At 43.3% G+C, this 70,587-nt stretch overlaps 6 protein-coding genes across 8 annotated transcripts in view; 1 reads left to right on the top strand and 5 right to left on the bottom strand.

Annotated features, from left to right (window-relative positions):
- The window catches only part of Gabbr1 (gamma-aminobutyric acid type B receptor subunit 1), a 30,371-nt gene extending 12,900 nt beyond the window's left edge, over positions 1–17,471 (top strand). For all 3 annotated transcript variants that reach the window (XM_036176383.1, XM_036176382.1, XM_036176381.1), the window contains 12 exons: positions 3,658–3,900; positions 4,460–4,523; positions 5,743–5,820; positions 8,417–8,567; positions 9,031–9,163; positions 10,344–10,460; positions 10,539–10,646; positions 11,182–11,275; positions 11,876–12,003; positions 13,484–13,612; positions 13,779–13,922; positions 14,572–17,471. In XM_036176383.1, the coding sequence (XP_036032276.1) occupies positions 3,658–3,900; positions 4,460–4,523; positions 5,743–5,820; positions 8,417–8,567; positions 9,031–9,163; positions 10,344–10,460; positions 10,539–10,646; positions 11,182–11,275; positions 11,876–12,003; positions 13,484–13,612; positions 13,779–13,922; positions 14,572–14,745 (1,563 nt within the window). In that variant the 3' untranslated portion in view covers positions 14,746–17,471. The remainder of the gene's footprint in view (positions 1–3,657; positions 3,901–4,459; positions 4,524–5,742; positions 5,821–8,416; positions 8,568–9,030; positions 9,164–10,343; positions 10,461–10,538; positions 10,647–11,181; positions 11,276–11,875; positions 12,004–13,483; positions 13,613–13,778; positions 13,923–14,571) is intronic.
- Positions 17,472–22,351: 4,880 nt separating this feature from the next.
- LOC118576048 (olfactory receptor 2H2) lies at positions 22,352–23,403 on the bottom strand. The gene has a single exon (XM_036176458.1). It carries the CDS (start codon positions 23,317–23,319, stop codon positions 22,387–22,389), a length of 933 nt encoding a protein of 310 aa, XP_036032351.1. The 5' UTR covers positions 23,320–23,403; the 3' UTR covers positions 22,352–22,386.
- Positions 23,404–36,832: 13,429 nt separating this feature from the next.
- Positions 36,833–37,771, bottom strand: LOC118576046 (olfactory receptor 2H1). The gene has a single exon (XM_036176456.1). It carries the CDS (start codon positions 37,769–37,771, stop codon positions 36,833–36,835), a length of 939 nt encoding a protein of 312 aa, XP_036032349.1.
- An 8,223-nt stretch (positions 37,772–45,994) lies between these two features.
- Positions 45,995–46,933, bottom strand: LOC118576047 (olfactory receptor 2H2-like). The gene has a single exon (XM_036176457.1). The coding sequence runs from the start codon at positions 46,931–46,933 to the stop codon at positions 45,995–45,997; it is 939 nt and encodes a 312-aa protein (XP_036032350.1).
- Positions 46,934–58,186: 11,253 nt separating this feature from the next.
- Positions 58,187–58,809, bottom strand: LOC118575933 (von Hippel-Lindau disease tumor suppressor-like). Its single transcript, XM_036176285.1, has 2 exons — positions 58,744–58,809; positions 58,187–58,690 (listed from the first exon to the last, which is right to left on the bottom strand). Exons 1-2 carry the CDS (start codon positions 58,807–58,809, stop codon positions 58,187–58,189), a joined length of 570 nt encoding a protein of 189 aa, XP_036032178.1.
- A 4,133-nt stretch (positions 58,810–62,942) lies between these two features.
- On the bottom strand, positions 62,943–63,881 carry LOC118576009 (olfactory receptor 2H2-like). Its single transcript, XM_036176390.1, has one exon. The coding sequence runs from the start codon at positions 63,879–63,881 to the stop codon at positions 62,943–62,945; it is 939 nt and encodes a 312-aa protein (XP_036032283.1).
- Positions 63,882–70,587: the final 6,706 nt, after the last annotated feature.

The following is a 70,587-nucleotide window of genomic DNA, read 5'->3' as shown; positions in this document are numbered from 1 at the left end:
GATCTGAGACCTGAGGATTTCATTTCTGGAATTTGTGATCCTACAGATCTGGTCACCAGTGAGAACTGTAGGGTAATGGTTTTCAAAAGAGGTTGCAGTGTCTGGAGGGTGAGGGGGAGGGTGCCTCCAGCAACAAGACTTTCTTGCTAAGGATGTCAACAGCATGGGGGGTGAGAAACCCTGGTTTAGAGAAAGAATGTTAAGCATCATGTCTGGGAAATGGAGGAGTGGAGGCCAGTCTGGGCTTAGGTGTGAGACCATATACATCCAACCCCACACCACTCACCAAGAAGAGAGAGAGGGAGGGAGGGAGGGAGGGAGGGAGGGAGAGAAGTGGGGAGAAATAGAACCATAATCTTTGCCGACTTAAGGGGAAGGATTGTTTTTGACTGATATTCGGTTATGCTCTTCTTGGCTAGCTGTGCTGTCCTGAGTGAGCTGAGAATCTGGGGATAATATCATGCTGAGCAGATTAATCCTTTCCCAATATGGTGATTTTCTGATGTAATCTCTGCTTTGAACTGAGGATTGGCTAGACTGGGAAGCTGAAGGACTGACTGCTCAGAAAGTGTTAGCGAGCTGCTATGGTGAGCACTTGCACCTGCAGAGGCTTTCAGCACAGAAGTAGCTCAGGATAGCCGCACAGTAAGCCAGACACCCTGGGCTGGGATTGCAGCCTGACATTTGCTACAGTGTAGCGACAGGCAAGTTACAGGGCCCTGTGCCTCTGTTCCTCATTTTCGAAATCAAGATAACGAGAGCGTCCATTCATTGAAGTGTTTGAGGATTAAACACATTGATCTATGTGCCTGGAACAAAGTAAGGACTATACAGATAGATGTCAGTTATCACCATCACCCCTGCCACCGCCACTCCCAGCATCATCACCCTCGTCATCTCCACCCTCGTCAGCCTCTTTTCCCCCTCCTGTATATAGAGGGATAGTGTTAATGAAACATTAGAACAAACAGGTTAAGAGGATTTCCTGATTTGAAAATCTGTAGTTTACTTTCCTGTCTTATATGCTGGACAGTGTGGGAATATGAGGAAAAAGTGTATCTTGTTTTTTTTTCCCTTCTTCTGTCCTTGTTTTTATTTTATTTTATTATTTTCAAGTATGTCTGAATATGTGTATGGAGACGCCAGTGGAGGCCAGAGGTGTCAGATCCCGTGGAGCTGGAGTTACATGGATCCTCTGCAGTAGCATCTGCACTCTTGACCACTGAACCATTTCTCCAGCCCATCCACCTTTCTTTTTGCTTTGAGATGAGAGTCTTACTGTGCTGTAGCTCTGGTTATCTTTTAACTTAACTGTGCACACTAGAATCTCCTCTAATTTGAGATCCTACTGTTTTTGTCTGCCTCCTGAGTTGGAGGTTACAGGCGTGCGCCATTGTGGACTGCCTGTCTGTCTGCCTCGCTCTGAGATGGGTCTTACTGTGTTGCCCAGGTTGATCTTGAACTTACAGTCTTAGATTCATGTGTGTCGTCCCCCCCCCCACCCCAGCCCCCTGCCCTCATCCCTTTAGCCTTGCAAGCAGCTTGGACTACAGGTGCTGCCACTGCTCTTTCTTTGAATTTGAGATCAGTGGTCATGTATAACTGCAACGTGTTAGAGTCAATGAGACCTGAAAAGTGTTGGGCCAGAATTACAGGCCTGAGCGCTGGGAACAAAGATGAGGGGTGCGACCAGGAAAACTCACAGGGAGAAGTGCAATATTCTTCATACCCAGCATTTTATGTGTTCTTACTTAATCCTTACAGGAGCTCTTTAACACACTAGCATTCCCATTTTAAAGCTGAATAGCCAGTTTAGTGAGATTTAATAACTTGCTTGAGATTTCTTAGTAGGTAAGTGGTTTAATTAGAATTGGAACCCATTCGTCTACTTACCCATCCAATGGATTTTCTTTTTACTTAAAGATGTCATTGTTTTAGACCCACAGCAAAATTGAAAGGCCCACAGTTCCTATATTTTCCATGTATACCTCTCCATTGTCAGATTCCGCCACCACGAGTATATTGGTTACAGCTGATGATCTTCATCAACTGGTCATGGTCACCCAAAGCCCATGGCTTATATTAGGGCCAGATGCTTTATTTTTCTTTGCATTCTATGGGTATGTGTGACATGTGTATACCTTTACAGTGCCTCATGAAGTGCAGAGTTCCAGGGGTGTTTTTAGTGTGTCCTCTGTGAGCTGGGTGCAATGCTAGGTACTGATGCTTAGGAGAGGAATGGGGTTGGAGCTTATTCCAGCTCTAGGGTACTTGAGCCTAGACCTTTGTGTTTCAAGGCCCAGGCTGTTTCTAAAAAACTAAACAAAAAAAAAAATAAAATGTTCTGGGGGCATGGGAACAAGGTTTAAACATTTTCCCCCCACAAGACAGGGTTTCTTTGCATAGCCCTGGCTGTCCTGGAACTTGCTCTGTAGACCAGGCTGTCCTTAAACTCAGAGATCCTCCTGCCTCTGCCTCCCTAGTGCTAGAGTTAAAGGCACGTACCACCACCACGTGGCAATATGTTTTAAAAATTACATTTTATCCATTTATTTTGTGTATGTGTGCCACACCAAGGTGCACATGTGAAGGTCAGGGGATAACCTTTTGGGTGTTGGTTCTTTCCCTCCATTATGTGTGTTCCAGGACCCCAACTCAGGCTTGGCAGTAGGTACTTTTACATACTGAATCATTCACTCTCCAGGAGCAAAGATTCTTCATCCAAGTATCATTCCTTCATTAGAACATACCTATGAATGTTCTAAATCCAGCATTTCTCTGAAGTGATTCTATGTTGTACATGTGTTTTGCTAAGAAAAAGTTAAACATTTTCCTATGTTTCTGGGTGGTAAGGAAAAGAGGGTGTGATTGTTCTCTGTTATGTGGAAGGCAGTTGCGAGAGGTTCAGGAACTCATTCACCCATAAGTAGAAAGCCAAGCATGGTTATTGTAATATGTACAACCAGGTCTCTTCATCTATGAGGGTTGAAGGAATTGCCATTCCTTTCAGCTTTCTTGGAAAAAGGTTGAGTGCCAGGAGGGGAGTGAGTGAATAGAACTGAATATGGACCTCTACAGTGTGAAGGGTATTTCCAATGGCTATCACCAGTCTAAGGAGGCAGCAAACAGGAGTCCTACCAGGATAGCAAGAAGTTAGCACCCCAGAGAACAATTCTCCTGGTTGGCAGGCAGAGTGTGAAAGGCTGTGGCATCGCCTTTTCTGGATCTTTCAAAATTGGAGGAGCCGTTAGCTCCTGGGTCAGCTCTGCTGTGAAAGTCTGACGGTTGGGAGAAGGCCAGCACTGCCACTCTGCGTGGCAATATCCATCTCTTCCCTGGCTCTGCCTCTGCCTCTCTCCTTTGCCATTCATTTCCCAGAGTGTTTATTCATCAGATTTCTCTGTTGTTTGTAGTTCTGAGCTAGCAGCTGTACACTCTTAAGACCGTTGGACCCAGCTAATCCCCGCTTTAGTCTTGTAGCTTCCAACCCAAGATAGACACATGGGTATAGCTAACAATTTTGTCTGTACATATGGTCTACCCGACAACAGAACACAAACCATCCGCTCGAGTCACAGTGTCTGAGCCAGAACTGAGGCCTCTCCCCCTGTGCCCACACACATTCCAATGCTTCCGTCTTGTTCTTCCCTCATCCAGACATCCCAAGAGTTTGTGGAGAAGCTAACCAAGAGGCTGAAAAGACACCCCGAGGAGACTGGAGGCTTCCAGGAGGCGCCACTGGCCTATGATGCTATCTGGGCCTTGGCTTTGGCCTTGAACAAGACCTCTGGAGGAGGCGGCCGTTCCGGTGTGCGCTTGGAGGATTTCAACTACAACAACCAGACCATTACAGACCAAATCTACCGGGCCATGAACTCCTCGTCCTTTGAGGGTGTTTCTGTGAGTTACAGCAGATTCTGCCATGCACCCCAGGGAAAAGCACACCTTGGAGGGCCCCTAGATGCATGCATTTTCCTGCTTTCTCAGCTGATTTTCTGTAAAAGTCAGTCATAGACTATGGGAAGAGGGATTTCCAAACCGGCAAATGGTAGAAAAGGCAACAGTGAGAAGAATTGCTGTGTTCTAGAGCTTTTCACCCTGGTCCAGGTGTTACAGGTCAGATGAGAAGTGTAGGGCGTTCAAAAGCGGTAACTTGACAACCTCCTCATTCCTTTGAAAGTAAGGAAAGTAGTGTCCAATAGGGTTTGGTGATTGCTCCTGGCCCACTCTCTGGGGACTCTCTCACCAGATCTCAAGGGTGAAGCTCCTTCTCAAAAGAAAACTGTTTCCAGAATCTAGGGTATGTGCATCTGGGGTGTGTCCTATATGCAGCAGATGCCATAAATAGCCTTCATTCAGAAGCTCAATTACATCAAAAACCAGAAGGTTTCAGAGTCCCTGATGTTCTCTTTCCCTCCCGCTTTTATCCCCCTGCCTTCCTCCACATGTTTCTCCTCAGGGCCATGTGGTCTTTGATGCCAGTGGCTCCCGGATGGCGTGGACACTTATTGAGCAGCTACAGGGTGAGCTCAGGCCTGAGAGGCTGGGGAAGGGGCAGGCAGGGGCTGAGCTGAGTGCTCACTTGGGAGGAGATCAACGATGCATCTGAACAAGACTGCTTGGTACTTTTTGCCTACCTTGCACTGTGATCATCAGGCTTTAGACAATGACAAAAACCAGAGTCCTAAGTAGGTCTTTTGCAGTGATTCTGTTCGTTCAAAGAGGCATGAAGATTAAAAAGAGGTGTTCTTTCCTCCCAGTGGCTCTAGTTTTAAGTCCAAGAAGTTACCTGCTTCAGGGTAGGTTGAGGGGTTAGGAGCTGTTAGTGTGTCCTGAAAGATAAAGGAAAGCTGAGCCTAGGAAGCTCTCTTTATAAAGGGAGTCATCTCAGTGCCTTGCAAGGTGAGCACAGTGTTCCAGTCATACATATAGCTGGCCTTTTCCAGATGGCATTTCCCTATAACAGCACTGAGGAGTCTACAGAGTTTCTGTGAGTTAATATTTCAGTTCCACCTGAGTCAGCCTCTTGTGGTGTGGCCAAGAGACCCATTTCTTAGTCTCCTGTAAAAAGTTTCTTTCTCCCCTCCCCCCACCTCTGCTACCAAATCTTCTCAGCTCTTTTTGTATATGGGACAAGTGAGACTGGACTTTAGCCAGGGTGAAGTGGGTGTGAGTTGGTGTTTGGAAGGAAAGTTGTATTAACTGTGGCCATTCTGGAAGAGAAATCTTAGGAGTGACTGCATTTCCCTTAGTGGCACTTTAAGAGGCAGATGTATCTTATTCAAGGCATTAGAACCCAAGCCAAAGGGAGAGAGATTTCTAAAATTAAAGCCACTGGGGAAAAAAAAGATTCTGTAATTCTGTCCATCACAAGAGGGAGACTGGGCAGAAGCTGTTTAAAGTGTTGGAAGCCAGAATCAAAGTGAGAGACATGTTGCTGGGAGAGGTGTGAGGCAATGGAATAGGTGGTAGACGTGCAAGGTGCCTTCCTCTGAGAAGAGCCTTAAATGCCTCCAGGGTTATATTCCACATTCAAATTGCCTTGGGAACCACCTTGTGTTGCTGTGAAGTTAAGTTGCCCATCCAGGCGACCTTGGGTCCTTACAGCATCCTTAGCATCCTGCAGTTGCTTAGGTCATTGGCATTAATACAACCAGGAAGAGCAACTTTGAGGGGAATAGAAGTTTGAAAACGGTGAGGGTGGCCTCTCCCTACCTACGGCAACTCCAGTCCTTTGCTCAGGTGGCAGCTACAAGAAGATTGGCTACTATGACAGCACCAAGGATGACCTTTCCTGGTCCAAAACAGATAAGTGGATCGGTAAGTTCTGCTTTGGTCGTTTTGAATAATCATTGTCTGACTTTTGGGTGAGGGGGAGGGCGCTGTTGGGTTGGGATGGCAGAGGGGTCATGGCAGGGATTGAGAGTGAACGTGGCCTCCAGGAAGGGAGGGAAGGCGAGCTGATGTGAAGCTGGGACAGACCTGGAGTCACCCTGTTTTTATCAGTGTCTGCTGCAGTGAGTGGAAATTAAAAGCTACACAGAGGCTTCAAGAAATGGAAACTCTCTTTCCGCCTTGGTGGTTTAGGGAAACAGCTGCCTACCTGTAGTAGAGAAGTTGAAATTCATGCCCTGCTTACTGGCTATTTTATGCTTTGCCTTTTTTGACTTGTTTTGTTTGCTTTCCTCTCATTCATTTTGTGTGCATGTGGAGGTCATAGGACAACTCACGGGAGGCCTCTCCTACCACCATGTGGGGGTCTGGGAGTTGAACTCATCAGGCTTGAGCATCAGGTCGTCAGGACCATTAGGCCCTGAGGCCTTCTCACCAGTTTTTGTTTCTGTTTGTTTGCTTGCTTGTTTGTTTATTTGTTTATTTTCCAGTCAGGGCTTCATCCTACATCTCAGGCTGGGCTTGAGCTCATTATGTAGCCAAGGATGATCATCCTCCTGCCTCAGCATCTCAGAGTGTTGGGATTTCAGGTGTATACCACCTTGCCCAGCTTCCCTTGCAGGTTTCTTGTTTGTTTGTTTGTTTTGAGCTAGAGTCTCACTGCATAACCCTGGCTATCCTGGAACTTGCTCTGTAGACCAGGCTGGCCCTCCAACTCACAGAGATCCACCTACCTCTTCCTTCTGAGTGCTGGGATTAAATGTGTGTGCCACCACACCTAGCCTACCATGCACTTAAAAAAAAAAAAGATTTATTATTATGTATACAGTATTCTGCTTGCACATATGCCTGCAGGCCAGAAGAGGGCACCGGATCTCACTACAGATGGTTGTGAGCCACCATGTGGTTGCTGGGAATTGAACTCAGGACCTCTGGAAGAGCAGCCAGTGCTCTTAACCTCAGAGCCATCTCTCCAGCCCCCATGCACCTTTTAATGAGGGGAAAAAAGCAGTTATATTTGGTATGCTAAATGACAGGAAATGGGAAAGATACTGGAGGTAAGCAAAAAGGAAGTTCCTGCTGATGGGGAAGGATGGTAAGGCCATGGAAGGCAGTTGCCATCTGCCTTGCCCAGTGAAGTCTCATTCCCAGCAGTACTCCTGGAAAAGTGTGTGTCTGTGTGTGTGTGCTCGAGTGCATACTCATGCATGCTGTGTGGCCAGTGTGCCATGGTGTTTTTGTGAGGTTAGAGGACAACTTTGTGAAGTTGGTCCTGTCCTTCCACTTTTTACCCAGCTCTGGGGATTGAACTTAATGTTGGCAGAGTTAACAATTGCTTTTACCCATTGAGCCATCATTCAGGCCCAGCTTTATTAAGTTTAATTAATTTTTATATGTTATGTGTGTTTTGCCTGCGTGTGTGTGTGTGTGTGTGTGTGTGTGTGTGTGTGTGTGTGTGTGTGTGCCTGAGGCCAGAAATGGGCATCCGAGCTTCTGGAACTGGAATCACAAATGGCTGTGTCCCACCACATAGGTGCTGCTGGGAAGCACAGAGAGTAACTGCTGAGCCATCTCCCCAGCTCTCTGCTTTAGTTTATTATTTATTTTGAGACAAGCTTTCACTCTTGAGAACTCAAAGCTGTGTCAATCTTCCTGCCTCAGACTCCAAGCATTGCTTCCATTACTGAGTGAGCTACCATGCCTAGGCTTTGCTTCATTTTTATTATTTATTTATTTTTGTAGCATGAATTTAGGGCAGTGTTCTGTTCAGTTATAAATGCTGCCTGGCCTAAATTGGCTTTTTAATTTTTTTTCCTTAAAGCTAAGCAAATTGAAATTAAGTAGGTGTTTTGCGTGTCGTCATCTTCCTCCCCCCTCCGACAAACTTGAGCTTTTCCCTTAATAGTAACTGGAAAACACTTTTTGGGAATACTACCCTGCTAGGCTTGTTCTTGTGTCTTTTGCTGGAGGTTAGAGGAACACACTTGGATACTCTGAGGCTCTTCTGGCTTTCTGCTTCTAAATTGCCTTTTGCTCCTTTAATGGGGCAATAGGCAATGTTCTGTAGGATTATTTCAGCTGTTCCCTTCTTTAGCTGTCTTTTTTTTTTTTTTTCCTCTATAAAATGGAGAAGCAAAAAGAACAAGCAATCAAAGCCAGGTGTGGTAGCATACACCTTTAATCCCAGCACTCAGGAGGCAGAGGCAGGAAGATAGATCTCTAAGTTCCAGAACAGCCTGATCTACAAAGGGTGTTCCAGGACAGCCAGGGTACACAGAGAAACCCTGTCTCCAAATACAAACGGAAAGAACATGCAAGCAAAGAGACCCCAGCACAGACCCCATCTTCTCATTTTCTCGTTGTTTCTCAAGGTTCCCAGTGTCCTCCAGCATTCTGCCTACCATAGCTCCTCAGTGTGCTTGAGGGCCTCGTGTCTTCAGCGGACACTGAGTTTCACCCCTTTCTCCTGTCTTCATGCTGCCGCCTCCTTTCTTGTTCTCCCTTCCTCCCCTGTGCCATGCAGGAGGGGCTCCCCCAGCTGACCAGACCTTGGTCATCAAGACATTCCGTTTCCTGTCACAGAAACTCTTTATCTCCGTCTCAGTTCTCTCCAGCCTGGGCATTGTTCTTGCTGTTGTCTGTCTGTCCTTTAACATCTACAACTCCCACGTTCGGTAAGTTTCTCTTCTGACTTGATCCTTGGCCTGGCTGCCTCTCCAAGGTACTGACCATTCACTTCCTGAAGAGTGAGAACACTGGGATTCTCAAGACCCTGTGTCATAGAGAATGGGGTGATGATGACTCACCAGAAATGTAAGGGAGGACCAGGCATGACCCCCACCCTTGCTTCAGAGTAGTCAACTAGAAAAACAATAACATTTGAAGTCTTAGTGCACAGTCTTGGGCTCTAACTAGAGTATGCCAGTGGGGCCTTACTCTGTGGCCCTGTGCTCCCCAGGTCCAGCCCTGTGGTCCAACAGCTTATCTTGAGCATTCTTTCTGTCTGTTCCCAGTCTGTCTCCTTTATCCGCCCCGGGGATAGGGTTGTGCTGTTGATGGCATTTTTGGAGAGCCAAGCCTCCCTGGAGGAGATGGGGTAATTCTGCTCTTTCTCCCACCTCTCCGCCTCTGCCCTAGTTATATCCAGAACTCCCAGCCCAACCTGAACAATCTGACTGCCGTGGGCTGCTCACTGGCACTAGCTGCTGTCTTCCCCCTTGGGCTGGATGGTTACCACATAGGGGAAGACCAGTTCCTGTTTGTCTGCCAGGTGAGTCGATGGTGGGCCAGTATAGAGCTGGCGGAATATGGCTTTCCTAGTCCTCTCAGGAGGGCCTCCTCTGTCTCTCCTCTTTCCAAGACCAATGTCTCCCTTCCTGCCTTCCTCCTAGCGTCACCCTCTGGTCTCCCGCTGGCTCCGTCCCTTCTTTCTTGGTGCCAGACCTTTCCCATTCTGCAGTTCCCTGGCTGCTTGCAAGGCTGCCAGGCATGCCTTGCAGAGGAGAGGCGTGAAGGGCTGCAGACAAAGGAAGGGGTCTGCACACAGAGCTTACGAACAGTAGTGGCTTGTTTGTGGTGTGTGGGCTGAGAAACAAAACTGGGCTTTCCCGTGGGAGCCTTGGTTGGAGTTTGAAAGGATGGCGCAGAATCAAAGCAGACAGTTAGGCCAGGGGACAGGTCATTCCAGAGGGAGGAGGGCCTCTAGGGACTCTGGGCTCATGGAGTAGCTGGGACTGTGGGGAAAGACTGGCTTCAAGGATGGTTCTCTGCTCTCTGCAGCATCCACTCCTTCCCTGGTTCCTTCCACGGCACTCTCTTTCCTCCACTGTGTTTCTGTCCTGATTACACACTGTGCACACAACATGTGCTCGCACACAACATGTGCTCGCACACAACATGTGTGCACACACATGCACTCACATCTTCAGGAAGTGCCTATTCCTAGTGGGATCAGCATGCAGCAGGAGAGAGACAACTAGGAGATGTGTTTAAGGAGGGATCTGTAGAAAGTACTGTGGACAGAGAAGGGAAGCAGCTCACAGTCCATGTTTCGTTCTCAGAAAAGAGATGGTGTTTGCTTTGAAGGACGATGCATGAGATCAGAAAGAGAGTAGATAAGGAAGACTGAGTGCTTCAGCATAGCTGGTTGGGGCACAGGGAAGGTGAGGGCCTGAGAGATGGGCCAGGCTAATTGATGGGCCATGCTGTGTCACATTCAGAGGTGTGCAGGTGATAACTAGGCACTAGAACAGAGAGTAGGCTTTAGCAAGAATGCTCTGGTGCTGTAGTGGTGGAGAAGGATGGAGTTCCAGCCTTCCCCTCCCTTCCCTCCCTACTCTGCTTGCTGTGTCCTGCCTGCTTTTTGTGTGTGGTCACTGCTCACATTGCTCCCTGTAGTCTAATCCAGGGCTCAGTCCCACCTATGACCAGCGTCTTTCCTCCCTTTCTAGGCCCGCCTTTGGCTCTTGGGCTTGGGCTTTAGTCTGGGCTATGGCTCTATGTTCACCAAGATCTGGTGGGTCCACACAGTCTTCACAAAGAAGGAGGAGAAGAAGGAATGGAGGAAGGTGAGCAACTTCCCAGACTCAGCCTTTGATCCTGGGCATAGAGACCTATCTGACCTGTCTTTTCTGGATGTCTGTCAGACCCTAGAGCCCTGGAAACTGTATGCCACGGTAGGCCTGCTGGTGGGCATGGATGTCCTTACTCTTGCCATCTGGCAGATTGTGGACCCCTTGCACCGCACCATCGAGGTATCTGCCACTTGAGAGGAGTTTCTGGGGTCAGGAAGTGGGGGAGGGCCCACCAATTTGGCCTCTTCAGGGATATGTGTGGTCTTGAAGGATATAGCTGCTCAGTGAAGGCCAGGCGTGGTGGCACATACCTTTAATCCCAGCATGCCTTCAATCTCAAAGCTCTGGAGGCAGAGGCAGGCAGAGTGGCCAGCCTGGTTTACTTAGTGAGTTGCAGGCCAGCCAGGGCTACACAGCGAGACCCTGACTTTAAAAAGAAAAGGAGAGAGAGCTCATTGATTGTCTTTACATTCAGGATTCTTCTGTCTTTCCCAGATGAAGCTTCTTTGTTTTTCTGGAGACGGGATCTGGGAGGATGGGTAGGGTTTCCAAGCATCAGGGAAATTGGGGAACAAGCCCTTCTAGCATGTTCAGGAGAATGTCCCTAGGCCTGGAGTGGGATTTGGCACAGTACTGGGTCTCATAGTCAGGGCTGGGCGTTAAGGAGCTGGAAAAATGTACACTCACTCATCCCTTTCCTCCTTTTCTCCCCCAGACTTTTGCCAAGGAGGAACCAAAGGAAGACATTGATGTCTCCATCCTGCCCCAGCTGGAGCACTGCAGCTCCAAGAAGATGAATACATGGCTTGGTGTGTGGGATGTGGGTGGGACGAGGGGAGGGAGGAACCATATGCAGGAGGAATGGGTAACAGCAGGAGGCCAGGGGAGAAGGACCATTCAGAGAGGAGACAGTTCCAGTGCCTTTATTACTGTACTAAACTTTTCCAAGAGTAGGAGAGCTTTGGTCTTTTGCCGTGAGTAGCAATATTCAGCAGAGGGCCAGTGCTGGTTGGTTACCCACCCTTCTGTGACTGGTCAGCTCCTGAGAGTAAGACCAAAGTCATGAGGTCATGGGCTTAGCCTCTCTTCAGCCTGGCTAACATTCCTCCGATCTACAAATCCACAGGATGAACTAAAACCACCTGCCTGGTGGTCTAAGGGTCAAGACACCGTGTAGCATATTTTGGATCATTCCTAGCTGCTCCATTGGAAGCTGAAGTGAGGTCTGGGCTACATGGGTGGGGCCACACTGAGAATCTGGCTATGTCAGAGGGGCTGGAATGCAGAGGAAAGCTTCCTCTCCACAGGAGCTACAAAGAACAGTAGTAAATGAAGGACAAAGAGAAAGAGCGTTGAGTTGGGAGTGTGATGGTCCTTGTTGCCCAGGTGACACTTTCCTGCTGTTCTAGGCATTTTCTATGGTTACAAGGGGCTGCTGCTGCTACTGGGAATCTTTCTTGCCTATGAGACCAAAAGTGTTTCCACCGAAAAGATCAACGACCACAGGGCTGTGGGCATGGCTATCTACAACGTTGCGGTAAGCTCCCTTGACACCCAGGGTTAGTCCTGCAAGCTGTGAAGGCGGTAGGACTAGAAGAATCATAAAACTAGATCTGAGATCATTTGTGTAGAAGTCATAAAACATTGGTTAATGACTGATGTATAATCATTGTTGTATGACTTTCCTGAGGAGACCCTCGACAGGGCACCACGACAGGCAAAAGAAATGATTCTACCAAAGTCTAACTTGGCATCCTACTTTCATCTCTGCTGCTGTGATAAAATGCCTGGTGAAAAGCAACTTTGAGGGGAAAGGACTGATTTTAGTTCACAGTTCCAAGTTACAGTCCGTCAATCAGGGAAGTCAGCACAGGACCTTGAAGGAGCTAGTCATCCAGAGTCAAGAGCAAAAAGAAATAAATGCATGCATGCTTACTCATGTTCAATCCAGGACCTCATGCCTAGGGTTTGTTGCACTCTACAGTGACTGAGTCTTCCCACATCACTCAACAATATAAATCAAGAAAATCCCTCCCCCCAAATATGCTCACAGATGAAGCCAAGGTAATCTAGACAATTCCTCATTGCTAATCACCTGAGTGATTCTAGAGTCCAGAATCTACACTATGTCAAACAGACAAAGCTAACCACCACACGTGGTGAATCTGTATATTTGTGGAGGTTACTACAGGAGCATGAGGGAGTTAATAGCATTTATATCATCTAAAAAGTCCACTGCAGCATGGGTGATGGCTCATGGTAACTGCACACCTGGAGTTCCATGCCTGACTTACAGGCATTTCCACAGGAGAGTATTCACTCACCAGGAATTCATTACTGCTTATATAACTGGGGATGGGCCTCCTAGTCTTTTAAGTGGCTGAGTATCACAGGTCTCCCTCTCTTTTGGAGAGGGATGTTTCATTCAGAGGATTTAACTATACAGCAGTTTAGAAAGAACACTACATTGCGGCTGGGGTGATAGGTCCTGATGCTTACAAGACAACTTAGTGTGAGCTGAATTTGGTCCTTAAAACCCACATCAGAAAAGGCTGGGTGTAATGGCATGTGCTTGTCATCCCAGCTCTGAGGAGGTGCAGACAGTCAGGTCCTCAGTTCTCAGTGACCAGGTGAGGGACATGGTATGAAAAACCAAAGGGGAGGAGCGTCCATATGTACACATGTGCTCCTGTGACACACATACACACTATACAGAAATAAGAACAAAGCTAAAATGAAAGTACATTGTTACATCGTTTTGCACCTGCCTAGTGAAGTAGTCTCAAGGACAGACGGATGCAGAGATCCCGAGGGAAGCATTGATGTAGAGCTGAGAACTGGTTTGCTGGTCTGTTCCTGATTTTTAGCTATTTAAAGTCGAGGATCATCCTGAATTTGTGGACCATTCACCAGGAGTGTGTCTCCATGGGCTCTCTCTTGGGGAAGGAAATCCTGCATTCCTCCCACTTGAACCGTGTATTAGATCTGAGTCTCCCAAATGCTGTCTGTCTCTCCAGGTCCTGTGTCTCATCACTGCTCCTGTCACCATGATTCTTTCCAGCCAGCAGGACGCAGCCTTTGCCTTTGCCTCTCTGGCCATCGTGTTCTCTTCCTACATTACTCTGGTTGTGCTCTTTGTGCCCAAGGTGAGTCTCGCTCTCCCCTGCCCTCCCTAGGTAGAACCAGGACTTCCATTTTGGCCCAGCTTGTCTTTCATTTTTTTCATTACTCCTTCCTTACTCCCAACATTTTACCAGCTGCTCACTCACAGAGCTTCTGCTCAGCCACCAGTGCCCCAACCTTTTCCCCCAGATGCGCAGGTTGATCACCCGAGGAGAATGGCAGTCTGAAGCACAGGACACCATGAAGACAGGGTCATCCACCAACAACAACGAGGAAGAGAAGTCCAGGCTGTTGGAGAAAGAGAACCGTGAATTGGAAAAGATCATTGCTGAGGTGTGTGGTGACAGCTGGGGGCCCATGTCTAAGGGTGGGTTGTCTGGGGTTGAGCCTTAGGTACAGGTTCAAGTGTTGGTGATTTACAGAGGATCCCATAAAACCTGCAGGGAGCAGGGGCAGGAGAGGGAAAGGAGAAGGGTTGAGATTCTGTCTCAACGAAAATGTGGTGTTAGCCAGAGGAGGGGGGAGGGAGGCTCTGGAGTGGAGACTATAGATTCAGCCCTCCTGAGGCAAAAGAGCATCCGTTGGCAGTAGATAGGAGGAGGCCATTGTGAGCCATTACTGGCCCACACTCACAGCTGCTGGGTGAGGCATGTAACCACAGCATATCGGTTCTGGGCAGCTGCCCACGGTGTCCATTGTGTCCAGGTTGTAGTTAGGGACCAGTGCAGTGCTGGGGGTGGAGGGTGGCATTCCACCTTGGTTGATGCAATTTTCCTGTCATTATTCTCTTTGTTTTTTAATTCACTTATTTCCTTGATCTGTTCTCCTGGTGCCTTTTGGTTCCAGGGCTTTCTTTGTTCCTTTCTTGGTTCACATTCTAATTTCCTCTCTCACCTGTACACACCATTTCAATGCCTGTCCTCCCTTTCCCCCTCCATTCCTCACCCTCCTCCCACACTCCCAATTGTGCTTCTTCCTCCAGAAAGAGGAGCGTGTCTCTGAACTGCGCCATCAGCTCCAGTCTCGGCAGCAGCTCCGCTCACGGCGCCATCCCCCAACACCCCCGGACCCCTCTGGGGGCCTTCCCAGGGGACCCTCGGAGCCCCCTGACCGACTTAGCTGTGATGGGAGTCGAGTGCATTTGCTTTACAAGTGAGGGGGTGTCAAGAAGGATAAGACCAGCAGGGGAGGGAAGGGTGTGGGAAGAGGGTGGGGACTGGGAGGAGGGCAAGGACTCCTATCTCCAACTGGGAGAAATGCTCCAACCCCCCTCTTATAAATATATGTCACTCTGTGCATCTGGGGTTATTTGGGTCTCCAGTACTCTGGGAAACAGACTGTTTTCTCTCTTGTTCATTCATATTGTTTTGTATCACTGCTTCACAGCTTAGTTCAAACCCCATTTGAAGCTATTCACTCGTAACCCCAGAGGGGCAGCTGACCATACTTTTCTCCCACAGCCTATCTTGTATAGTTACCACGGAAACTCCTGCAATTTTAGCAGCAGGGGTCTCCCCACAAGTGTTCTTCCCACTCTAGCAGGATCCTCTCTGTTTCTCAGCATCAGAATCTCCTTCCATTGCCCTTGTCCTACCCATCCCTGTGTGTTCCTCTCCTTAAGTGTTGTTTCTTCCAGGGGATTCATGCCCATCTAGGCCCACATGCTCTTTACCTCTTTGCTCTGTGTGCTCCTGATTCCCAACACACATACCCCATCCTCCAAGTGCATTTTTTCGGAGTGCTTTCCCATGCCGCCATGTGCTCTCTGAATACCCTGCATCTGTGAGTGCACAGTGGTTATGGGTGTGTGCTGTGGTGTACTTGGGTAGGTGTGTGTGATGTGCTGAGCACACTAAGCTGTCTTCCTCATGTACATGCCATGTCTTTCTGTGTTTTCCTATGTGAATCATTATGTTGTATATTTACTGCAGTGCATTTTCACATCATTGTGTGTTTTGTGTACGTGTGTGTGTTTCCCTGGCTGGCTTCATGGCAGTCTTCCTGTCTCACTCAGCTTTCTGAGTGTTTGGATTACAGTTGTCTTTTTCCAACAGAGCCATGTGAACCCACCATGCACATAGTTAAGCATGTCTTCCTCAGTTCGTGTGTTCTAGGCCATCCGTACCCTCTCCTTGGCATAACGTTTCCCCTCAGATGTTCCCTGGATTCTTTGCTCTCATGTGTACCTCTCTTAGTCGGTACTCACAATCATCTCTCAAGACTGTATCTTAGTTTTCTTTTCTTTATTATTAGCATTATCATTTTTTTTTTCAGAACTAAGGGAAAAGAAATGGGTACAGGTTGGAGGCTCTTTCCAGTGGATAGTAGGTCCACATCCTAACCATACAAAGCATGGACAGATGGACTGATGGGGCGGGAGGCAATGTCCCTTTGACACTGTGGTGTCTCTTGGGGGAAGGAGCTCCCTGAATCTCAATAAACCAGTGAACAGTGTGACTCAGCACCTCACCCTTCATCCTGTGAACTGAGTGGGCTCCAGGCCAGGAAGGGAGAAGCCCAGGCTCTCAGGCTTGGAGTTAATGAAAAGGCTTTGAAGTGGAGAGATGCAAAGAGATATGTGATTGATCCATGCAGAATTTAGTAGTGCAAAGCAGGACAAGATTAAGTCCCTGATTAGTGAGTGATGACATTGGTGGTTAAAAGTGTGGGCTCTGGAGTCAGATGCCAGCGTGCACCACATGCAGAAATGTCTCCAATCCCTGTTCTCCACTTTTGGGAATCTGGTAATAACGGCAATGATGATGCATTTCTCAGTGGAGTGCATACAAGAACTAGGCTAATTATGCATTCCATTGTCTGGATCTGCTTGGGCCATGGTAGCCTCGGTTACAGCTGCTTCCTGGATTCCCTGACAGTGGTGGCCATGATCTGAGCCTGGAGCTGCTGGCTGAGCAGATGTGAGGAGTCTCCTCAGAAAGGAAGAATCACAAGTCAACAATGACTGCCGGGCTCTGGATAGGTGCCTCCAAACTTAAAAATCATTATCTAAGGAACTCTTGAGTACCTTGGGAAGATTTTTTTTTTTTTTTTTAATCAAGATGAAAGTTTGAAAAGCCAGAAGAAAAAAACCCAGAATTCTTATAATTCTTAGTGTCCTTTTGGCTTTTTTGAAGCTTTTTCATGTTGTGCTTTGTTGTTGTTGTTGTTGTTGTTTGTTTGTTTTGTTTTCAGATGATGGTTCTTCCTCCCCAGCTCTGCGTGAAAGCTACAAGGGTTGGATCTGCTCTGTCATTTCACTGTCCTGTTGATGGCAGGTTAAATCTTAGGCCCCCTTTGAAAACAACCTATAGTGATTATCCACCTAGGACCAATTGGATTTAATTTGAGTTTCCCTTCTTCCTGCAGTGGAGTTTTCTCAGAGAAAGGAGAGGAGGCCTGTGGAGGAGAGAAACCTGCAGTGTAGAAATTAACAGTTGGCTTCAGAAACTATAGCCCAAGGCACAGACCAGCCCTGTGCAGACTGAAATTACCCCTCTCAAACCTGCATTGCACATAGGTGAATAGTAAGAAAATCAAGGGTCGGAAGTTCCACTGTAGGCAAGAGAGAGGCAGGAAGCCAGCCAAATAGCAGAGCTCGCAGAGTGCTTGGTGCAGAGGTCGGAGGGAGCTCAGGCAGCACCTGTTCCTGTGCTCAGTGGGGCAGGCGGCACCTCCATCTTCGCCTCAGTCAGGTACACCCTGCACCCCAGACTACCTGCTAGGCCTCAGTGCCCTGTTACATACCTGTGGTCTTTTCTCATCTCTGCCCTAACCCTAATCACTAGAACTTTCTGTGAGTACTTACTGCTATATGACTGTTATCTTTGTAATTCTTTTAAGATAAAGTTTCATCTCTATAGCCCATGTTGGGCCTCACCCTCACTATGTAGTTCATGCTGTCTTTGAATTGTCCTTTTGCTGAAGCTTCTCAGGTGTTGGGATTACAGGTGTGTACTACCATGCCTGTCAACAGGTGGTTGTTTTTTTGTTGTTCGTTTGTTTGTTTGGTACAGGGTCTTATCACATAGCTCTATCTGGAGCATGACAGTTACTGTGTAGCCCAGGCTGGCCTTGAACCCATGGTGATCTTCTTGTCTCAACCTTCCAAGTATTGGATAATAGGTGTTAAGCATCGTGCCTGGAAACAGATTTCATTTTTGAGACGGGTCTTGTTATGTAGCTCTGGCTGGGTAGTCCAGGTGGAAATGTACAGAAGTTCTCTTGTAGCTTTCCTAGGGATTTCAGTCACCAGCCACTGCACCTGGCTCCATTAAGAAGCGCTGACAGGACAAGTCAGTTACTGCCATGGTTACTGTACTAGGAACTGGGAAAGAGAAGTGAACAAGATGGCCTCTGGGGGAGAGGAGAGAGGCAGAGACAGATCCCTCACAGCAGTCTATAGAGTGGGGTTCTATGCTCATTACTTGGCCAGGAGCCTGCAACTGGGGGAGAGGAACGTTGTCAGCAATAGGAAGTGGAGCCATCATCTGGGCGATGCCTTGACCACTGCGTAGCCCAGTGCCTACACCAGCTCAAACAACAGCCACGTCTTTGTTTCTGTGGGTAAAGCATTAAATAGGCTTCAGTGAGGGGAGTCCACACTACACAACAGCCTGCAGGTTTGAAGACAAGGAGCTAATTGTAAGTCCTTTACAACCCCTAGAAGTGGGTTTTGTTTTGGCCTAGCAGGCTCCTTGGCTGAGGTGTGGACTAAAACCACTACACGGGGCTTTTCCTTGTGATCTGATTCTTCTGATATAGTAAACTGGATTTCAAAGGTCAGTGAGTGTCCTTGGAGGTGGGAGAGACAGGTACATATGTATTTTTCAGCAAAGCCTTGGAAGTCACACAACACTGTTTCTGCTACATTCTACTGTGCTAGTCTCAAGGGGTAGAACTAGACTGTTACTCTTGGAAACACATACAGGATAGTGTAACTCATTGCAAGTTTATCTGGAAACATGATCCACTGAGGCTTATCTGCCTTCTACAAAGACAGTGTTCATAACCTCACCATATTGTGCATCTTCTTTCTTGATGATCACCAGGTTTGTCTGCCTTTGTCTCTCTCTCTTTTGAGAAAGGCCCTCACAAATAGCCCTGACTGGAACTAAACTATGTAGACCAGACTGACCTCAAACTTAGAAATCCACCTGCTCTGACTCTGCATGGCTGGGACTATAGGTGTGTGCCATTGCACCCAGCCTGATCAGACCAGTTTTGTCCATCTGATATCCAGCATTTTACCAGGCCCCTCTCTGGGGAGATTTCAGGGCCATTTGCCACTTTCTGCCTGTCTTGTTTGAAGACAGCTCTGCTAATTGCAGCTTCCCTTCACGATGTTCCATAGCCTTAGGCTGCCTGAGATGGGCAAATTTTGGCTTATTCCCCAAGGCTTTTAGAGCAGGGAATTCTTTACGTTGTCCTTTGTGTTCCATTAAGCAAAAAGTCCTCAGAAAAGTGGGCTCCACAACAAGCTGCCTCTCAAGCATGTGATTAAAAAAACCCAAAAAACAAAACATTAACAGCCGTTTGTATTGCATACACTTTTATATGGAGCAAGAAATAACACTAGAGTCTAATGCAGTGTTCTCAACCTGTGGGTCACAACCCCTTTGTGGGAGGTCAGGTGATACATAGAGCTCACATACCAGATAGCCTTCATATCATATATTTACATTACCATTCATAACAGCAAAATTGCAGTTATGAGGTAGCAACGAAATAATTTTATAGTTGGGAGGGAGGTCACCACAACATGAGGAGCTGTATTAAAAAGTCGTAGCATTAGGAAGGTTGAGAGCCACTGCTTTAGTGACTGAAACTGATGGAAGGTGATTTCCAGTATAGGGCAGCTGCACGGGAAGACAGGTGTGTGAGCCTGGCAGGCTGTGGCGCAGCAAAATGCTATACATCTTCTGGTGTGTGTAGAAAGGGGAAAAGTCCTGTGTCGTAGCTCTCTAACAGAGGTCTTGCAGGTAGATAAAAGATTAATGAAAGACAAATGTGAAATTATTAACATGTGCTTTGTGTACTTTGAGATTACTACTAACGAGCACTCAGGTTGGCTTTATACAACTCAGTCTACCCAAAGGTGAAGAGTTTTTCACTTCTGAGTGGGCTGGTGGAGGGGAGTTGTGTTACAGAAAGGAGATCAGGGAGTGTGGTAAATACTGTTCTGTGGATAAAAATTTGTTATGCAGATTTAAGCAAGTGCCCTGTTCACTGATAAGAATGAAGCCTTTTCAAATGTAAATAGAAAGGAAAATTTGTTCCCTGCTGGGCAGCATTTCTTGGGGGATGATTTCCTGTAGCCTTTAGCTCAAAGTAATCCTCTCCTTAAAGAGACACGTGCTAGCCGGACAGGGGTGGTGCACGCCTTTAATCCCAGTGCTGTGGCAGGGATATCTCAAGAGTTCAAAGCCTACAGAGTGAGTTCCAGGACCGCCAGGGCCACACAAAAAAGAGGAACATCTGTGCTGTGTGGGGTGACATGCCTTTAATCCCACCATTCAGAAGTCAGAAGCAGGAGTTTCAGCCAGCCAGGGTTATTACATAGTAAGACCTTGTTTTAAAAATAACTATAAATATATATGATAAAGCTGTATGTTTTGAGGTGATATTCTGGTACATATCTGGGGGAATGGTTAATTGTGCATAGTGTGAGACCTGGAAGGCTGGCTTTACTGGAGGCGCAGAAGTAAACTGATGACTAAACCAGACACAATGCACCTCAGATTTACAGACTCAGCTTTTGTTGTACCTGTTTCTCGAAATCCCCAGAGACCACCAAGGAGCCGGTTTCCGATGCAAACACATAAGGGACCTTTTTCATTGTCAGGTTCAACCTGGGCCACCACAAGGTAGGTGGAAGGAAATGTGGCGGCGGCCACGAGCCCAGGTGTAGAGAGTTTTATAGGGAAAAATCACAAGCTGGGAATTACATGCTTAGGATTGGGTAGAGGGATATGAGGCAAGGTGATTTTTGGTCTAGACTTTAAGTGGGAAGCCACATTTGAAACCATTGGGTTCGATTTGTGGCGGGGAACCACAATCTGCTGAACAGGGTTATCTGGACTGCTCAGCAGTATCATCTAGATATCTTTAAGGACCATAGACCTCAGACAGGATGTCTGCAGGAGGATACTGCCCTGTATCTGTTCAAGTTGCCATGGCGCATTCCCGAGTTCCTTTCTGGAACTCAGTACAGCAGGAGGTCTGAGATGGTGGCCCTTCCCTTAGTGGGGTCTGTATTGCCTTCACACTTTCTAGTGCTCAGATCATCACAGATACTTGCCTGATGTGCTGAAACTCAAGCCCAGGACCTTGCATGTGCAGGGAAGCCCTGTCCCACTGAGACAAACTTCCAGGCTCAGATATCTTACCGAAGTAGTCTTCTGTTTCTAGTGTTCTTAGAGGGTGCTTTGAAGCACTTGGGAAACCTCTGTAGCAAGGCGAGTCTCAGGATGGACATGTCCAGTTAAGATTGATTCCTCCTAAGTTTGAGGACAAATTGAGGCCTCTCACTGGGCTTGGAAGTCTCTATGTATACCAAAACAGGACTTAGAGCTGGAGCTCTGGATTCTGCCCTTCTGGGTGCCAGTCCTGGCTGAAAACTATGAGAGATGGTAATTGAACTCTTAGTTTTTGCTTCTGAAAAAGCTTCGTAATGCTACAGGAGTGAAATGAGCCAAGGGCTGTAAAATACTTTCAATGGTACCTGGAAGCTCACAAGACATCTAAGAATATCCCACTAACTACAACATTAATTATCTCTTGAGCAGCCCTGGTGTGTGCTTCTGTTTAGGGAGAGGACTTAGGACTGGTCGGTATATCAGTGCAGTTCCAGATCTGGCCAGTAGATGGCACCAAAGTTCCAGTGCTCAAATTGTTCTGCCCACATTAAAGAGAAGCGGGTTTTTTTTTTGTTTGTTTGTTTGTTTGTTTTTGTTTTTGTTTTTGAGCTGGCTGTCTGGCACTGATAAAGACAAAGCTAGGACTACAGTTCAGGTTGCTCTCCAAGGCTTTGTTCTGGCCTCTAGGTAAGGATACTGGAACATTTTATTATGGTGTGGGAACAGCAGCACACATTTGGGAATGTCTGACTCGAAGTCACAGGACCTAACTTTTAGGCAAACATCCTAACACTATTTTTTGGTTGAGTTTCTAAATTAAATTTCAGTTTCCCCTCAACCCTTGCTGATATGGGCGATAAAAAAAAGGAAGAGTCATAAAGAATTACAAAGAAACTCAAAAGGAGATACATCAAAAATACAGTGGGGAATAGGATTGGAAGTGAAAAAAATAGTGACAAGGGGCAAGAGAGATGGCTCAGTGGTTAAGAGCGTTTGTATTCTTTCAAAGAACCAGAGTTCAAGATACAACACTCAGGTTGGGCAACCTAACTTTCTGTAACTCCAGCTCCAGGGGACCTCACACCCTCTTCCTACTTCTTCTGGCATCCACACGTACACAAAGACATAACAAAAATAAAATCTTTATGACATACTGACACCCTGGCAAGGGCAGGGAATTAAAATCAAAATCAATGAAACGGGGCATAGGAGGATGGAGGTGAATTGAGAAAACTAGAGTACAGAGAGATTACATTTGATTCCTGTGGTAATCTATGTGGTATAACTATACTCCCTTACTGAATTTCTCATCTTTGTGTCCTGTGTTGTGTGTTGTGTCATTCATTACAGTAGCAGGGTAGGTCTGAAGAGGGAGAGGATGACCACATAAGCCTTTTGGTAAAGGCATGCAGAATCTCCCTTCAGCATACTGAGAGTGTGTGTCAGCTGGGCCCTACTTCCTTCCCCAGCAGCCTCCAGAATGCTCTCTTGACCTCCTCGTTCCTCAGGGTATAAATGAGAGGGTTGAGTGTAGGAGTTCCCACAGCATAGAAGAGACCAAAGAACTTGCCCCTCTCTTGGGCATAGGGATTTTTGGGTTGCAGATAGACAGCAATGACTGAGCTGTAGAAGAGGGTGACCACAATGAGGTGGGAGGAGCAGGTCCCAAAAGCTTTCCTGCGTCCCTTTGCAGAGTTTATCCTCAGCACTGCCCTGGCGATAGCACCATAAGAGATAAGGATGAGGCCCAGAGGCACAACCAAGATGAAGACACTGGCAACAGCCATTTGTACCTCATTATAGGTGGTGTCCCCACAGGAGAGTCGAATCAAAGCAGGGACTTCACACACAAAGTCATCAACCTGATGGTGGGGACAGAAAGGCAGGCGAAGAGTGGATGGTGTCTGAACCACTGACTCCACCAGGCCAATGATCCAGGCCACAGCTGCCAGCTGCCAGCACAGGCGGGGGTGGATGATGGTGGCATAGTGCAGGGGCTGGCAGACAGCCACATAGCGGTCAAAGGCCATCACTGTCAGGAGGATGCACTCGGTGGTCCCCAGGGCTAAGAAGATGAAGAGCTGAACAGAGCATCCCAGGAAGCTGATGGTCTTTGTGGGGCCCCAGAGGTTTACCAGCATCTGGGGCACACAGGTTGTGGTGAAGCAGAGGTCCAAGAAGGAGAGGTTGGAGAGGAAGAAGTACATTGGAGAGTGGAGCCTGGGGTCCAGTGTGGACAGCAGGAGGATGAGTGTGTTTCCTAGGAGTGTGATGAGGTAGGAACACAAGACCACCACAAAGAGAATCTTTTCCAGGTGTGGGTGTTCAGAGAAGCCCAGCAGGAAGAAGCCTGCTGGGGAACTGTGGTTGGCCATGGCCTTTTGTGTCTGGTTGGAGGAATGAAGCTGTCAGATTAGTGTGATATAAGGGGCCTGATAAAGACTCACCCTGTGTACTTATCAGGAAACGTGAGGTTGATGTTTCTCAGGCTCCCTTCTCCAGCCCATCACTTACCCAGTTGTTCTCTTCCACTGTTCCTCCCGGTCAGATAGTGTCTGGTAGCTGAGAGGAAACCAGGAATATGGTGGATGGCGAACAGGTGGATCCTTACTGGCATCCTGGTTAAGGGCAAAAGAGACTGATCTCAAATAGCAGCTGACGGTCTTTTGCTTTCTTTGTATACAGTGTGTTACATTAGTGGCATCCAACTCACATTCATCCATCAACTAATGTTCTTATCAGTTTTCTGTTTCTCTTGGCTGTTCACTCCCTCCTTTTCTTTGCCTTATTTCTGTTACCTTCCCTTTGACCTCTTCCATTTGCCATCATTTCTCCTAGTTTATGTCTTCCTGACTTTCTCTCTCACCCCATCTCGGTTTTTCTTCAGGGTTTCTCTGTGTAGTCCTGGCTGTCCTGGAATTTAGAGATCTGCCTGCCTCTGCCTCCTGGGTGCTGTGATTAAAGCATGCACCACTACCCAGATGTTTTCCTGACATTTAGTGGTCTGTGCATTTGTCTTTTTCTTAAGCTTTAAGGTATCAGCATTGTGCTACAAGCCAGGGCAGGGCTTGGTCATCTGAAGGGAATCAATGAAAGTCTGCTAATCATTTCCTTCTTTTTTAATTAGCATTTTACACCTGCGGAGTGTTTCCCTTGGGCCAGTTGTGGTACACAGCTGTCTGAACACCTGATTTTCATAGTATCCTTGTAGTGATCTTACCAATTTTATCAATGATTGAACTGTCAGGTAAATAACATGTCTCAGGTAACCTACTCAACAGATACTAGGACCAAGATTCTAGAGAACATTCCCCAGAACTGATGCTCAGAGAAATGTAAAAATAGGATTGTTGCTGGGGAACTGTGGCTGAGAGTTTGAAGGAATGCAACCATATGTCCACCTGATTCAATATAGGTGATAAAAATTCACCCTGTTTAGGTTAAGTATGGCACATGCCTTTCATGCTAGTACCCAGGAGGCAGAGGCAAGAGGATGGTGAATTTGAGGCACAGAGTGATTGAGAGCTGGTCCAACAGTTAAAAGTGCTTGGTGCACTTCCTAAGGGCCAGAGTTCTGTTCCCAACACCCATGTCAGACAGTTCACAGGTACCTATAGATCCAGCTCCAGGGAATCCAACACTTTTTTGGCCTCTGCAAACACTGACACACACATGAATACACACACACACTAACACACTAAATGAAAATGAAATTTTCTTTTCTTTTTCTTTTCTTTCTTTTTTTTTTTTTTTTAAGGAACCTCCCCCAACAACAATGGAAAGGCAAACAAACAAAATCCCTGGATTCACTTGCCTTCCAGCCTGAGGCTTGGTTATTGGTTACACATCTGATATTTCACAGATGAGAAACATTTTACTTACCTTCTCCCAGAGAATATCCTCTTTGGTTAGCAATTACCTATCGCCAAATTCTCAACAGGTGCCTAGTCCTCACATGGACATCAAGAAGAAAACTGAATATAAGGAGATCACTCGGTTCTGAATGGGTTCCTCGATGTCTAGGGTCAGTAAGAACTGTCAATGTTTACGGCTAGGCAGTCTTCTAAGTACATGAATGTGCAATGAGTTACAGCTAGCTCATAGCACCTCTTGATAATTATCGGGTTTTGTGAGTTAGCTATTAAGCCATTGTTAGCTAGAATCTTCCTTGCCAGGAATATTTACATTGTGTAAATGGAGCAAATACTTCAGACTAAAGCTCTGCATCCCTCTAGCCAAGGTGGTTGTTAAACATTTGTCTACACACTTAGGATGACCCCTCACAACTCTACATATCTGCATCTTTTTCACATGAGACGTTGTGGCAAAGTTTAAATCAATAAGCTAAGGGAATGTCAGAGTTGTGTAAACAACCACAGTTCACTGTTTTTCTGTAGCACAAATGAGCTCAAGAGAAGGGAGATACATCTCTGCCATCAAGGTTTTTACAAATGGCCTTCTCTCTGTGTGGAGAAGTTAGCATCTGTGTTAGTGGTTCTGGTGATGGAAAGCCTGGCATGGTATGTGGTAGAGAGAGGGATCCCAGAACTCCTCTCCTATGGAGAAACAGCTCATTAATTCAGCTGAGACCCTAGGGTTCTATGGCCCACAGACAATTAATTAGCTGGTAATTATGATAGAGGGGGCGTGGGACTTGGGAGGAAAGATGACATCAAATGGTCCCCACTGCAGTAGGTCAATAGTTCAACCACTGCCTCTTCTCAATAGGATAGCGTTTGGAACAACCAGGGCCACATCTGTCCCCTCCACCTAGCTATTGTTTTTATCTAAGTTGTTCTATTACCAAGAAAGACTCAGGAGCAAGTTATTGGGGTAAAAACTTGAAAGATCAAAGAAGCAGAGGAGGAGTGACCAGCTGACCTTCCCTTATGGAAACCCAGCAAGCACCTGTCTCTCCATACTTCCCAGATTGAAGAAGCAGGAAATCTTCATCTCTTCCTGTTCCTTTCTGTGTCTTCTCTATCCATATTCCTGGCTAATTCTGGTCTGCTGGTTGCTGGCTCCATACCCTGATTCAAAGTTAATTTTATTAACACAGTCTCGGTGTCACAGTGCAGTCAAGTATCCTGCAATATTTTCCCTTTTTGTCTAAATAAAAAGGAAAGCTTTTAAGTCTAACACAGTAAAACTATATACAACGAGAGTAGTTGTCAAGTAAGAATTGCACTTACAACGTCCAGTCCATTTGTATTTGACAAATCTGAAGAAAAAAATTATGCTATCTTGGTGAGTCCAAAGTTTTATACCTAAATCATTTTTTATCATAACTTGTATTACCAGCCTAAAAATACCTTTTTAGATCTTAAAACATTTTCTTAGTAAACAACGTAAGCTTTTATGTATGTCAACTTTATAAGCTTTACATCTGTTTTGTAAATTTCTTTTCTGAGTTTGGTAACAAAGAAAATCATATAATTATCTAGTCCTCATCCCCATCAAGAAGGATACAATATTACCTGAGTAAGCAGGAAGTGCAGAGCAAACAACTTCTGAAACTGTAGAAGTGACACAGAGAGCTGGCTGCCTGGACAGTCACCTAAGGTTCCTATGTTGGGTCATCCACCTTCAATCTACAGGCCTAGAATATGTGACAGACTTTTCTGTGAAGCAGGAATTTTGAAGGACTGTCCTACCTTGTCTTGGCAAAGTTTGACAGTTGCCTTCTTTTGCATCCTGCTTGTCTAATTCGGACAGCATACTGCCAGGAGTCTAGGCAAGGGCAGTTTCTTGCCCAGTGGCTGACTTTGCCACAGTGAAAGCAAACTCCATATGGAGGTTCTTTGATGCCCATCTTTTTCTCTGAAGTAGTTTAGTGATGCCAGGAGAAGACTGTCATGGAAAGCCTTATGTTATTAAAAAATCCTAAATGCCATATTCAGTAGATCTCTGAAGTGTTTAAAGATCATCTATCTAAAATATATCTATATCACCTTGAAAACATACCTAACGCCAGCGGTGGTGGTGGTGGTGGTGGTGGCGGCGGCGGCAGCAGCAGCAGCGGCGCACTCCTTAAATCCCAGCACTCAGGAGGCAGAGCCAGGCGGATCTCTATGAGTTCGAGGCCAGCCTGGTCTACAAAGCGAGTTCCAGGAAAGACGCAAAACTACACAGAGAAACCCTGTCTCGAAAAACCAAAACCAAAACCAAAAAAACCCCCATACCTAACATGACTACAAGTTTGATTGTTATAGATGACTATACCTTGCATTTCTTAAATATCCTAAATAGTTTATAATAATAGCTTTCAAGGACTAGAACTTTACATTTTTAAATGAGCTGCATAAGTACAATACCTTAAACGAGTAGAAACATATATACAGTGTGTTAAAACAAAAACAACTTTAAATTTATATCAATGTACAAAAATCCCTTAAACAAGAATAGAAACATATTTACAATATGTTTTAACAAAAATAACCTTGAATTTGTATCAATATACAAAAAACCATACCAATGTAATATATTTGAGTTAATAGTTTCTTTTTAGTTTAGAAGTAGATTCAATAATCTACATTTTTATCATCATTCCTATACCCCTCCTTTTTATCTTTTCAGAAAAAGATCCCTGAATCTAATCTCCTTTGCTTAGTTTCCTCCCTGACCATTGCCAATAACAACTTGCAACCAACCCCCCAAAATGGGTCATGACCCACCAAATGACCAAAAATCACCCATCCCACCTCCTGGGAATGTAAGCATCATGTTCTTAAATTTATTTTTTGCTGTTTGTGAGTAGCAGCATTTTTAGAGGACACTGAGAAAATTGAGATAATGGTCAAGTCCTGGGAGAGCTGGCATTTGTCCAGTCTCAATGTGATGGGAAAGTGCAAGGCTTATCTGAAGAACTCGCTGGAGCAGTCTGTGAGGCTGGACCATCTTAGCCGACCACTTTGAAGTTGTCTTGAGCAGTTTGTAGTCTGAAGTTGATCTTTGGGTGGTGGTTGTCAGCTTAGTGGTATTACCACAATCCAGGTGGATTCATTGTAGGGCCCCATCATATTGGAGACCTCAAATGTCACTGACAGGAATGGTCACAGTTCACTGCAGAAAACTTAAACATTTTAAATGTCATATGCAGCAGATCTCTGAGAGGTTAAAGGACTACAATCTGTTAATACATTCGGGGCACACAAACTTAGTTCCTAGTTACATGCCTTAGACTCAAGCCTGAAATCACATACAGGAAGCTAGATGAAGCTTATTTTTAGAACTAGAACTCTATATGACCATTAAAATCACAGCAGAAAGCTTAAATATATGTAATAATCTTACAGATTTTGAAATAATATTTGTACCTTAATTTTTTTTGAGACAGGGTTTCTTTTAAAGAATCACATGGAAACTAAAACATGATGAGATTAATGGCAATAGAATAGTCCCGTAAGTTTTTTCTTCTGGCCCATACCAGGTATGGGACATGAGACAGAGATTTTGGATTTTCTTTTAATAAGCATGAATGGGTTTATTGAATGAGAGAGTCACACTCCAATTCCAAAGCTAGCTTTACATTTTTAATTAAATTGGGACCACAGATGGACCATTTGCCTGCAGAGAGCAACAGAAACAAACATTTGAGATTTATGAAATTTTACCCTGTTGGATGTGTGCTGTACCAGTAGGCCAATTTACTTTTTGTGGGGTGGTGGTACATTTTTTTTCTTGAAAATTCATCCTTCCAATGTCTCATTTGTCCAGTGGTCTTTAGATTCCTTTCCTGGAAAGACAAAAATAAAACCTTGCCTCTAACTTTGGGTAATTCCTTTTTTAGTAAGTTATATCTTTGCTAAGACAAAATTTTTTTTGGCAACAGAAACAGTAATCAAATGAAAGGCATTTGTTAGTCATATGAGTTGGTTTGGATAGAATGACCAAGCTGTTTAGTGAACTATTGCCTTTCCTAATCAAGAGGTCTTTCCAGATCCAATCTGATCTTTATCGATCTTGATGGTATCTACAGCTTTTCTTGTGGAAACTTAAAGCAAAACCTCTTTCCCAACATAAGAAGTTTCCATTTTGAGCTCAACACATCCTTAAAATATACAGGATGATTCAGTTTAGCAATTTTTTTGTATTGTCCAGTGTCTCTGTACATCTGTTGTTCCTTTCTCATTATCATTTAAAAAATTTAAAGTTAATATAGCACTGTGTAATCTCCTGAAATTTTGTTGTATCTACTGAAGCTGTTGTGTCCATGATCACATCCAGAGTATGGATGTTTTTAAAACAGGCATTAAGTCTTTTATTTTGTGGATGAGTTTCTCCCATGCTGACAGGGAATGATTGAACCAAATGGGACCTGTGAGAGTCCCCCTAAGGCATTTTTCGATGGCAAAGGGTTATCTTGCCTGTCCATTGTTGATCTGTATTCATTAGTCCAGTACCAGCCGTTGTCACACCTTCTGCATGCTCCAGAAGGCTGGGGCCTTCCATTTGCATTATCTTTAGAAAAATCAGTGTTTCTAGGAATGCCTCATCTACAATCCCTTTTCAGATGACCTTGTTTACCACAATTAAAACTTCTGACATTTTGATTTAAAAAAAATTTTAGAAATCACTTTTCCTATCAAAGCAGCATTATAAACATGAGATTCAATATCAGCTGTATTTCTAATCCAATCATCTATGGGTTCTGATCTTGCCTTTAAAGGCCTAATCATCATTTTACATTCTGAATAGCATTTTCAAAAGCCAAATATTCAGTTAGTATTTGTCTGACTTCTGGATCTGATACATTCTATTTATAGCTGAAGCCAATCTTTATAAAACATCAGAAATGCTTCTTTTGAGCCTTGTATAATTTTAGTAAATGACTCAGACTTCTTTCCTGATTCTTCAACCTTGTCCATTCAAAGCTGCTGACCGACCGACATAGGGCCAAAATGTGCTCATCGAATCCAAACTGTGTGGTGGTATTTTGTTCCCTAAAATATTGTGCATGCTAATATACTTATCTGGGGTCAGAGAACAGGACAGCCATAATATTAAACATAGAGGTTAGGCAGTGGTAGCACACGCCTTTAATCCCACAAAGTAAACTTTTAATCCTAGGGAGTGATGGCAGAAAGCAGCAAGGCATATAAATCATGAATACTAGAAACTAGAATCTTTTAACTGGTTAAGCTTTCAGGCTTTAGAGCAGCAGTTCAGCTGAGATTCATTTGGATAAGGACTCAGAAGCTTCCAGTCTGAGGAAATAGGATCAGCTGAGGAACTGGCGAGGTGAGGTAGCTGTGGCTTGTTCTGCTTCTCTGATCTTCCAGCGTTCACCCCAATACCTGGTTCAGGTTTGATTTTATTAATAAGAACTTTTAAGATTCCTGCTACAAAACTGACTTTGCAAACCAGCATATTGGCCTTCACTGAGGAACTGATCTTGGGAAATATCAATACCTCTAGCCCTATTCCATTGTTCTGTGGCCCTAGCTTCTTCCCACCATGCTGTCCATTGTAAGTGAGGATCAGCTTTCAATATTGCTGTAGCTAAATCTTCCAGTCTTGGGGGAATAATTTTGTTCTGAGTTGCCCATGAATTTAACGTCTGTTTTACATAGGATGAATGCTTATCATATGAAATGACTGATTCTTTACATCTCCTCAAATCCAACATTTCTATAAGATTCCATTTAACTTCTGCATAACCTGTGGGTGCCTATCTGCTGGTCATTCTTGTATGGTAACTGGATATACTAAGGTTGGTTTTCTAATAGCCTTAGGCCACCCCTCTTGGGTTTCATCATGTGGTGACGTGGTAGGTTCTGGTCTAAGTTTCCCTGTGTATGGATATTTTTCTTATTTTCCTTAGTATGTCTTTCTAAGGCTTGTATCTTATCAATAGTAAGTCTTTCGAAGGTTTGTGTTTTATCAGTCATTTTTTCATATTTAGCACAGTTATCAAACCACTTTTTAAAGGGTAAAATATGAGTTACCAAACTGATAAAAACTGTAATCAACATTATGTGAATCCTAGCTAAGTTGGTTATAATTTCATTTATTTTTTTCCATTTTCAAGCCATCCATTGCTCAGTATAGAGTTCTAACTCCCTGCATTGTGATATTTCCCATTTTTAATGTGGTAAATATTTTTCTTTGGCCTTCCCAAGTGCCTTATCAAATCTGTTGACTTTCAGTTTGTCCACAGCAGTGGTGGCCGTGACAGTGGCAACAGGTGACATGGTGGTGGGGGGTGTCATGCAGGCATGGCAGTGTACACAGCAGCCAGGCTGACACAGTGGGCACTGAGGGCAAAGCAGGTGGTGAGGCTGTGGTGGGCACCAGTGCAGGGTCCATCTGGATGACAGAGCATTGAAGTGCCCTGTGTGCATTGTGGAGGATTAGCCACAGCAGAAGCCCAAGCGGGCATTGAACGGGTGTCGTGAGACAGGTACATGCAGCATCCACCCCAGGCGTGGATGTAGGGGTACCTCAATGGGAGAAGCCTGTGACACAAGGGGAGGCTGCAGGTGGTGGTGGTGGGAGAAGCTGCCCGGGGAGTGGCTGCAGCGGCAGGGAAAAGTGGCAGCTTCAGAAGCCTCCATATAAACTAGTTCCATCTGTTGGACTCCTGATGTTGTTTTTATCTAAGTTGTTCTCTTACCAGGGAAGACTTGGGAGTCAGATATTAGAGTGAAAACCTGATGGATTAAAGAAGTGGAGGAGTAACCAGCTAACATTCCCCCTTTTTATGGAAGACTCAGCAAGCGCCTCTCTCTCCACACATCCCAGACTGAAGAAGTACAAAATCTCTAAGTCTCTCCCTACTCCTTCCTGTGTGTCTTTTCTATCTGTGATCCTGGCTTCTGTTGCCTAATTTTGATGTCTAGTGGCTAGCTTTGCCCACTGATTCAAGGTTAAGTTTATTAACATTGTCTTGGGGTGTCAAAGTGAGATCAAGTATCCCACAACAAGCATCCAGACATTCCTCTTAAGTCTTTCATTTATCCTATAGGAGGACTATACCTTTCAGTTCTCTCAGATTTTTACCTTTCTGCTCAATTCTTTCAAAACATCCCACACTGTGATAATACAGGATGATTAAATCCTAGGTTTTTAGAAGACTTAGGATATTTGTCTACCCCTCATCTAATGTAAACTAAGCATCATAATAGGAATACAGGTTCCATTATCCTAGTTCAAATGAAGGTAGATGTATCAGGGCCATAGCTATACTTGGATCTCAGTTTTGAACTCAGAATATGTAACTCAAATGTGTATGTTTAGTATTGGCAGAATGCCACAGTGGTTCTTTGGTGTGTTGAGTGACAGTTATAGCAGTGGTAAAACCTGAATCTACATTCTTCTACAGAGGCAAGAGAATGGTAGTATAACCCAAAAGATTATCACAGTGTAAAAACACTGAGCAGGATACAAAAGATGGTTGACTCTATTACGTCAGCCATGCAGTTTACTATTCTAATCATCCTCAAACCAAGATGTATCTTAGAAATGATGGAACCCTACAAAGGAAACCAAGGACTAGCTCCAACTATAGTAGTGATGCCTGTTTTTCATGCCTGCATCGGTCTGGGTCTGCATTACAGTCTTTCTGCATTATAGTACTGAATAGTCTCTTTTCAGATGCTATTATGAAAAAGGACCAGATGCAAGTTAGATTTACAGATGTGGATTTAAGTTGACACTACAGTTTTGCTTCAAGTTTGTATCAGAACTCTTTCATAACTCTATTCCAATGGGACATTGGCAGTGTCTTTTCCTTCAGGCAAACAAGCCTGAGATAGAGCATGTATTGATTTCTGTATTTTAACTTAGCCTTCTTCCCTTGGTCTGTTCTTCTGTTTGTCCCTTTTCCACCATCCCATCCTTCTTCCCTTCTTGGTTTATATAGACAGGGTCTCCCTATGTATCCAAGGATGACCTGAAATTTGCAAGTCTTTTTAATGCTGGTATTAAAGGTGTGCACAGCATGCTTGTCTATAGTATAACTATTTCCACTGTGGCCAATTTTTAACTGTCAATATGGTGGGGCTATAGTGGAGCATATTTTTAATCCTAGCACCCAGGAGTAAGAGGCAGATGGATCTCTGTGAATTCAAGGTCAGACTGATCTACATAACAAGTTCTAGGATAGGCAAGGCTACATAGTGAGATCTTGTCTAAAAAAAAAAAATAGCCAAACAAACAAACAAACAAACAATATGATATGTCACAACCACATAGAATTGGAAAAAAAATGCACAGTTGCACACTGCTGTCAGTGCACGATAAAATATTTTATCATCTAGAAGTCATGGAAATAAATAGTCACAGAGCATAAATAAAACAACTGGGAAATCAGGAGTTTAAATATTTATTATCTTTATTTTATTACAATTTATTTCAATTTGAGTTTGTATAAATTAACTTTTTAATGCTGTTTGGACATATTTATTATGATAATTCTATTCTTTTGTTTTGTTTTGTGTTTTTCAAGACAGGGTTTCTCTGTGTAACAGCCCTAGCTGTCCTGGAACTAGCTTTGTAGACCAGGCTGGCCTCGAACTCACAGAGATCTGCCTGCCTCTGCCTCCTGAGTGCTGGGATTAAAGGCATGCACCACCACTATCAGATAATTATATTCTTTTAAATGATTAAAATATTGTTTTTTATTTATGTGTATGTTGTACAAGAGGGATGCCTACAGAGGCCAGAAGAGGATTCAGGATCTCCTGGGCTCAAGTTACAGGTGGTTGTGAGCCGCCTGATTCATGTGTTGGAAACAGAACTTGAGTCCTCTGGAAGAGCAGCAAGCACTTTTGACTGCTGAGCCATCTCCTCAACCTCCTCACAATTCTTTTCCTCCTCTAGGACGGAGGAGTGATTGTGGTGATCTCTGTTACAACAGCATGGGGCATAGGCACAAATGAGGACTGAAAAGGAAGTTGTAGCAATGTAACATAACAGGATTTCTGTGAGGAAGAGAATATTAGTTGTCGGCACATGATAGTAATGACGATCTATGAAAAGAAAAATTGGACAGATTTGTGAACTTGATTATGATCATTTTCTCATGAGTATTTTGAATATACTTTTCAGAATATGAAAAAGGTAACATTTGTTAATCTAAATACTATCTGAAATAGTTAAAGAAAGTTCTAGAAATATGTCCAGAAATATTGATGAGGATTCACATGCAATATTTAAAAAATATAGGGAATTGGAGAGATGGTAGTTATGAGTGCTTATTGTTCTTACAGAGCTCCTGGATTCAGATCCTAGAATACACACTGCAGCTCACAACTGCCTATAATTCCAGTGTCAGGGCATCTGGTGCTTTCTTCTGGCCTCTGAGGACTCCTGCACACACATGGTTTGCATATGTACCCTCAAGTATTCACACATACACATAAAATACATTTTGAAATGTTAAACATATAAATCCACATAAAATAACATTTTCTAAAGGTTCTCTACACACATGCAGACACACATACATGTATGCATGTATACACATACATGAACACATCTGTATGGCATGAACCTATCACATGAAACCAATAGCAAATTTCCAAAATTTTCAGAAACTTATTTATTTATTTATTTATTTATTTATTTATTTATTTATTTATTTATTTATTTTTTTGGTTTTTCGAGACAGGGTTTCTCTGTAGCTTTGGAGCCTGTCCTGGACTAGCTCTGTAGACCAGGCTGGCCTCGAAGTCACAGAGATCCACCTGCCTCTGCCTCCTGAGTGCTGGGATTATAGGCATTCGCTGCCACCGCCCGTCTCAGAAACTTATTTTTAATGATCTTTTAATCAAAATAGTTTAAAAGCAACACAAACATTAGCTCCTCTAATGTTCAAAAGACATTTCAGTCCATCCATTGATTCAACACAGTTTAAAAATACATGTACCAGGGGCTGGAGAGATGGCTCAGAGGTTAAGAGCACTGGCTGCTCTTCCAGAGGTCCTGAGTTCAATTCCCAGCACCCACATGGTGGCTCACAAGCATCTGTAATGAGATCTGGTGTCCTCTTCTGGCCTGCAGACATACATGCAGACAGAACACTGTGTACAAAATAAATAAATCTTAAAGAAAAAAAATACATGTACCAAAATTCATTACCTAAATTTGATTTTAAATACACATTACCTAAAATATATACTATTGCTTAAAAAAGACAGGTTTAAAACATTTTACTTCTATTTTTAAGAGTGAAATTAGAAATAACATCCCAAGACTTTTCTTTTCTTTTTTTTTTTGAGACAGGGTTTCTCTGTGAAACAGTCCTGGCTGTCCTGGAACTCACTCTATAGACCAGGCTGGCCTCGAACTCACAGAGATCCGCCTGCCTATGCCTCCCGAGTGCTGGGATTAAAGGCATGCACCACCATTGTCTGGCCCAAGACTTATTTTAATAACATTCATTGATAAATAGCCTATTTATAGCTTTCAGAACATTTCCTTCAGGATGTGACATTTCTGAGAATCTTATACAAAGTATTGTATATCAGGATCCTCATCACTTGTTTGTGGAATTTGTCACAGAGTATTTTCACAGGATTGTGAAAGTATTAGCCATTACTGACAGTCAACTGATTTAATCTTTAATCATGATTGAATTTAACAACTGTTTTGTAGAATTCCAGAAAATTTAATCATCAGCTGAATTGAAATTGTATTAGTTAATCGGGGTCCACCAGGAGGGGAAGTGTGCTGGCGGCATTTATAATAGTTAGTTCAGAGAGTGGAAAATAAAACTCATAAAGATCTAGGGCTCCTCAAATATTTGAAGCTGTTAGAGGTCTGATAGTCTGGACCCTGACATGACATCTCTTCAAAGTGAGGACAAATTCTTTTTTTTTTTTTTTTTCATGTTTCTTTAAGAAATTTTCTACTCACTCCACATACCACCCACAGATCCCCCTCCTTCCTCCTCTCACCGTCCAGCCCTCCCTTCCTAGCCCCCCTATATCCCCACATCCCCCAAATCAAGGTTTCCCGTGGGGAGTAAGCAGAGCCCAGCACATTGAGCCTAGGCAGGTCCAAGCCCCTCCCCACTGCACCAAAGCTGGGCAAAGCATCACACCACAGTCACTGGGCTCCCAAAAGCTTTCCCATGCACCAGGGATGGATCCCAATACCCCTGCCTGGGTTCCCCCAAACAGTTGGAGCCAAACAACCGTCTTCCATATCCAGAGGGCCTAGTCCAGTCCCATGGGGGCTCCACAGCCACCAGTCCACAGTTCATGGGCTTCCACTAGTGTGGCCGGGTAAGGACAAATTTGTGTGTTCACATTTAACACCACTGGTAGTAAACTACTAATGCTTTGGCCATAGCGGAAGCAAATTTCAGTGACAAGCTTTCTTCACAGAACCACTTAATGGTGACTAGAACACAAAGCAGGAAAGGGCTGTTGTACCAGTGCATTGCTGCTTTGCACATCTGACCCACCAGACTCCAGACTCTAGAGTATTGAAGTATCAATGGTGGGAAGGAATTCTTGGCCTCTAGAGTTCTTGGTCAAGGTTATCCTACATTTGCAAGAAAAGTATCCATTAGGAAATGTGTCAGACCTGCTGCTATTCACTGAACGCTGTAAGAGACAAGGCCCCCAACTGTGGGATATCTAATGTCTGCAAGACTATAAATGCTTACCATTAGTGGGGTTCTGCCAACCACCTGAAAACCATATGGTTACAACATCCTTCACTACAGTATAGTAGCAGTACATCTTGATGTAACAGGAGCAGAACTGGAGTTGAAGCAAGACTCATAAGTAGGAAATTCAGGTTCCCATCCCTGCCTTTCCTGTTGTATGCACCAGTAACTCATGCTCCAATTACCAATTTCTCCCCAGTTTTGTTCAAAAGATCTTAATGTGACTACCAAGCTGGCCTAGCAATCCTCCTGCCATAAGTATTTCTCGGCTAGGTATTTTTGGAGTCCCCATTTTTTCCCAACAGCCTCCAGAATGCCCTTTTTACCTCCTTGTTCCTCAGGGTATAAATTAGAGGGTTGAGTGTAGGAGTTCCCACAGCATAGAAGAGACCAAAGAACTTGCCCCTCTCTTGGGCATAGGGATTTCTAGGTTGCAGATAGACAGCAATGACTGAGCTGTAGAAGAGGGTGACCACAATGAGGTGGGAGGAGCAGGTCCCAAAAGCCTTTTTCCATGCTTCAGCAGAGTTTATCCTCAGCACTGCCCTGGCGATAGCACCATAAGAGATAAGGATGAGGCTCAGAGGTACAACCACAAGGATGACACTGGACACAGCCAACTGAATCTCATTAAAAGTAGTGTCCCCACAGGAGAGTCGAATTAGAGATGGGACTTCACATAGAAAGTCATCTATCTGTCTATGGGGACAGAAGGGCAGGCGCAGGGTGGGGGGTGTCTGGACAATGGATTGGAGCAGCCCCATCATCCAGGCCACAGCTGCCAGCTGCCAGCACAGGCGGGGGTGGATGATGGTGGCATAGTGCAGGGGCTGGCAGACAGCCACATAGCGGTCAAAGGCCATCACTGTCAGGAGGATGCACTCGGTGGTCCCCAGGGCTAAGAAGATGAAGAGCTGGACAGAGCATCCCAGGAAGCTGATGGTCTTTGTGGGGCCCCAGAGGTTGACCAGCATCTGGGGCACACAGGTTGTGGTGAAGCAGAGGTCCAAGAAGGAGAGGTTGGAGAGGAAGAAGTACATTGGAGAGTGGAGCCTGGGGTCCAGTGTGGACAGCAGGAGGATGAGTGTGTTTCCTAGGAGTGTGATGAGGTAGGAACACAAGACCACCACAAAGAGAATCTTTTCTAGGTGTGGGTGTTCAGAGAAGCCCAGCAGGAGGAAGCCTGCTGGGTAGCTGTGGTTGACCATGGCCGTTTCTGCTATGAATCCAGCTGAAGTTGCTCTCCCATTATCACGAGTCAATATGTCATGAATTTTTGCTATTTGGACATTTCTGCCTGTGCTTTCTTGGGCACCTGACCCAGCAGCTCCTTGTGTTCTCCTACTGCTCCTGGTCTTCTCCCACTGCTTCTGGTCAAATATCTAGTGGTCCCAAGGAAACCAGGAACAGGTAGGTCCTCATACTGGAGCCTCTGATTGTTTGGTTAAGGGCAAAACAGGCTAATTAAAAACATGGATTCACTAAATAATTTTCATTGTTACTACAAACATTTGCTAAGCATATTTTATGATCTGAATATTGGTCTTTTGAAGTTGTTTCTTCTGTGTGGTAGGAATGACGATGAATTGTGTGGCTGATTGATGATCTGATGATAAATAATAACAAGGACTTATCTTACTTTCTTGTAGCAGTTGTGTTCCATTTAGTGCATGTTTGCAGAAGATTATACCAGAAGATATACATACATACATACAGGCAAAACACCCATATACATAAAATAAAATTAAAATTAAATAAAAAATCTTTATGGCTCATAAAATTGGAACGAATATTTTCCCTTTAAGTGAGAAATCCTTATCTCAACTTTCTAATGTATGTATGTGGAAAAATTTAAGAAAAGCATGTTAGAGCTACAAATATTGTCACCTGGTACTATATGACATAATTCCTCAAGAACATAAAATCGTGGGGCTGGAGAGAGGACTAGATGGTTAAGAGCATAAACTACTCTCACAGAAAATTTGAGTTGGGTTCCAGCACTCATGTTGGCCCACTCACATCCACCCAGACTTCCTGTTCCAGGGGATCTGACTCTTCTGGCTTCCTCAATCACCTGTACACATGTGTGCCTATTCATACACAGACATAGACACACATAATTAAAAACAATAAAATAATTTTAAAAAGTGTAAAGGAACACAGAGAAGATACAATTCTGGCCTTGGTCTGGCTTTGGTAGGAGGGCCTGTGAGTTTGAGACTGCTTGGGCTACAGAGTGAGGCCCTGCCTCACAAAATAAAACAAAACAATGACCAAAAACCCCATGTAGTTTGCTATTGAAAATCTAAAGTAAGTTTATTTAATTATTTTTTTTCATATAAGGCAAAATTTTGTACCTTAAGTAAAATTTACTCCTTTCTCCTTCCATGTTCCCTCCCTCCCTCCTTCCTGTTTCCATCTCTCCTTCCTTCCCCCCTTCCTCTCTCCTTCTTGCCTCCCTTTCTTTTTTTAAAGACAGGGTATTGCTACATTGCAGAGACTGATCTAAAACTGACTATGTAGTCCTGAATGGACTTGTACTTGAGATCCCCCTTTCTCAAGTAGAGTTTGGTTTTGCATAATTCTTAGTTAATATCATTCAGATACATTTTCAAATATTTTGTTTTGTAGCAAGGTCGTGTATTCATAAAACTTACCAGAGTGGTTCTAAAGGCTCCTATATAACTTTTTAAAAGATTCACCAGTAAAATTTTTTTAACTCACTTACACTACATTCTCAGAGTACCATTTTTATTCTGAGTCATTGAGAACAAGTTGATGGCATCAAGCTACTTTCTGCTTTCATATTTTGTTGTGCATTGGCTACAATAATGTTGTCTCTGAAATAAACTTTGTACAGGAAGTGAATTCGAAGAATTTATTTTTTAGTTTTTTTAAAAAGATTTATTATTTTATTTTATGTATTGAGTGCTCTATCTGCACGTACAATTTTATGCCAGAAGAGAGCATCAGAACCCATTATAGATTGTTGTGAGGCAACATGTGGTTGCTGGGAATTGAACTCAGGTTCTCTGGAAGAGCAACCAGTGTTCTTAACTGCTGAGACACCTCTCCAGCCCTGAATTCAAAGAAATTATAATTGATATAATACTGTTACCTCATGAACACCTTATTTTCCAAAGTTATCCATTGCTCCATTACCTTCAGAGGTGTCTTTGTTAGGGTTTCTATTGCTGTGATAAGACGCCATGGCCAAAAGCAACTTGGGAAGGAAATGATTTATTTCAGCTTACAGCTCTCAGGTTATACTTTATCACTGAGAGAAGTCAGGGCAGGAAATGAAGAAGAGTCCATGGGGGATTGCTGCTTACTGACTTGCTTTCCATGGCTTGTTATACTTGCTTTCTTATACAATCCAAAACCACCTCCCCACAGTAGGGTATGCCTTTCCATCATTAATCAAAAAACATGCCTTATAGACTTGGCTATAGAGAGGATGATGGTGGCATTTTCTCAACTGAGGTTCCTCTTCCTATATAACTCTACTTGTGTTTAGTTAAAAACAAAACAAAACAAAACAAAACAAAACAAAACAAAACAAAAACAGGCCAATAGGATTTTTGCATAGGATCAAGTCAAAGTTCACATTTTTAGCTCACCAGTTTACTGTAGCAGCCCACCTTAAGTAACTAAGCTAAGGAACTCCTTCAAATATTGAACAGTGTGAACAGACCATGTGTCAGAGCTCATACGCTGGAAAGGTGAGTGGTCTCATGCCTTAAAAAAACCCAGAAGGACATTCAGCATCCTCAGAAGAACCCATAACCTGAAACATGAAGTAAAGTTACTGAGTCTGGGGAGAGGCAGAGCTGTAGAGAACAGTGTTGCATCCTGCATGAGGCGACACTACTGCTGTGAAAGAAAGGCTGTCTGGGGCCCTGAAGACAGCTTAGGGGCAGGCAGGATTCCTGCAGGCCCATGGGAGGGACCCGCGGAGGGGATGGTTGGGCTGTGTCTCCTCACGGGTCCCTTGTGTGTTTAGAAGCTCTGTGCCAGCTGGCTGTGGTGGTGCACGCCTTAAATCCCAGAACTCCAGAGGCAGAGGCAGGCATATCTCTGTGTGTTCAAGGTCAGCCTGGTCTTTCTAGTGAGTTCCAGGACAGCCAGGTGTACATAGGAGAACCTGTCCCAAAGGGGACAGCAAAAAACAAAAACAAAAACAAAAAAACCTGTGCCATCTTTCCTCCTCCAGCTTAACTGAATCTCCTCCCTTCTCTTCCTCCCACATTTATCTCTCTTAGGGAAGAGGCCCCAACATGAATTTTAAGTGCTTTTTTGTTAATAATTTCGGCAAAAGGCTGTTTAAGTCTTAAAAGCCCTTTGCATGCCTCTCCTGATCGCACTCACTTCCTACCTCTAAAGAGGCAATAGCTCTTATTGGATTATTTATAAGTTCTCTGATGTTGTTTTATAGCACTGCATTCTTGGTTTACTAAAAAGCAGCTCTTCTTCAGCTGTGAACTCTTCAATAGCCTTCCTGCACCCCTGGCTTTCTTACTTTCTGTGGCTGGAAGTTTTCCTTGTCCCACCCTGTCCTGCCCAGTCCCGTGGTGGTACCAAGTAAACCACACAGAGGCTTATATTAATTACAACTGTATGGCTTATGGCTCAGGCTCATTATTAACTAGTTATTATAACTTAATTCAACCCATTTCTATTAATCTATGTTTTGTCACGTGGCTTCATGGCATTACCTGTTCTCTCACACCTTGCTTCTCCTGGTGGTGGCTCTCAGCTTCTGCCTGACTCCACCCTTCTTCATGTCTGTCTTCAGTTTGAATGTACTGCCCAACCTTCTTCTGCATTGCCATTGGCCAAACAGCTTTATTTATCAACCAACGAGTGCAACATACATTCACAGCATACAGAAAGATATCCCACAACAACTCTACTGATCATTTTGTGTTTATTATTTTCAAGCCCTTCAATGTTCAGCATCAATGTCCATCATCCTTTGACTGTCTGTCTGGTGTTTTTTTTTTTTGTTTTTGTTGTGTGTGTGTGTGTGTGTGTGTGTGTGTGTGTGTGTGTGTGTGTGTGTCTGTGTCTGTGTGCACGCGTGTGCGTGTTGTGTTTCAAAACATTACACCTTTTACCTGATCTAATTCTGAGATACCCCCAAAACTCAAGTATTACTTGACAGTCTTCCAGTTATTTCCATTTTCATGAATGTTCTTTTTCTTTACTGATCACTAAAGACCTAGCCATGCACTAAAAGGTACAGGGAATGGCTTGCCCTATCTGCTCTTGATGGTGTCCACATCACAACTCTGTTACCATCTGCTGAGAGCTTTCTGCATATCTGGCCCCATGCGATATTTCTAGAATAATCATTAGCATTATTCACCCTTTATAGTCTAGAGCATTGCCCAACCAACTTGCCCAACACTACAAAGTCAATTAGGCCAGGCCTGGATTCTGAACTCTGTTTGACTTCCTATCAGGTACTCAAGCATTCTGCATCAATTGTGTAACTAACTCAGATACAATGACTGTATTCTACCTTTGTTTACAGATGAAGAGAAACACAGAGAGGTTAAATAATTTGTTCAGGACAATACAATGTGTGCCAGAGGTGCCTCCATTCTTAAAGACATGGGAGATTTTGATGGACTGTAGGAGAAGAAAAAAATCTCAGGACTTACCATGGTTAGGTCAGAATCTTCTCACCCCTTGGCAGCCAAGGCTTCCCTATGATGAAGAGCTGGTCTGAATGAAGCCTTCACTTCACAGCATGAAAACTGAGAGCAAATTGATGGCTTATGCTCCTTTGAAAGCACTTGCATTAGGTCTCAGCAGTAGTGTGGATGGGAATGCCATTCTGAACTTCCCAAAATACTTTGCAGCAATGGTATTACCTGGATATGACTAATGTGTTTTGCCTTTGATTTCCAGTGAAGAGATGGAAACAGACAGGTTAAGTAATTTAGTCAGGACAATATAATCTGAGCTGAGACTTGAACCAAAGGAGACTGCTTCCTGGATCAGTCACTCACTGCATCTTACCACCAATATTCTGCCGAAGTAAAAAAGTTACCTTTTCTTTCGCTAGCAGTGGAGAAAGAAAGGAGGGATCCCTGGACTCCCATCCCATAGGGACACGTGCTCATTAGTTCTGCCAGGACTCTGGGGCCTCTGCCCACTGATGATTAATTAGCCACTGTTGATAATGATGTTTAAGAACAGAGAGGATCGAGGTCAGCATTCCATTAGCATATTCCATGTTGAAAATGTCACACTCTCCTTTTGTCACTAGGGGGCATAATGGCATTATTTTATCTATGGTATCCTCTCGCGTGTTCCATTTATTTCTCTTAAGTCTTGTTTCAACCTTTTCAATATACAAATATTGTATTTTATTTCTTATCTCTCTGTCAAAATTCAGGTACAGTTTACATAAATGAAGTACTTAGGTTTAAACATACTTTTTATTATCATGTATTAGTTAGTACATTGAGTTCCAGTATAACATGTTCACATATGTGTGCAATGTATTTTCAATCATATTCATCCTCTATTACCTTTTCTTGTCCCACTTCTCCTCCCATTGTTCTCTTTCCCCTTCTATTTTCATGTCCTTTTTTTTGTGTGTAACCCAGTGAGTTATACTAGGTTTGCTTACAGTAATGTAGGTGAGGGGTTATTTACAGGAGCATGGGCCCCTCACCAGACACGAAGACAATGTCTCTTCTTCCTTCTCAGTCTCATTACATATGAACGCACCTTAACAGCAGGCAGTTTATTATTTATCTTGGAAGGTAATCTTATAAGGAATCTTAAAGGAATCACAAATCTAAACCTTTATATATGAAAAAGAATCAGTCAGCTCTACTTTAAATCTTTAGGGTGCATACCCACTCATCAATAGTTCTATATTAGGAAGCTGAGGGCAGAAATGGGTACAAGGAATTAATCATCACCTTCGGACATCAGCCAACCCTAACAAGAAAAGCACATCAGCTAGTGATAACTGGGCTGCTTTGTTCTTTTTCCCTGACCTTAATGAGTTCTTTATTCAACTATGTGCCTTTCTAAAACTTTAGATTGCTTTTTTGAGTTTTTCACCTCAAAGCTATTTGACAAAAACATCTTAGTCTAACTTTGTTATTTTCAAAGCTGTGTTTCAGCTATGATGCACTCTGAGACTGGTGAACACATCTCCCAACATTAAGATTAAAAGAATTTAACTAGCTGGGCTACTGGGACTCAATTGTTTTTCTTAATCATTATCCTAAGCCACAGTCTATGTGACTCCTCAATAGAAACTCATGTGTTCTAGCTGTGTGACACTCCATTGTTTTATTTTTGTCATCAAAATTCTATAAACTAACATTATTATTATCAATTAGACAGTACAGCTTAGGAAGAAATCCTCTTCATAATAATCCACAGGTAAAAATGCCCAGTAGAACATGATGTTTCCATGCTATAAACACACTATATTACAGGCAGTAGGGATCTCCCCACACCCATTCACACCATGCCAGACACCAGAGGAAGGTGGCAGCAGCAAACATATAAAGGCACAGCAGAAGCAAAAGACATTCTGGAGTCTGTGGTCTTGGGGCTTTTTGTCTGTCCGAGATTTACCCATCAGGGATTTTCCTCCTGGTGGGCTGACACCTTGAACTTCAATTGCCACCTGCTGCTCCTCTGAAATGGCCACCAGCATTTGGTCAATGAGATTATACAGTAGCTCCTGAGGTGTCTTGGGTAGGAATACAACCTGATCAGATGAAACCACAGGTGAAGAGGGTTGTATAGGAGCCTAAGATGTGTCTTTTATGATAACTGGAGGTTCTTGTGTGAGTCTTAGGAAACTGCAGGGTAGCTGGGCACACGCCTTTAATCCCAGCACTTGGGAGGCAGAGGCAGGCGGATCTCTGTGAGTTCGAGGCCAGCCTGGGCTACCAAGTGAGTTCCAGGAAAGGCGCAAAGCTACAGAGAAACCCTGACTTGAAAAACCAAAGGAAAAAAAAAGAAGAAAAGAAAATTGCAAGTTTATAGTTGGGAAAGGAAAGAGGTCATTCCTGAAAGTAGTATGTGCTTAAGTCATGATTCATTATTTTAACTTGATTCATTATTGGAAACTTCTCTATATAAAAGAATGGTGCCTTTATGTAGGCAGCCTTCAGAACAAGCGTTAACTGTGCTCCACTTCTGGATTCTCAGCTGACAAAGGCTTAAACAAGATTCTGAGGTAGGAGCTACTTTCTTTTCCATGTTCCTCCATTTTCTCAATCTGTCAATCTTCTTTCAGTTTAAGCGAATTTTGTTGTTGCTAGGACCAAAATCCTGACAAGAATCAGTATAAGGGGTGAGGGTTTTTTTGGCTCATAGATTGAGGGGATGTAGTCCATCATGGTGGAAAAGCACAGAAGCAGGGAAATGAGCAACATTGGATTCACAGTCAGGAAGCAGAGGGTGGATGCAACTGAATCTAAGCGCTAAAACCTCAAGGCCTGCCTCAGTGACCCACTTCCTCCAGCCAGGCACCAATTCCTGAAGGTTCCACAACATTCCAAAAGAGTCCCATTACCTGTGGACCAAATGATCAAACACATGAGCTTATGGGGGCATCTCACACTCAAGTCACAGCCTCCATCAGTGAAGACACAGTTTCTAGTTGCAGATCTCATGTCCTGTTGCTATACCCTAATATTCTGAGGCAGAAAGCCTCATGCTCTGCCAGAAGCTGGGAGGCCACAAGGAAAAGTCTCATGACTCCAAGGTGCAAAGATAGATGATAGATAATGATAGATAGACAGATAGATAGACAGAAATGTAGATGATAGGCAGAGACTTAAGATGTCACTAGATTATCACATTCTTTCACATTGTAAGATGATCAAAGGACATCTTTCCAAGTTTCAGGTTTGTTATGCCCTAAGCCTTTGCTTACACGGCACATGCAGATATACAGATATAATAGCTGGTGAGAAAAGATATATCAAGAAACAACCAAGGCAGAGTTTGAGGATGTAGAAACAAAGGCAATAAAATACAGTGGAAAAGAGGAGAAATACCAAGAGTTGATAGTGCTTGAACTTAAGATCTATAAAGGAAGTGCGTATGTTCTTGCTTTCCCTCCCTCCCTCCCTCCACAGTCGCGCTGTCCCACTACAGTGGCTCAGGTGTGTGGCCTCAGAAGCTGAACATTTTAGTTCTTTTTTCAAAAATATATTTTTCATTGAAATAGAATTATATCACTTTCCCCCTCCGTTTTCTACCTCTAGCTCCTCCCAGGTTCTCACTCTCCAACTCCTCACACATCTACCCCCTCTCAAGTTGATAGTTTCTTTTCCTGTTATTGTTATTGTTACATAATATATATGCACAAATATATAAATACAACCTACATATCATGAAGAAACTCTTTATAATTCAGAAAGCACACAAGTATTTCTCCCTCAGCTCTCCCCAGAGTCCCCATCTTTCCCCAGCAGCCTCCAGAATGCTCTCTTGACCTCCTTGTTCCTCAGGGTGTATACAAGAGGGTTGAGTGTAGGAGTTCCCACAGCATAGAAGAGACCAAAGAACTTGCCCCTCTCTTGGGCATAGGGATTTTTAGGTTGCAGATAAACAGTAATGACTGAGCTGTAGAAGAGGGTGACCACAATGAGGTGGGAGGAGCAGGTCCCAAAGGCTTTCCTGCGCCCTTTTGAAGAGTTAGTCCTCAGCACTGCCCTGGCGATAGCACCATAAGAGACAAGGATGAGACTCAGAGGCACAAGCAGAAAGATGACACCAGCAACTGCCAACTGAATCTCATTAAAAGTAGTGTCCCCACAGGAGAGTCGAATTAGAGATGGGACTTCACATAGAAAGTCATCTATCTGTCTGTGGGGACAGAAGGGCAGGCGCAGGGTGGGGGGTATCTGAACTATGGATTGGGCCAAACCTATAGCCCAGGCCACAGCTGCCAGCTGCCAGCACAGGCGGGGGTGGATGATGGTGGCATAGTGCAGGGGCTGGCAGACAGCCACATAGCGGTCAAAGGCCATCACTGTCAGGAGGATGCACTCGGTGGTCCCCAAAAGCATGAAGATGAAGAGCTGGACAGAGCACCCCAGGAAGCTGATGGTCTTTGTGGGGCCCCAGAGGTTGACCAGCATCTGGGGCACACAGGTTGTGGTGAAGCAGAGGTCCAAGAAGGAGAGGTTGGAGAGGAAGAAGTACATTGGAGAGTGGAGCCTGGGGTCCAGTGTGGACAGCAGGAGGATGAGTGTGTTTCCTAGGAGTGTGATGAGGTAGGAACACAAGACCACCACAAAGAGAATCTTTTCCAGGTGTGGGTGTTCAGAGAAGCCCAGCAGGAGGAAGCCTGCTGGGTAGCTGTGATTGACCATGGCCTTTTGTGTCTGGTTGGTGATATGAAGCTGTCAGATTAGTGTGATATCAGGGGCCTCATGAAACTCACTGTATGTGCTTCTCAGGACATAGTCAGGACATGCCAGATGGACATTTTTCTTCTTTCTCTGCTCTCCCAAGCTCACTTTCCAGGCTCATCACCAAGCAGGTCCTTGCCCTTGCCTGTTTCTCTTGGTCAACTGTTGTCTAGTGGCTATGAAGAAACCAAGAATGTGAAGGAGGCTGGGTAGATCCTCACACTGGTCCTCTGGCTTCCTGGTTAAGGGAGGAGAATGCTGATGTCTGACTGGTTAATCAACTCATTCACTCATTCAGGAGAAAGGTGTTGGGTGCCCTATATTTTCAGTGCTTTTCTGTTTTTACTCTGTGCTATCTCATGCCTACCATCTCTTGGAGGAATTAGCTACATACTATGTTTTAGGGGTATGGATGTACCTCTGAGGGAGAAAACTGCCAAGCATGAATTGCAGTTTAGGCTTGCAGTTTACAAATAAATAAGTAAATAAAGAAGCAAAATAAATTCAAACCAATTATTTTGAATGACTTTTCAGGTTATATCTCTGTAAATTTTACCATTTCTGTGTTGAGTTGGTGAATACTTATTGGCATAACTAGAAATATATTTCATATATTTTCTGCTTCTTATTTTGTAAGACAGCTTATCAGAGACAGAATGACTCTGTCTGTTTGTTTGAAATAAGGTTTGAAGTATAGGCTGGCTAGTGCCTCTAGGCAATCTTCCTGTATCAGCTTCTGGCATGCTGGAACTGTAAGTATGAGCCACCAAATCTGGCTCAGAATGTGTTATGTATGTGAGAAGTTTTCTTTCCTTTTAGGAGACTCCATTCATACATAGCAGATCATTTCAGCTGTCTTGGCTTCTTTACAATTTATTACTAAACAGCTGCCCTGGATAGGAAGTAGCCTTGTTCCAATCACTCAGTCCTCATGAAAAGTTAACAGTCAGGAGGCAAGAGTGGCTTGTTAAAATTACTGTGGCTCACAGTTGCATTATCAAAAGACTTAGATATAAATTCCAATCATGCAGGTCTATGAGGTGATTGAAAGTACAGAATTAATAAAGTAAAGGGCAAACTTGGGGAAAATTTCATCCAAGAAAACTCTATCAGTGAAGTGACCGGAAATATTTGAGCATAGCAGGCCAGCTCAGTGACAGATGAGGGAGGTTGCGGCCCGCTGGAAGCTGAACTGAGGACACAGGGTTCTCTAGCCTGGCAGATGACAGGGTAGCAAGGGGTAAGTGGGGCCCCCGCCAGACGTGTTCTAAGATGGAAGAACACTCAGGTACAGGGCTTCACTCACTGGCCCATCGTTATTTCCAGAACCTTCTGGTTTTATTTCTTACCCCCTTGTTTTTTGCTTCTACAGAATATTTTTCATTATTATTAGTTTATATTCAAATCAAAGTATAAACAAAGCAAATCTTTACAGTATAAACAATAAGGAATCCAATAGCCAGGTTAAGGTTGTAAACTGACATTCCAGGTATCTTAGAGGGCCTGTGTGCCCCCCCCCCCAGACTTCTCATTTTCCATTCTCAAAGATGAAACTACCATTCTCAACTTTACATGAATAACTTCCTGTCTTATCATAACTTTTGTTTCTTTAAAAATATGTTGCACAGGGGCTGGAGAGATAGCTCAGTTGTTAAGGGCACTTGTTTTTTTGCAGCGGACCATATGTCAGTTCCCAGCACCCACACGGGTAACAATTCCATAACTCCTCCAGAAGATCTTCTTCTGATCTCTGCAGTTACCAAGCCATGTAGTGAACATATGCACATGCATTCAAAAATAATCATATGTGTGATATAAAATAAAGAAGTCTTATTAAGATGTATTGCATGTATTTATTTATTTTTTTGTGTGTGACAGCATATGTGTGGAGGTAAGAGGACAATTTGTGGGAATTGGTTTACATCTATCACGAGGATCCATGGGATTGAATCCAGATTGTCAGGATTGGTGAAGGCTGGTCACCTGCAGGGGTTGATGAAGGTCTGGTAATCGTTTCCTGCTTTTGCTATTATCACTTTAAAAAATGGAGTGTGTCACTTGTGCCAAGTATGGCAAACAACTGCCTGAACATCTGGTTTCCATAGCAACCCTGCAAAGATCTTATCAATTTTACCATGAATTTTTACAGCAAACTCTCTCGGGGCAAGTAAGGTTTCTCAGATCACCCACTCAAAAAATGTTGGGACTAAGAGAATTCTAGAGAAGTTCCCTCATACCTGGAGGAATACAGAGGAAAATACCTAGTGCAGAGCTATGATAGACTGTGGCATTTTTCTACCCAAAATATGAGGGCACGAGGCCATCAGATTAGTGTGATTTAATGAGGCTAATTAAACTCACCCTGTTTTTCAGTACCTAATGCCTGTCATCTTGGCAACCAAGAGGCAGCAGTGGGTAGATTTTATCTGGGACCAGCCTGGGGTACACTTACCTCAAAAGCTAAAATCAATGCCCCAAGTAATAGGACCCCAAAAGCAAGCAGATAAAAGCCCCTCACCACTTTAAACTTCCCTTCTGGGGCTCTATTGTTGAGGACACATGGAAACCAGTATTACATGAGAGAACAGCAAATATTCTACTTACCCTCATCCAAAGAAGTTCTGCTCTAGTTGTCAGCAATTGCCCATGATGAAATTCTTAATTGGTGCTTAGTCTCTGCATGGACATCAAGAAGAAAACTTGAAGTAAGGAAGAATGATGGTCTCTGAAAGGGCAACTAGATCTCTGGTTGTAATAAGAACTGCTAAGCTTTATGGCCAGGCTCTTTTTTTGATTAGACACTCATGTGATTTGTTAGAACTAACTTATTTGATACTTAAATTCTCAGATTTTATGAGATAGCTTTTAAATTATAATCACCTAAAATCATCCATGCCGGGAGCATTTATACTGTGTAAACAGAGCAAACATTGTAAATAAGGGCTGTGCATTCCTCCAGTCAAGCTGTTAAGCATTTATCTACACACCTCTGATTGCCTCTTACAACTCTATGTATTAGTATCTTTCTTTTTACATAAAAAAGTTAACAAAGAAAGCTTAAACCACTAGGCTAGCACAGTATAGTGGTAAGCACCAGAGTTCATGTGTAAACACAAATGAACTGACTGTTCACCAACCACAGCCTGCTGCCTTTTCTATGGGGTAAATGAGGCCAAATGGGGTAGAGGCAGCTCTTAACTAGCAAAGTTTTGGCAAACAGTCTGTAGAGAAGTTAGCATCTGTTTTAGTGGTCCTGGTAGTGGAAAGCCTGACACTGTATGTGGTGGAGAGAGGGTTCCCAGAACTCCTGTCCTATGGAGAGAAATATCTCATTAACTCAGCTGAGACCCAAGGGTTCCACAGCCCACAGACAATTAGCTAGTAATTGTGGTGGAGGGGCAGGAGACTCTCTGGAGAAAGTGTGCCAACTATAGCCATTACTGGAATAAATGACAAGGTCACCATTCCTTCTCTGTTAGTAGAGATGACAATGGCCACATCTGCATTATTTGCCACATGAGGAAATTTTCACAGGACTTTGAAACTATTTGTCATAGCTAGAATTGTCAAACTTGACTTTTAGTCAAGGTCCTTTTTAATAGCTGGTTTGCAAAATTCTAGAAAAACATAACAGTTGGCTCCATTACTATAATGTATATTTTGTATAATTTTGATCTACCTTCAAGTATGGTGATTCTTTCATTTGCCAGTTCTAATTATCTGCTGAATCTCTCTGGATAATTTTTAAATCTTATTTATTATATTTTTCAATTCAATAATTCCTACTTGGACTTCCCTTATTTTTCTTTCTTGTTTTCTCCATGGTCAGTCTCTTTTATTTTCTCTTCTCCCTTCTTTTTCTTTATCCCTCTACCACCTTTCTCTTTTCATTCACCTGAGTCACTATTTAATGCATTAATGATCATTTTAAAAATAAAAACTTGACACAGGTCATGCCTGCCAGAAAACCAGGTAGGTAGGCTACCCATAGACTTTTTCCTGTCTCTCTCTTCCCCTATACCCAATCCGCACTCTAGTCCCTAGCACTGCAACAGAACACCAACTGCATCCTTCCCTCACCCCCACCCACATCTCCTGTGGGTCACACAAAGCATCCCCTCCTAACCTTTATCTTTGCACTTGTTGCTGTATCTCAGATACAGGCATCTCCTGCTAACCCAAGGGATGCCTTTCTCAGGGCAAGGAGTAGGCTGAAGGCAGACCCACACCTCTTCTACTGTTCCTGAGATCCAGTAACCCCCAAGTCCCCTCCACTGTCTCATCCTCATTCTGTAGATGGAAACCTGCTATGGTCTCCCTTTCCTCTGACCTCTATCCCCAAGGAATCATAAAAACCTTCTCCTCCAACCTTCCTTCCCCCAACTCATCCCAGTTACCTAGCCTCCAACACTAGTAGGCCTTCCCTGGGAATATACCAGCTGAACAGCCTAGGAAAACAGGCAACATGCAGCCTTCCCACTCTGAAAATCCAGAGAAGAAACAGAATCCAAGGAACAAAACACTCACCCAACAAAGACAAATCCAGAAATCAGCACCTAGATCTTTAATCATCCCAAACCCAGATGCTGAAAAGCCAGCACAAAAACACAATCATCAACAACCTGGCCAGTATCTCTCCCTGAGCCTAACTATCCCACCACAGCAGGGCCTGAATATTCTAATACAGCTGTTTCTTCTCTGGAGCTGCCTAGTTGTCTCTCTCAAGTTATCAGCAGCCTGTGGGTTTGAGCTAGTCTATGGTGGGTTTGTGGCGTGCATATGGGTTTGACCTACATTATGTTACACAGAGGTATCTCCAAGCTGCGCACTATGCTGTGTGTTGGATATAGTTTTTGCTAGTTAAAAAAAAAAAGAAAAAAAAAAAAAGAGGTTTCTGGGCTACATGCTGCCTTGATAAAAGCATAGACCCACTGCTACTGCTTCTGATAGTTGATGGTACACATGGCTCCACACCCAGAGCTGGCAGTAAACTGTACCACTGCCATGTTGGGAAGCTGAGGTGGGCGGAGCCACCAGCCACAGTGGCCATTTTGGTCTTACAAATGCTGCAGTTTAAAACAATAGTTACACAATAAGGCAGATTCAGATGAAACAAGACTTTAAATGCTTTACAATGTATGTAAAAATGTATGTAGGCTTGGAAGAGAGAGAAAAAAGAATATATACAGTTACGTAAAGAAATACATAGTTTAAAAAATTAAAGTCTTTAAAGAGTAAAGGTAGTATAAAAAATAAGACATGTAAAGAGGGATTTTACACAGAGAATCTGGATTGTGTTGTCTTTGGGATTTTTTTTGTTTTGTTTTGTTTTGTTTTTCGAGACAGGGTTTCTCTGTGTAGCTTTTGTGCCTTTCCTGGAACTCACTAGGTAGACCAGGCTGGCCTCGAACTCACAGAGAACTGCCTGGCTCTGCCTCCCAAGTGCTGGGATTAAAGGTATATGCTACCACTGCCTGGCATCTTTGGGACTTTTAACTGCAGAAAAACATTTGATGGTAAAAGCTGTTGAATTAAACCAATACGTATATTTTAAAGGTACCTTGACTTCAAAACTTGGATGTAAGGATATGTTGCTTTGGAAAGGAGGCTCTGCTTTTGTTTCCATAGAAAGCCAGAGGCTATGGATTTGTTCCAGATTAAGATACATCAGGTTTGACCAACCAAGACCCCCTGAAAGGTCACCAATGACACCATGGCCCAGATGATCAAACATCCAGAACGGTTTCAAGGCAACAGCTCAGACGATACACCCTCACAGACTACTCCATAATCCTAAAATTTTCTTTGTGTCCCCATAAGATACAGTGCCCCCCTCCAGCAGGAAGTAGTAAGAGAAGCTATGCCCAAATTCCCAAATATACCAAGCAGGCTTTGGAGATGGAATTGGCTCAATCCTTCTCTAAACCCATTCACATTGCTAAAAGAAAAGGTTAAGAGATTCTTGTGTCCCAAATCAGAAGAGCCCTCTGGTGTGGGACAGAGAAAGACCAATATTTTTCTTTAAAACAGGTTGATTATAAATGCAATCTCTTTCTAAAGAAGAAAAGGGGATAGTTTAGATATGATAGGATGAAAGGGTAGATTAATGAACCTACTTTTAAGAGCAACAACTTGTTTGAAATGTTTTACACTGGTATAGATTTTAGTTTATTGATACAAGTTTAAACTTAATTTTGTTATACTGAATATTTATTTCTACTCTTGATTGAGGTATTATGTTTATGTAACCCATTTAGATTATAATGGATAATTAAGAAATACATATTAATAATTAGTCTTCTATGATATTCAAACTTACAGTCATGTTGTTTTCTAGGTATGCATAGATATAATTCAATTAGTTAGGTAATCTTCAAACACATCAAAGACCTACAAAATATGGCATTTAAAATGTTTTAAAAATTTAGGCTTTCTGGACAATGAGACATGTCTGCTCCTGGCAGCACCAATTTACTTCAGAGAGGAGGATGGGCATTGAAGATACTTCATATGGAGTTTATCTTTATCTTGGCAAAAATAGCCATTTGGGCAAGAAACTATTCTTGCCTGGACTGCTTGATCAACTGGACATGCAGGACCCATAGAAAGCTGATCACTGAACTTTGCTTGGTGAAATGGTCCTTCAGGTTCCTGCTTTGCAGAGGAAACTGCCAGACATTCTACAGGATACAGAGAGAAATGACTGAGAGACTTTAGGTCTGAGGGCTGAAGATAGATGCCCCAACTTTACAAAGGAACATTAGGTGACTGTCCAGGTTGCCAGCTGTCTCTGTGTACCCTGCAAGACTCCCGAAAGTTGCTTGCATCCTTCTCCAATTTCTCAGGTAATAGTATATCCTTCTGGTGTCTTTGATGTAGTTGAAAACTAGTTATAATTTTCCTTAGTTATAATAAAAGATAAGTTAGATATGAAAACTTAGACTCACAAATACAAGATAGATAGGATAGCTTCTTTAATTTTGCCAAATACAAATAGACTAGTTATTATAAATATACTAGATATTGTAACTGTAATTCTTGCTTGATAATGGTTTTGTTACATGTAATTTTACTATGTGAAAGTTAAAATCTTCCTTTTTTTTAAAAAAAAAGAAAAAGGGAAGTACTGTGGGATGTTTTGTATGTTAAATGTGTTGCTCTGATTGGTTAATAAATAAAACACTGATTGGCCAGTAGCCAGGCAGGAAGAATAGGTGAGACAAGCAGAAAAGAGAATTCTGGGAAGTGGAAGGCTGGGGCAGAGAGATGCTGCCAGCTGCTGCCATGACAAGCAACATGTAAAAATACTGGTAAGCCACAAGCCATGTGGCAACTAATAGATTAATAGAAATGGGTTAATTAAAAAAATTAAAATATAAGAACTAGATAGCTAGAAGCCTTCCACAGCCATATAGTTTGTAAGCAATATAAGTCTCTGTGTGTTTACTTGGTTGGGTCTAAGTGGCTGTGAGATTGGTGGGTGAGAGAGATTTGTCCTGACCGTGGGCCAGGCAGGACCAGAAAAACTCTAGCTATAAGACAGCTTCCTGAACATAACACCAGTCTCCCAGACACCAAGATCAACAATTAATAAATGAGACCTCATGAAACTGAAATTCTGTAAGGCAAAGGACACTGTCAATAGGACAAAGTGGAAGCCTACAGAATAGGAAAAGATTTTTACCAACTCCAATCTGACTAATATATACAACCCAAAATATATAAAGAACTCAAGAAACTTGATATTAAAACATTAAATAATCCAATTAAAAAATGAAAAACAGATCTAAACAGAGAATTATCAATAGGGGAATCTCAAATGGCTGAGAACTTAAATGTTCAACATCCTTAGCCATCATAGAAATGCAAAATCAAAGTGACTTTGAGATTCTATATTACACTTGTCAGAATGGCTAAGATCAATAAAACAAGGGATAGTTCATGCTGGTAAGGATGTAGAGCAAGGAGAACACTCCTCCATTGCTGGTGGGAGTGTAAACTTGACAGCTACTATGGAAATCAATATGGGGATTCCTCAGAAAGTTGAGAATCAATCTACATCAAGACCCATCTTGTAGCCAGGCAAGGCTTCCATTGGTGGGACTGGGTTGTGTTCAGTTGAGTTGTTGACCAAAGGGGGTCCCATGGAAATTCCCAAATAACCTAGGCTGTTGCCAAGACAAAAGGTTATTCTCCACAGACTGACATCAGAGCCTGTTGCTGAGGACAACACCCACAGGACTCATTGAACATGAAGACGTTGAGCTGGTGCCTATATGAATCTTTTACCCCATGTTCTAGTCTCTTTGGGGAGGGAAGGTACTCTGCAGGCTACCAAAATAGAAACATAGACACCAACCCAGCAACAAAACCTTTGACCTACAATCTATCTGGCATGCACAAAATGCTAGGGCAATGATGGCACAGAACTTGTAGGAGAAGTCAACCAATATCTGATTTAACCTAAGGCCCATTCTATGAGAAGAAACCCACACTCAATGCTTCTTGGGCCACCAAGAACTACAGACTAGATAGCCCAGAGACCTGGGATAAAACCAAGCACTGCTGCACCCCCCCCAAAAAAAAATCAATAAAGTGATTCCTAATGATATTCTGCTATACTCTGCTATATATTGGTGTCTTATCTAGTCATCATCAGAGAGACTTCCTCCAGCAGCAGATGGGAGCAGATGCAGACCCACAGCCAGACATTATGAGGAGACAGTGTCTCAGTTGGAATTCTCCATGCTCAGAAAATCCTGTGCAAAAGAAGGTGGAAAGAGTGTAAGAATCAGAGGAGACAGAGGACATCAGAACAAGGCCCTCTGAACCAGCTTAGCAGAAACTGAGATAGTAAACAAAGGCCTTCATGGGTCTGACCAGGTCCCGTGCTGTTATTGCTATTAGCTTTATATTTTTAATGGGACTCCTGACTGTGAGAACAAGTGGGTCTCTGACCATTGTGCTTGCCCTTGAGACTCTTTCCCCTTGTTGGGTTGCTGTATCCAACTTTGATAAGACAGTTTCTGCTTCATCTTATTGTATTTATTTTGTCATGTTTGGTTGTTGTATCTTAAAAGACTTTTCTAAGCCAGGCGGTGGTGGCGCACACCTTTAATCCCAGCACTCGGGAGGCAGAGGCAGGTGGATTTCTGTGAGTTCGAGGCCAGCCTGGACTACAGAGTGAGTTCCAGGAAAGGCGCAAAGCTACACAGAGAAACCCTGTCTCGAAAAACAAACAAACAAACAAACAAAAAATACTTTTCTAATGAGAAACAGAAAGGGAGTGGATCCAAAGCAGGAGGGGAGGTGGGGGAAGAACTGGGAGGAAAAGAGGGAGGGAAACTATAGTCAGGATATATTGTATCAGAACAGAATCTATTTTCAATAAAAGAAAAAAAAAACAATAGGAAAAAATACCATCTCTTAAGAACAATATATTTAACACAGTATCAAAACTCCAAATGAGGGCTGGAGAGATGGCTCAGAGGTTAAGAGCATTGCTTGCTCTTCCAAAGGTCTTGAGTTCAATTCCCAGCAGCAACCACATGGTGCCTCACAACCATCCGTAATGAGATCTGGTGCCCTCTTCTGGCCTGCAGGGATACATGCAGACAGAACACTGTATACATAATAAATAAATAAATAAATCTTAAAAAAAAGAAAACAACAACAACAAAAAAAAACTCCAAATGAAACATTAGTCATTTTACTTGTTTTTAATCTTCTTTGTACAACACAAAAAGATGGTACTGTAATTACATGTTTTAATGAGATTACCATGAAAGAGGGGTTAAAAGAAATTGAAGGGGCTCGTTAAACTAGTACCACACCAGACCTCTTTAAATCCCCAGTCTACCCCACAGAGACATGTGGGTGTCCTTTATATCAGCACAGGGAATGTGCCATCTCCACATTTGTTTCTCAGGGCAACATTTCAACAAATAGTTTAAATATTTAGAGGCATGTTATGTAGAGCTAGGACAATACATTCGTAGAAAGCCCAAGCAGAACATGGACTTGACTGCAATCCCAGCACTTGTGCAGGAGGCAGAGGCAGAGGGAGGAGGATCAGTGGTTCGAGTTTATTCTCAGCTACATAACAAGTCCCAGGTAAGCCTGGCTACACAAAACCCTACCTAACAAAACAACAACAAAACCAAAAACCAAAATAGTTCAAACGCTACGTAATCAAAAGTCCAGGTCACCTGTTGAATGTTTAAGGAAGGGACGAAGAGTAGATGACTCGAAGGGTGGACAGGAACCAGTGCAGGATTTTGTGTCGTTCACTTCAGTCTGATTATAGCACAAGCTGTGCCCGAAACAATGACAATGCCAGGAAATGTGATAAAATCCCATCAGTTACAAGAGGGGCTGCAACACTGATGTTTGTGAAAGGAAATGACAATGTGGAGAAATAGTTATGCTGGAAAGGGGCACACAAGTACAACGCAAATTTAAAAAAGTATGACGTTAAAGACCTGAAGTCCAGAATACAAGAAAGGATATATACATTTACTTAACTGTAACACATTGCAAGATATTCTACAAACCCACAGTTAGGGGCAACTGGCCCGAAGATGCCCTTTCTAGCCAGATGAAAAGTGTTCTCAAATCCTGCTGATAAAAATACACACGGAGCCGGGTGGTGGTGGCGCAAGCCTGCACTCGGGAGGCAGAGGCAGGTGGATCTCTGTGAGTTCGAGGACAGCCTGGTCTGCAAAGTGAGTTCCAGAACAGCCTCCAAAGCTACAAACTCTGTCTCGAAAAAACAAAAACAAACAAACAAACAAAAACAAAACCAAAAAACACAAAACACATGGAATTCCATGGATTCACTGAAAGGAAAGGAAAAGAAAGACACAGACCTGGCAACAATTTATTTACCTTTAATACTAGAACTAAACAGGAGCATAGCTGCTTTCTGTGGAGATAAATTACCGTCATTATTTCAGTAGCCGTGGAAAGTCAATCCTGGTTACAAACAGAAGCAAAATAGTACTGCAAACTGAATGGACTAAGAAAAGGACAAGCCTTAAACAATTAGAAAAAATACTTTCCATAAAACGACTCCCTTTGTGATGTTTGCTTTGTGCATTTTAAGTTAGCTTTCCTCTACCTCCTGATTCTGTCTACCAAAACATCCATTGGTTTGTTCATCAATACCGTCAGAAGCTGAGTTTTTCAGTGATTTTCTTTGGCTGCCTTTTCTGATCACCGATTTTCAATGTGTTCTTGGCTAAGCCGTTCCAGGTCTTTCTTCACGTTGGGGTGGTCTTCCAGATCTTCGTAGAGTGACGAGACAATGTCCAGTCTTCTGTAGTTCTCGGGGCTGACTAGGCTTCGCACAACTTGAAGGCACCGCTCTTTCAGCGTGTACACTGGCAGCGTGATGTTGGCAAGGGCAGGCCGCCCGTCAACATTGAGAGATGGCACAAATAACTCAGTTTGGTTAACCAGGAGTCTGTCGTTTGTCCTTGCGTCCCTGAAGAGCCAAGGGTGACCTCGGTAGCTGTTGATTCGGAGGCTGGCTCCTGGCAGCAGCGTCTGGAAGGGCTGTGGTTCGCCTTGGAAGTCGAGCCACAGGGGCTGCGCCTCGCGCGGGCTGCGGTTCCAGACCACTACCCGGGAAAGGTCGCGTGGGTTTACTCTCCCTGAGCGCAGCTCGGGTGGCGCCCGCCCTGCAGCCATCCTTTCCTGAAGTCTTCCGGGTGAGCTCTGGAATCCCGCAGCCCAGGACTCCCCAGCGAGGACTCAGGAGCAGCCGCCACAGCGCATCTGAGGTTCTTCACGTCTCGACTCTGCTGCGCAGACCGGTTTGTCGGGTCCCTGCCCATCGCCCCAGGAAGCGCAGGCTGGGAAGGTGCAAGGCCACTCTACCTACTGGCTTTCAGTTAGGTAGATTTAATCTTAGCATGACTTGGGACCTTGCCGGAACACGCAGAGCGAACTTGTCTCTCTCTCTCTCTCTCTCTCTCTCTCTCTCTCTCTCTCTCTCTCTCTCATAACTGCTGTGGATAAAAATATTACTTATTTGAACAAATACGTATTCACTACTTGACATCTCCCCTCACCCCCAACCCCCGCAACATTGGGACCTGCCAGAAACCATTGACAGCCTCCTTTATGTCTAACATCACACCCGTTCATATATATATATTTTCATCTGGAGGGTTAAAACTGGACTTTTTTATTGAGAAAGGTTCTTACTAGGTACCTATGCATGACCCAGTACTCACTAGGTAACTCAGGATGGCCTTGAACTACAGACAATCCACCTGCCCCAGCCTTTCATGTGCTGAGATCACAGGTATGTGCCACAAGGCACCACTAAAAATTGGATATTTTAGATAATATGCAGCAATTCTCAATTGTAATCAGTCTTCATCTAATGGATGGCAACCACTGATATTTTAGGCTTATTTGTTGAATTTCTTTTGTGGACAAATTTTGCGAAATTTGTTTTCTTTGCTGTGTGTAGCTGTTGATTTCTCTACGTAGGGATAACTCAACTTTGAAACATTATTTTACATTTTTATTATTGGAAATTGAGCCAATAATAAAATATGCTAAGCATGTATTCTATTTATCACTGGGCCACACCCTCAACATTTATTATTTATTCTGATACAGAGTCTCATACAGATATGAACCACCATGACAAACCCAAATTATGTTTTTGAGGTGTCCTCTTATGTATTTCCCCAGGGGAAGGGAAGCTAATTTTGGTCAGCCAGTGCTTGGTTGGAGGTCTTGTGCTTAAACTCTTAGAACCTGTATGACTTCACCCTTTTCTGACAGGGTTACATGTAACTTGGGCAAGCATGTAACAAGTTCAGGCAGCTTACAAATCTACATTGGCTTTTATTTTCTGTCTGGTGTTCAGCAAGATAAACAGCACAAGGGTCTCTGTATTTAGCCATTCCAGACACCAGAGATAAACTGAGTTGACTAATTGTTTAGATCAGTACTTGATCAAAACAACACTGTAACCTCAAACCAGCTACATTGCTGACATTTCCTAGTTGTTTCCACTGAGTTGTTGTTGATTTTAATAACCTCCAAATATGTATAATTCTTTTTTTCTACCTGCTCCAAATAAAAACAGTTCCATCCTCACCAGAACTTCTGATCCCTGTGGCCTGCCTGAATAACCTAGTTTCACAATATATGTGGAAGCTTGTTGGGACCAGCTCCAGACTAATATGTCTCAGACTGTTCTTTCTCAGGGTCAGTAATTTTTTTTGAATAAGTAGAATTTATTGCATGTTTTTGGCTGATTTCCAGTGTCTTAAAATGGTGCATTTTATTTAGTTTAGATTTATTGGTGATTTTCAGAGAATTTTCCAAAGCTTCTGACCCAGCCATTCTGTCTCCACTGAATTAAAAAAAAAAAAAAGTTTTAAAATACAAGTATATGTGTGTATGCAAATAAGTATGTGCGTTTGCAGATGCTCATAGAGTCCAGAGGTGTCAGATTCCCTGGACCTGGGTTGTGAGCCTTCTAATAAGGGTGTTGGATCTTCTGCAAGAGTAGTACATTCTTAGTCATCTCTCAATTCTTTTTTTTTTTTTACTTCTAGTGCTGAGAATTGAACTAAGAGCCTCACACATGTTAGGCAAAGGTATATCCCAAGTCCTCTGCTTCCACTGAATGCTAACTGCACCACCATTAATAAGAATTCAGAGGCCAGGAGAAATGGCTCAGTGCTTAAGGGCACTTACTGTTCTTGCCAAGGACTGGGGTTTGGATCCTAGTAGCCATGCATGGTGGCTCACAGTGGCCTGAAATTCTACCTCCAGGGGATGCAAGTCTCTCTGAGTATATGTAACTAGGTATGTGCACATGCAGGTGCTTACAGAAGCCGGAGGAGTCAGATTCCCTGGACCTGGGTTTGTGAGTCTTCTGATATGGGTGTTGGTTCTTCTTCTGTGAGAGCAGTGCAAGAGCAGAGGACTTGGCCTCTGCATGCACTTGCACATGCTTGAGTATACACACACAGACAAATACACGTAAGTAAAAACAAAATAAACCATAAAGAAAGAAGTCACTGTAGGTTTTAAAAGAAACATTAATTCATTAGGTGTATGTTTGAAATTTATTTGTTCTTATTTTATGTTTATGAGCACTGACTGAATGTATGTAAATGCACAATGTGAGTTCCTGGTCCCTAGGGAAGCCAAAAGAGATGCAGAATCCCCTAGAACTGAAGACAGTTTTAAACCAGCAGTGGGCTCTGGGAACTGGACCTGGGTCCTTCTGCATGAGCATCCGGTGCTCTTATCTGCCATTTCTCTAGTCCCCACAGCAGATTTTATATTGAGTTTGCTTTACATTTCTAGAGCATTATTCACTTTCAAAGCACTGTCAGTTGCCCTCATAAACCTTTATTCCTGGAGAGGAAGAAGGCTCTTCTCTAGAGAAGACTTACTGGGTGGGTTGACTTCCTCTGGGATATTCAATCAGCTTAGAGTAGGATAGGAGGTTCAAGGATTTCCATGCTTCTTGTTTCATCTCCTTAACCCACCAAAATTCCTGAAATTGAAATGCTACTTTATCTGTTTTCTTTTTTTAGTTTAGAAAACAAGATGAGAAAGAGTTATGACCCAGAACAAAAGTACCCCTCTGATTCTTTCCCAACCGGCAAGGATCTCAGTCTCAAGAACTCCTTCCCAAGGTCACCAGTGAGGACATCTGGGTCTTGGGACTAGTTCTATCTCAAGTTTGACCCTGGAAAGAACCCCACGTAAGAAGGGACAAGGGGAGGGAGAGAGATCAAATTCTAGTGTTTCTCACATTTCTAAAAGCAGTACCAATTCTCTGAATGCTCTTGTCTTTGAGTAGGAAAGTCCCTGGGTTAGGTTTTTTGTTTGTTTGTTTCTTTTTTAAAAAATGGGATCTTCCCTGGCTTTTTTGTAGTTATACAGTGGAGAAGACTCCAGATTTGTGTTAAAGTGGCACATACCTTTAATCTCAGCACATGGGAGATAAGGCAGGTGAATATATGCAAGTTTGAGGCCAGCTTGGTCTACATAGTGAGTTCCTGGCTAGCCATAGCTACATAGTTAGACCCTGACTTGAAAAAACTAAAAACAAAACAAACAACCCCCCCCCCCCCAAAACCCTATAATAAAGTCTAGAGTAATGGTAAAGATAAATAGGAAAAATAAATACAGAGGATTGGGAATCTATAAACAAAATGAAGGCAATTAAAAACTGAGTGGAAAAGAAAACAAACAAGGAGATAAATATTAACTACATTTTGAATGAGAATTAAAAATACCTCCTCTATCTCTGTCTCTGTCTGTCCATGTCTGTCTTTAACTCTCTCCCTTTTTCTCCCTCCTTTTCCTCCCTAGAGAAATGAGAATAAACTCTTAGATAGGGCACCAAAGGTAGAACAAATAAATCATTCCATTCAAGTCCAACATGGTCATCTATTGAGTTCATTGTGGCTACTTAGAGGGCATGAGTGATGTATGACAGCCATAGCTTTACACTGAAAAGCCTCATTTAAGCATGGATGAGGACACGTCAGTTGTCTCACTGGGTTCAGGTGTGTAACTTGCTCGTAGCTAGGTCTCTGGAGAGGTTTCTCTCTTCCAGTTGTTTACTGGTTATGTCAGCTCAAGGAGAAATCACTGGAGTCTTATAAAAGTTTCATGAGCTTCCTGGGTTTTATAAATTTTTTTGCTTCTGAATTTCTTGAACCCAATGAGCTGCCCCCTTGATCAGTCCAGGTAAGAATGCTTCATTTTGGAAGAAACACCTAGCACGTTTCTTCTTCCTAATCTCTTCTGCTTCTCTACTTTTCACTAGTCCCATCTCGCTATAACCTATCACTCACTAGGTCCACTGTTGTGGCTTGGATAGATATGAAAGAGTAAGTGGACTTGTAAATTAAGTTTTTTTTTTTTTTTTAATAAAGCCTCAAATTCATTTTAATTTAGAAAGCATGCTATTTCTCCCTCAGCTCTCCCCAGAGTCCTCATCCTTCCCCAGCAGCCTCCAGAATGCTCTCTTGACCTCCTTGTTCCTCAGGGTGTATACAAGAGGGTTGAGTGTAGGAGTTCCCACTGCATAGAAGAGACCAAAGAACTTGCCCCTCTCTTGGGCATAGGGATTTCTAGGTTGCAGATAGACAGCAATGACTGAGCTGTAGAAGAGGGTGACCACAATGAGGTGGGAGGAGCAGGTCCCAAAAGCTTTCCTGCGTCCCTTTGCAGAGTTTATCCTCAGCACTGCCCTGGCGATAGCACCATAAGAGACAAGGATGAGGCCCAGAGGCACAACTACAATAAAGACACTGGCAACAGCCATTTGTATCTCATTATAGGTGGTATCCCCACAGGAGAGTCGAATTAGAGATGGGACTTCACATAGAAAGTCATCTATCTGCCTATGTGGACAGAAGGGCAGGCGCAGGGTGGGGGGTGTCTGGACTGTGGATTGGGCCAAACCTATAGCCCAGGCCACAGCTGCCAGCTGCCAGCACAGGCGGGGGTGGATGATGGTGGCATAGTGCAGGGGCTGGCAGACAGCCACATAGCGGTCAAAGGCCATCACTGTCAGGAGGATGCACTCGGTGGTCCCCAAAAGCATGAAGATGAAGAGCTGGACAGAGCACCCCAGGAAGCTGATGGTCTTTGTGGGGCCCCAGAGGTTGACCAGCATCTGGGGCACACAGGTTGTGGTGAAGCAGAGGTCCAAGAAGGAGAGGTTGGAGAGGAAGAAGTACATTGGAGAGTGGAGCCTGGGGTCCAGTGTGGACAGCAGGAGGATGAGTGTGTTTCCTAGGAGTGTGATGAGGTAGGAACACAAGACCACCACAAAGAGAATCTTTTCCAGGTGTGGGTGTTCAGAGAAGCCCAGCAGGAGGAAGCCTGCTGGGTAGCTGTGGTTGGCCATGGCTTTTTGTGTCTGGTTGGAGGAATGAAGGTGTCAGACAGTGTATTTCAATTTGTTTTGTAAAGCTCACTTGTCAGTGTACTTGAGCTGGATGCTTCTCTTCTCCTCTACTCTCTAGGCTTTCTTTCCTGGCTCACCATCAAGTCTGTTTCTCTTCCCTCTTCTTCCGGGTCGAACGTTGTCTAGTGTCTGAGAATAAAGCAGGAATGTCCTGGAAATGGGTGGATTCTCATACAGGTACCTCTGGCTTCTCAGCTAAGGACAAAAGAGGCTGATGAAAAACATGAATTCATTAATTACTTAGTTTTCATTGTTTCAACAAACATTTATTGAGCACCGTTTATGATCTGAACACTGTGCAACTATGACTTTGTTCTCTGTGAGTATTAGTAGTTGTAAGGTACTGTGTGGTCAGATTAATGACTTGATGGTGAACAGTGTAGTACTGATCTCATTTTTTCCTTTGAAAGGCTATTTTTTTATTTTTTCCATGTGTCATTCAAATGTCTCATTTATTTAAACCTTATTGTCTTATTCTAGTTGTAGGTTACTGTCTGAAGGAGAGATGCCTTCTTTGTATTTTCTTTTTGTTTAATAACATTTTTCATTTATTTCACATATGGAGGACAATTTCCCCTCCTTCCTCTCCTCCCATTCCCTCCCCACACCACCCCTGCCTCCCATTTAATCCCCTTCCCATCCATTCCTCCTGCTCTCACTTTTAAGTGTGGACATAGATTTGATGATCACTCATATTCTGTCTCCAGTACACTTTTTCAGAAGATTATTATTATTATTTTGCAGAGGATCTAGCCAGGATTCACATACTATACACAGATCCTCTGTTGTAGCTAAGCCACTGACCTAAGGAATTTGGTACAATATTCGACAAGGTGATCAGATCATGTGTCAGAGCTCATAGGCTGGTGAGGTGAATGATCTCATGACTTTGAAAGATTCATCAGGACATCCTCAGAAGAACCCATAACCTGAAGCCATGAAGTAAAGTTACTGAGTGGGGGAGAGGCAGAGCCGTAGAGAACAGTGTTGCATCCTGCATGAGGCGACACTACTGCTGTGAAAGACAGGCTGTCTGGGGCCCTGAAGACAGCTTAGGGGCAGGCAGGATTCCTGCAGGCCCATGGGTGGGACCCACAGAGGGGCTGATTGGCCTGTGTCTCCTCACAGAGTGCTCTTTGTTGTTTGGAAGTTCTGTGCCATCTTTCTTCCCCCAGCTTAACTGAGTCTCTTTCTGCCTCCTCTCTTCCCCCGACTTTTTTTCTCTCTGAGGGAACAGGCCCCAACCTGAATTTTAAGTGCTTTATTGTTAAGATCCTCTGCAAAAGGCTGTTTAAGTCTTAAAAGCCCTTTGCATGCTTCTCCTGATCACACTCACTTCCTACCTCTTAAGAGGCAATAGCTCTTATTTGGATTATTTATAATACGTTCTCCTATGTTGTTTTATAGTACTGCATTCTTGTGTTACTAAAAAGCAATTCAAGGGCTTCTTACTCAGCTGTACACTCTTCAATACCTTTCAATGCCTGGCTTTCTTACTCTCCTGGTCTCTTTGTATTTATTATTTTCAAGCTCTTAAATGTCCATCATCCTTTGACTGTCTTTGTGGTTTCTTTCTTTCTTCCTTTCTTCCTTCCTTCCTTCCTTCCTTCCTTTCTTTCCTTTTCTTGTGTTTGTGTGCGTGTGTGTGTGTGTGTGTGTGTGTGTGTGTGTGTGTGTGTGGTGTGCTATTTCAAAACATTCCCCTTTTACCTGATCTTCTAATTCTGAGATACCCCCAAAACTCAAATATTACTTGACAGTCTTCCAGTTATTTCCATTTTCATGAATGTTCTTTTTCTTAACTGATCACTAAAGACCTACCCATGTACAAAAAGGTAAAGAGAATGGCTTGCCATATCTGCTCTTGATGGTGTCCACATTACAACTCTGTTACCATCTAATGAGAAATTTCTGCACAGCTGGTCACATGCTACATTTCTAGAATAATCCTTAGTATTATTCTCCCTATGCAGGGAGCAGTACCAGAGCATTGAAGCAACTTGCCCAACACTACATAGTCAATAAGGCCAGGCCTGGATCCTGAACTCTGTTTGACTTCCTATCAGGTACTCAAGCATTCTGCATCAATTGTGTAACTAACTCAGATACAATGACTATATTCTACCTTTGTTTACAGATGAAGAGAAACACAGAGAGGTTAAATAATTTGTTCAGGACAATACAATGTGTGCCAGAGGTGCCTCCATTCTTAAAGACATGGGAGATTTTGATAGACTATAGGAGAAGAAAAAAACTCAGGACTTACCATGATCAGGTCAGAATCTTCTCACCCCTTGGCAGCCAAGGCTTCCCTATGAGGATCTTCTGGTCTGAATGAAGCCTTCACTTTATCTTCACAGCATGAAAATTGAGAGCAAATTGATGGCTTGTGCTCCCTTGAAAGCACTGGCATTAGGACTTAGCAGTAGTGTGGATGGGAATGCCATTCTGAACTTCCCAAAAGACTTTGCAACAATGGCATTACTTGGATATGACTAATGTGTTTTGCCCTTGATTTCCAATGAAGAGATGGAAACAGACAGGTTAAGTAATTTAGTCAGGACAATGTAATCTGAGCTGAGACTTGAACCAAAGGAGATTGAGTTTAGTTGCACATACACCACATCTCACCATCACCATTCTGCTAGAGTCCTGGAAGTTGGTATAATTTTGGTAGCAGTGGAGAAAGAAAGGAGGGATCCCTGGACTCCCATCCCATAGGAACACGTGCTCATTAGTTCTATGAGGACTCTGGGGCCTCTGCCCACAGACAGTTAATTAGCCACTGTTGATAATGATGGTTATGAGTGAAGAAGATCTAGAAAAAATCTGTTAGCAGGTTTATTACCTAGTGTTAAATAAAGAGGTTACCATCTGTTCGTCTCTGTCACTGGGCAGTACAATGACACTGTCTCATCTGCATGAATCTTTTGAGTGCCCACCCCTTTTCTCTCATGCCATTTCAACCTATTCCATGCTCAAGTATCATTTTCACGTCTTCTTTTTCTTTCTTTCATTAAAGTATGGCAGCAGAAAGGGCTGAGGAGGAAGCTCATTTTGTAAAATGCTTGAAAGACAGGCATGAAAATGTATGTTTTGTTCCAGAAGCCATGTTAACAAATATCAGGCACATGCTTGTAACCCCAGTTCTGGGGAGGCAAAGATAGGCAAATCCCTAAGGATTGCTGGTCAACCATCCTGTCTGATCAGTACACCCTGCCAATGAGAGGTACTGTAGACACTAGATTTTTAAAGGAGCCCATAGCTGAAAGACTTGAACTTTTAAAAGAGATTGGATATTTTAAAGAGGCTGAAAATTTAATGTGTTTGAACAGACTGTGGGACTTAATTTTTTTTTTTCCCCGAGACAGGGTTTCTCTGTAGCTTTGGAGCCTGTCCTGGACTAGCTCTGTAGACCAGGCTGGCCTCGAAGTCACAGAGATCCACCTGCCTCTGCCTCGAGAGTGCTGGGATTACAGGCATGCGCCACCACCACCCGGCTTTAAAATATTTTTAATGTGAGATCTTGGGGTTGAATAAGAAAGGAAGTGATGTGGCTTAATAGTGATGTGTTTGTGTGTCTGGTTGACAAAGGGTCAGTTGTACTGGCTGGTTTTGTGTGTCAACTTGACGCAAGCTAGAGTCACCAGAGAAAGCCTCAGTTGAAGAAATGCCTCAAAGAGACCCAGCTATAAGGCATTTTCTAGTTTAGTGATCAGTGGGGGAGGATTTAGCCCATAATGGTTGGTGCCATACCTGGGCTTCTGGTGCTGGGTTCTATAAGAAGGTGGGCTGAGCAAGCCATGGGAAGCAAGCCAGTAAGCATCCTCCTTCATGGCTTCTACATCAGCTCTTGCCTACAGGATCCTTCCCTGTTTGCGTTCTTGTCCTGACTTCCTTAAGTGGTGAACAGCAATGCTGAAGTGTAAGCCAAATAAATCCTTTTCTCCCCAACCTTTTTTTGATTTTTGTCACAGTGTTTCCTTGGAGCAACATAAACTCTAACTAAGACAAGTGGCCATAGAATAGTCCCTTAATTTTTTTTTCCTGTTGCATACCAGATGCCTCTTCTGCCATGAGACAGAGATTTTGGATTTTCCTTTAACAAGCATGCTTGGGTTTAGAGAAGGAGAGAGCTATGGCTCCAACTCCAAAGCCAGATTTAATTTGTATTTGAATTGGGACCACAAAAAGACCGTTTGCCTTTTATGTTTGCACAGTGTTGCATGAATCCTAATTGGTTGTAATAAAAACCCAGAGCCAGCTATCAGGGTGAAAGCTGGAAGATGAGAGGAGCAGAGCATCAGCCACAGCCGCCACCTCTCACCTCACCAACTCCTCAGCCTGACAGAGCATGAGCTCCTGTCTCCCCCCGTCCTACATTCCCTGCTCTGCCCAGCCACATCACTTTCTGTTTCAACCTTCCTAGTGCTGGGGTTAAAGGTGTGAGCCACCACTGCCTGGCTCTGTTTCTCTTTTAGACTGGATTAATCTCATGTAGCCCACTGTGGCCTTGAACTCACAAAAATCCAGATGGATCTCTGCCTCTGCCTCAGTGCTAGGATTAAGGGTGTGTGCCACCACTGCCTTACCTCTATTTTTAATCTATTGACTTGTTCTGTCCTTTGATCTTAAGGCAAATTTTATTTGTTCAAAATATCACCACAGTACAGAGAAGCAAAAACAAGCATTTGGGATGATTTATAAAATTCTAACCTGTTAGAGGTGTGCTATACCATTAGGTCAATTATATATATATATTTTTGGGGACCTTCACACTTCTTCAGATGTCTCATTGTCCAATGGTCCTTAGATTCCTTAGTTGGATGCTTTTGTTCTCCTGGAAAGACAAAAACAAAACCCTGCCCCACCCATAACTTTGGGGAGTTCCTTTTGTGGCAGATTATATCTTTGTTAAGGTAAAATGTATTTTGGCAACAGAAAAAGTATTGTCTTTTAATAATAATTTTTATTATACTTGATCAAATGAAAGGTGTCTGCTAATCAAGAGGTCTCTCCAGTTCAAATCTATCTTTGTCAGTCTTCTCTTCTCCTGTGGAAATAAAAGCAAACACTCTTCCTCGACATAACATATATCCTGGTTTCCATTCTGAAGTCAACACATCATTTAATTTAATTTAATTCCAAAGTTTTTCTACTATCCAATATCTTTCTGCAGCCATTGTTCCTTTTTCATTAGTATTAAAAATTAAAGTTAATAAAGTTAATAAAGCACTGTATGATCTACCTCTGTTTATCAATCATATCTTTTAAAGTATGGTTGGGTGCAGCTGGCCAACAGGTGAGAGACCTGCAGGCAGACTGCACCAACACTCCTGACACCCACTGGACTCTGTAACTTCTGTGACCCACTCTGCCACCAAATCTACAAACCTCATCATCCTTCCCTTGGCCAAACATCCACTGCAACATCAGCAGCCCTATACAATCAGCACCTATTCCAGTTGGAAGAGCAGCAGCTCCTAAAGGCGTGAGCACCACCTCCACCAGCTGGAAAAACAGTCTCTCTTGGCACAGGCACAACCCATACCAGTAGGAAGATCAGACTCCATAAGCACAAGAAAAGGCCCACACAAGCCAGAAGAACTGGGGGATACACTACATTTAGGTACCCCAGCCCCCACAAACCTCAGCTGAGACAAACCCTACTGTACCTGAGGACCAGCCAAACACCAGAACCCTTGCCATTCAGGCCAAAAGACAATAAAGGAAACAGACAATGAAGGAACAAAAGACCCACAAAACAAAGACATCACAAGAATCAACACTTGTACTAAAACTATCCCAAATCTAGATGAGTAAACAACACTTTAAAAATACACGCAACAACATAAAAGGCAATATGGCACCACCAGAACCCAGTGGTGCTACAACAGCAAGACCTGAACATCCCAACACAGATGAAGCAGAAGAAAATGACCTTAAAAATAACTTTATGAAGATAATAGAGGCCCTTAAAGAGGAAATGAAAAATTCCCTTAAAGAAATCGAGGAAAAGACAAAAAAACAAAAATGGAAGAAATCAATAAGTCTCTTAAGAAAGGCAAGGAAGAACAATCAAACAGATGAAGGAAACAGTTCAAGAAAATTGAAATAGAGGTAATAAAGAAAACAAAAATCAAGGGAATTCTAGAAATGGAAAATCTGAGTAAGTGAACAGGATCTATAAATGCAAGCATAACCAACAGAATACAAGAGATGGAAGAGAGAATCTCAAACATTCAAAATAAGATAGAGGAATTAGATTCATTGGTCAAAGGTAATGTTAAATACAAAAAATTAACATAAAACATCCAGGAAATCTGAGACACCATGAAAAGACCAAACCTAAGAATAATAGGGACAGAAGGAGAAGAATTCCAGCTCAAAGGTACAGAAAATATATTCAACAACATCATAGAAGAAAACTTTCCCAACCTAAAGAAAGGCATGCCTATGAAGGTACAAGAAGTTTACAGAACACCAAATAGACTGGACCAAAAAAAAAAAAAAAAAAAAAAAAAAAAGGTCCCCCTTTCACATAATAATTAAAATACTAAACATACAGAATAAGGAAAGAATATTAAGAGCTACAAAAGAAAAAAGCCAAGTAATATATAAAGGCAGACCTATCAGAATAACACCC

Source organism: Onychomys torridus, unplaced genomic scaffold (assembly GCF_903995425.1).
Source record: "Onychomys torridus unplaced genomic scaffold, mOncTor1.1, whole genome shotgun sequence".
In the NCBI taxonomy this organism is placed as follows: Eukaryota; Metazoa; Chordata; class Mammalia; order Rodentia; family Cricetidae; genus Onychomys; species Onychomys torridus.
The sequence above is the reverse complement of the archived record's forward strand: the minus strand, read 5'-3'. Positions and strand labels throughout refer to the sequence as shown.

Bases quoted from the DNA above. Each gene is read 5' to 3' on its own strand.
- LOC118576009 (XM_036176390.1), bottom strand. From the start codon at position 63,881: ATGGCCAACCACAGCTACCCAGCAGGCTTCCTCCTGCTGGGCTTCTCT.
- LOC118575933 (XM_036176285.1), bottom strand. From the start codon at position 58,809: ATGGGCAGGGACCCGACAAACCGGTCTGCGCAGCAGAGTCGAGACGTG. The intron at 58,691-58,743 runs GTGGCGGCTGCT...GCGGGATTCCAG, and splicing joins TGAAGAACCTCAGATGCGCT to AGCTCACCCGGAAGACTTCA.
- LOC118576046 (XM_036176456.1), bottom strand. From the start codon at position 37,771: ATGGTCAACCACAGCTACCCAGCAGGCTTCCTCCTGCTGGGCTTCTCT.
- LOC118576048 (XM_036176458.1), bottom strand. From the start codon at position 23,319: ATGGCCAACCACAGTTCCCCAGCAGGCTTCTTCCTGCTGGGCTTCTCT.
- LOC118576047 (XM_036176457.1), bottom strand. From the start codon at position 46,933: ATGGTCAATCACAGCTACCCAGCAGGCTTCCTCCTGCTGGGCTTCTCT.